The sequence below is a fragment of the Amphibalanus amphitrite genome, unplaced genomic scaffold (assembly GCF_019059575.1).
Source record: "Amphibalanus amphitrite isolate SeventyFive unplaced genomic scaffold, NRLGWU_Aamphi_draft 002148F_arrow, whole genome shotgun sequence".
Classification (NCBI taxonomy): domain Eukaryota; kingdom Metazoa; phylum Arthropoda; class Thecostraca; order Balanomorpha; family Balanidae; genus Amphibalanus; species Amphibalanus amphitrite.
The window spans coordinates 1-56,365 of NW_024883641.1; the positions used below are offsets into that span (position 1 = coordinate 1).

General features: G+C 47.9%; 2 protein-coding genes and 1 long non-coding RNA gene across 3 annotated transcripts; 2 read left to right on the forward strand and 1 right to left on the reverse strand.

Annotated features, from left to right (window-relative positions):
* Nucleotides 1-5,165: 5,165 nt before the first annotated feature.
* On the forward strand, nucleotides 5,166-9,375 carry LOC122376459 (acetylcholine receptor subunit alpha-like; the record flags this gene model as incomplete). The annotated part of the gene is made up of 4 exons (XM_043356332.1): nucleotides 5,166-5,307; nucleotides 6,515-6,634; nucleotides 7,094-7,298; nucleotides 7,621-9,375. Coding segments are annotated over 4 exons (647 nt in total), but the record flags the coding sequence as incomplete, so codon positions are not given.
* Nucleotides 9,376-18,741: 9,366 nt separating this feature from the next.
* On the reverse strand, nucleotides 18,742-55,213 carry LOC122376460 (acetylcholine receptor subunit alpha-like). The gene is made up of 10 exons (XM_043356333.1): nucleotides 55,174-55,213; nucleotides 53,805-53,914; nucleotides 53,425-53,605; nucleotides 51,567-51,682; nucleotides 51,064-51,232; nucleotides 49,956-50,092; nucleotides 48,744-48,893; nucleotides 46,673-46,831; nucleotides 22,621-22,810; nucleotides 18,742-20,893 (listed from the first exon to the last, which is right to left on the reverse strand). Exons 1-10 carry the CDS (start codon nucleotides 55,198-55,200, stop codon nucleotides 20,702-20,704), a joined length of 1,431 nt encoding a protein of 476 aa, XP_043212268.1. The 5' UTR covers nucleotides 55,201-55,213; the 3' UTR covers nucleotides 18,742-20,701.
* Nucleotides 35,481-43,407, forward strand: LOC122376461. The gene is made up of 2 exons (XR_006255644.1): nucleotides 35,481-35,675; nucleotides 42,064-43,407. It is a non-coding gene; the product is annotated as an uncharacterized LOC122376461 (long non-coding RNA).
* Nucleotides 55,214-56,365: the final 1,152 nt, after the last annotated feature.

The following is a 56,365-nucleotide window of genomic DNA, read 5'->3' on the forward strand; positions in this document are numbered from 1 at the left end:
ATGTGACATTATTGTGATATTACCAGTCGGTTAACAGGATCTTACTAGTCATCAACCAGCATGCTTCATATGCTGTGCTTTAGCCTATCCATGCCAAATTTGTTTTCATTACGACAGCCACTTACTGATGCACAACAGCATGCATGACAGTATCTACCTAGCAGTCGACAAAGCAGCTCTTCACTTTTCCAAAGCATTACCTAGTAACCTACATGAAATATTTCACACATAAAAAGCATTTGGCCACAAACAAAGTTACGTCTGCACATAACCAAACAACGCGCATGAACAACAATTATTACAGTTCACTTTATCATCACAATGCAATCGGTCTCTTTTCACACAATCGTTGAATGTCGCCCTTCCAGCGATTTATCACGCAACACCTTCTCCAAGGGCATTGGTAGCCATATACCGAAGGTTCGAACTTCGAAAGCCAGCTCTGGAAAAGAGCAGGCATTGATATAAGATAAACCAATGGAAAGATGATTGTGTGTGCTGCAGTGACACTCTATCTCCTACCCCTCCCACCTTGACTCGCAGTGTCCCGTGACCTAGCTCCCAGTTTGATGAAACAAGGATTTAAGATAAGTTGTTTTAAAAAAAATGGCAGCATCTAATAGAACAGGGGATTTGTAGGGTGAGGAATTTAGCAAATTTGGGACATTAGGCCAGAGGCTGGTTCAGGTAAAATGCCCTATAATGAATTAATTGCCATGAGGTGCAGTGTTGAGTGTTGGCAATAATTCAAAAATTCTACTCTTAACCAGCGCCCCACTGGGGTATGTTCTGTAACGCACTCCACTGGGGGAGGCGGGGGCTATTTATAGAACCCCCCCCCCCCGCTCCAACTCCGAAACTACTGGGCCGATTGTCAAAACTGAAACGGCGTCTGATAGCCCTGGAAAAACTGTCGAGCAAAACCTAATTTTATTGACCTCGAGATCACCGTTGACGTCACAGGTCAGATCAAAATAAAAATTAGCAACGTTTTGGCTTGTTAACCCTCCCCCGTATAGGGGGGGGGGGGGTCGAACGGACTCCCCCTCGGTTTTTTCGCGAATACCTCGCGTAAAAAGCGGCCGACCGCAACGAAGCTTTCAGTACCCTCGAGTTATAATCAATTTTACACCTACCCTAAAAAATGTAATGGCCCTGACTAATGACCTTTGACCTGTGACCTACTTTTCGAGACCATGTTTGGCCGGAATCGCGATTCGGCGTATGTCGGCTCGCATTTGCCGCGCGTTTGCAGTCCTTTCGTGGTTTCAAGCGTTCAAACATGGGATATGATGCTGCTCCCATGCATTAGGGTGGATGTCAAGGTCACCAGAAGGTCAGGTCAGTTCATTGACCTTTGATGACCTCGGTTTACTTTTTCGAGTTTTATCAGCATCTTTCTAGGCTAGTTTTTTTAGCTGATTTCGAATTTAACAACCATATATGAACATTTACGAAGTAGTTTTGGTGCCTTCGTAACATGTTACGAAGCTGTCAGAGGCGGTTGCCACCTAGTGCACCTACTACGAATACCCGGCAAAACCCTTACTGGTTGACCTGACCTGACCTGACCCGACCTGGCCTAAATGCATGAAGACATCATCTATGATCATAGCTAACATGATATTCGTGATCAGTTCCCTAAAAAACCCAATAGCAGCCACGTTTTACGACGTTCTAACAGGTCCCAGTTTTCCCCACTTTTGGGTCATTGACCTGACCTGGAAGGTCAACCGATGACCTAGGACCGACGACCTAGGATAAAATTGGGTACCATCGGCTTTCTCTCGTCACGGGCAGCACGCTCGTTTTTTCCGCGAAGCTCTAGCTCAATCAGGGGCGAAACGGCAAGGAGGGGGTTCAACGGACCCCCCCCCCCTTAAACGTTCGTGGCTGGAAAAACACCAATACGGGCGAGGGTTAACCCCCACCCTACTGTGGGGAGGGCTATTCATAGCCCCTCTCGTGTTTACGCAATATCTTTAAAACCGCTGGACGTATCAAAACAAAGCTTTTAGGACCTTCGGCTGCATCAATTTATTTGACACCTTGTGCACTAATAAAATTTTCGTAGCTACTATAGATCGGCCGGAAATGACGCCAGAGTGACATCATGTTCGGCCGATTTTGATGCAAAGCATTGAACAACGGTAATCGCTCTCAAGATCTGAGTTTTAACCCGGCAAGCGGTGGGCCTCCCGGCTACCTTCCGCGCGGTGGGAGGGGGGGGGGGATTTTTGACCCCCCCCCCCGAATCTCCGAAGCTACTATGACGGATCGGTAAAATTTAAATGGCGTTCGATAGCCTTGTTAAATTTGTCGAGGGAACTTCAATTTCATTGACCTCGGGGTCACCGATGACATCACAGGCCAAGTCAAAGATAAAATGTTTCACCGTTCACGGGTCTTTTAAGGAATGCGCTGCAACATCGAGTAAAGGGCATTTTGTCAAAAATCAGCGATAGGGCGTGAGTTGCCTATTATACGAGCATATGTTGCTATTGGAGGTCACTGATAATACCAGGTCCGATCACCAAGGGTCAGCACATGAACCTATCTTTACTAAGTAGGGTTGTGCGATGCATGTTTTATGGCCAATTTTTCATATTCGCCTCAATGGTGTTGGTTATAAGACCATCAGGGACGGTTTTTTGGTCACTTTCTGGTGGAGGTCAGGTCAATGTCAGGTCAAAAAGGTCAAATTTCAGGTCAAAGTTGATAGTTTCGCATAAAATTGGTATTGATTCGATGCCACTCGTCACGGCGAGTCTAATGGTGGTCTTTGTTTTGCGCTTTGTGGTCTAGAATTGCCAAAATCGAGTTTGAAAATTTGACGTCATTAATTTTGAACAGTTTTTTTTTTTGTTATAACTTGGCAAAAAGGAGTTATCGATCTAATACTTGGAATGTGAATAGAAGTCCATAGTGGCTATTACATATATTCCGTTTGTTTCGAAAATCGAAAAACTTTTGGGATTTTTTGGCTATTATATCTATTTCTTTTTATTTTTGGGGTCAACTTCAAAAACAAAATCGAGAGAACAGTATAGTAGCCCTGGTAATTCTACACATTTCATGTCTTGAACATTTTTATGCATAATCAAATTTATAGACCTGACAGCTCTTCCCGCGAAGCTTTTTTTTTGGTCGACAATGGCAGAAATGACGTCACTCCGACGTAGCGGCCAACTTATCATAGCCTTTGGAAAAAAAATTTGGTCACAATGTGCAAAAGGGTACTGAAAGTTTGGTGAAGATCGGCGCAGCGGTTCTGGAGATATATCGAAAAAAAAAACTAAAGATGGATGCAAAAAATGCCCCCCCCCCCCCCCCACCGCCTTGAGGGTTAAGCTAGATCCTTTTTTTTGCATGGGTGGACTCTACAGGGCTACCAAACTGATTTCGGACTTTCGAAATGTTGAATATTTTGAAAATTATAAATATAAAAACTCAGAAATTGTATTTTTTATTTTTTTACATATACGTTTCTGAATGAAAAAAAGCAGAATATGACCACGTTTCCATGGGCATCACTGATCCGGATCAGTAAAAATGGATTAGCTAATCCAGTATAGTTAGACAATATATGAAAATGAAAATAAGGGATTAACTGATTATATAAGCCTAATCCACTTGGAATTATATCATGTAACGAAGAGTTCGAGAAATATAATACGATTTAAGTTTGCTGATCCGGATCAGTGATGCCCATGGAAACGGGGTCTATATGTGTTTGAACACATATGCGTTGAATATATGTGAACTTCATCTGACAAACACCTTTTTTGTTGAAAAATGTCAACTTCAAAATTTGACCATTTTTGACCTAAAGTGACCTGACCTGACCTCAGCTATATTCAGCTAAAATGGCCTAAACTGACACATACAACACTGATTTCGATATATATGGCCTACATGAACCATAAAACATGTCTCACGTCACCGATGCACGATATAAAGCTTTCGTGACCTGGGATGAGATGGCCTTGACCTGAAAAATTCGAAGTACAAGTTCGGTACCCTCAGGTTATGTTACGCATATATTCACGAGTGTGCAAACAAAAAATGAGCCTGATCTGATTTGTTGGCCGGCGCCCAGAGTGCCAAGACGCTGATATTTTTACTTTGACCTGACCTGTGACGTCATCGATGACCTCGAGGTCAATGACATTAGGCTTCGCTCAACAATATTTCCAGGGCTACCAGGGGCCGTTTGAATTTTGACAATCGGCCCAGTAGTTTCGGAGTTAGGAGCCCCCCCCCCCCCACTGTAACGTGCTGTAACGTGCTGTGGGGCGCGTTAGAGCACATACCCCAGTGAGGCGTGGGTTAACAAATAAAAAAACACGTTGATTTCCGACGCTGGGAAATGCCCGCAATGATACCCACCCCACCACCCTCCCCCTACCCGGTCCAACAGGGTCTCAAGGAAATTCAACAACATGAACCGAAACAAAGGCTGCGATCTTTGCTGGAAATGGCACTCGTGAGATAAGTATTATTATGCTGAAGATACAACGACTTACTTGTTATTTCCGAGTATCCTCCACCGTCAGCTACGCTAACCACCCACACAATCACCGTTCAAATATTTAAAACCACGGAGCACCTTCACAACGCCGGCGCGCGGCCGGAACTGACATGGCGGCGCCGCTGCAGCAGAGTCAGACGCACGTGGATTGTTAGTAAGGGTGTAGTGTTGTCATGGTGTTGCCATGGTATACCTTACCATAGCAGCAGAAGCACACCCAGGGAACTGTTGCAAGAAATTTCTGGCCTTTCGTCCATAAAACTATTAATTGCTCAGGGTCTCAGCTAGTCCTTGGATGACGCTCCTTCCAACATATCAAAAATTGGCAAACACCTCTATGGAAAGGAGGAGACTTGATCGCCGAATTCACCTGCTGGATCCGCCCGTGGAAAGGTTGATTTTACTATGGTAGGGAATATTAGCTTACGAGGGTATCTACTAGCCTCAGGTGGTTACCACCTTGTAAACTGGGGTACAAAACCACCCCTGATAAACGTAACCATGGTAATATCAACATGTCAAGGCAGGATAGTATTCAGCACCATAGTAGGCTGGTAGTAATATGATGGTAGGCTGATGGTAAAATTTACCAAAGCTAGTAACTTAGTAAATTGATGGTAAAAACTTTTTTCAGTGATCGTGGTGACCGTGCTGGTGCTGAACGTGCACTGGCGGTCACCCCAGACCCACCGAATGGCGCCCTGGGTGCGGAGGCTCTTCATCCAGCTGCTGCCCCGCCTGCTGGTCATGCGGCGACCGCGGAAACCTCCCAAAAGGTCGGGTCACCCCCTCCCCGCTCCTCTCCGCTCCTCTCCTCTCCCTCAGCTCACGGAGTGGGCTTCGTGAGCTCAACAAGGCTTAATAAGCCATCTGATTGGTCGTTTGGCGGCCATCGGACCCCTGGAAATGTGCATTGAGCGCCATAATAATGCAATAGCAATGCCACGGTCTGCCGCTCGATGCTATCACCGGAAATGAAAGATGAAAGGAAATGGGGGCATCACGTAGTCGTGAAATACGACCTATACTTCAAAAAGAAATGTCTGCTCGGCTGAGAAGTGAGACAGTGAATTATATGGTGATGGGAATACGGCAACTTTGGGCATTGGATGATGATGTAAATAATAAACCAACTTATTACAAATGCATTCAAATATATTCAAAAAGACACACAAAGCTTTCGGTTCATGGAACCTTGATCACTGTGCAAATGAGTACTACTCATTTGCACAGTGATCAAGGTTCCATGAACCGAAAGCTTTGTGTGTCTTTTTGAATATATTTGAATGCATTTGTAATAATTTGGTTTATTATTTACATCATCATCCAACCTGTCATGGATACTCAACTTTGGGCATTGTTGCAAGGATAAGATAGACGCTTGATGTTGTTCCTTACTGAAATATCTTCACAAACGCACCTTACTCCGTAGTCATGAGCATCCTTTCTTTAGTCGTTTATACAGTTGTACCACTCTCATATCAGATGATTTTTGATGGCTTCAAATTATGGGCGTGCTGAATTGCTCCAGAATCACGATTTATTGCTTACCAGCTGTGCAGATCATTGTTTTTCCCTCAGGCGATATATGAGGCACAATTACACCATGATGGCAGAGGCCGGCTGCAAATCAGTTCCATTCTCGGCAACGAAATTGTATTGCAGGCACCCCATATGGTTCCGGAAATGCAATAGTGCTGTTTGTTTAGCAGCCTGCATGCTGACTTTTTTATTCTGTTCCTTATTCACCTGAAGGGTCTCTCCTGAAGGGCTATCGCTCCTCATTTGTAGCAGTCTCACCACTTCACTTTTTGCCTTGTTTCCATTTCTCTTAGTTCCAAGTATGTCGTGCGCAAGACGTTTTTTGGATTGCAAGTTACAACAAACGCATACAAACGACCAATGACGCTGCTCTTGGGGTCGTGTTATTGTCAGTGAATTTGCAGTTAGCGCTTCTGACCGTGGGACCTCGCCCGTTTCCAGCGGCTGGCGGCCGGGGGAGCCTCTGCCCGGCTGTACCTCGGTACGGAACTCGTCCACCGGTAACCTGACGGGCTCTCAGTCGCTCTCATCCGTCGAGGGGATTCAACTGTGCGCCGAGAGGTGAGGGCCCCAGCGATAGTAGGGGCGTTGTGTATGAGTATGGTGTATAATACAAATAATGTTTCAAATGTTGTAGAACATTGAAAAACGTTGAAAAATACTTTAAAGAAAGACATTGCTGACGGGTACTATTGCGAATCTTGTCTATGGGCTTGGTTTACATTCAGGGTTGTTTACTTTTGGAGAGTTTCAGCGAATAGGATGAACTCTTGCAGATAAAAAGCCGTTCACGAATCCCTTTCTTGAAGTTGTTATCTGCTCCTTTGTGATTTCGACTTGGACTTTTCTTGTGAATAGTTGCCTTCCTCGTTGATTTTTTTTTTCATGTGACTGCGGCCATACGTATGCCAAATAAAACACTTGTCATGGTGTGTTTAACTTCCCGCTTTGTATATTAAAACGCTTACTGTGCACATTGCATTCACCATATTGCCCACACGAGTGTTGTTTTCCCCACAGGCACTATTCAGAGTCGGTTATCAACCCGTCGTGCCAGGTGCACGGCGGAGAGGCGAGCGACTGGAGCCCCCTCTGTGACCGGGTGCCTGTTCTCGGTAACCGGTCGCGCCTCGGGCTGGCCGGCTGCTCACAGGAGATCCATCGGGTCAGCTGGTGTGTCAACTTTATCGCCGAGAACACCAAGAACAAGGAGGATCAGCTGGCGGTAAGCGATTGGTGTGATGGGCGTCAAAGGTTATCTGCTTGTGTAAGGAACGGGGAGTTAATTTCTATCGCGTTTCATTATTTCAGTTCTGGTTGGTGGTGACCGTCCAGACAAGACCGCAAAGGGTCCGATGGTCACGACAGTAAACGGAAGAAACGTGATATCAGGAGGATATACGAGTATAAGCGCTTATGTCAGCTTAAAAATAGGGACCACCAGTGTAAAGGTGGAAAGTTATAGCGAAGTGTGTGTCAGAGGAATATTTATGTGTGCTCACCCCTGACCGCTGGATACCTAACCTCCCCCATCTTTCCTTCCGCAGGTGCGCGAGGACTGGAAGTACGTGGCCATGGTGCTGGATCGGCTCTTCCTCTGGGTGTTTCTGCTAGCTGTGGTGGTCGGCACGGCTGGTATCATCCTCCAGGCTCCCTCTCTATACGACGATCGGGTCGCACTCGACCTCAAGTACTCAGAGATTGGACGGTTCCGGCGGAGAAAGTGAGACGACAGCGCCTCTGGCGAACAATATAGGAAGCTGTGCTTTGTGCTGGCGCTCGTCAGGGGGTATGGCGATGGTTGCTGAGGTGCAGCGTAGGACTGAAAATGTTTGTGAATTGTGTCAAGAGTAGGTTTATGAGTGAAGTTATGCATGCCAGTGCTCGTGATTGGAATGAATACTTTATTGATGAATAGCAATTTGATAAAGTCAGCAATGACACCTTTGTTATTCCTGCATGTAGCGAAAACAAAACTTTGTGTGGGCAAGGAGACACGGGAGTGTTATGGAGTATGGACGTAACTTGCCAGTGTATATTCACATGGTTATAATTTTCCTATTTATACTGTATAATTACTGGGATATACGGTACAACTAGAAGTCATATAATATCAAATTTACATCAAAGAAAGCATTTGCATGAAGTGCACCGACAATAATTAGGTGGTTATCCCTTCTCTGTCAGTTACCTACTTAGTTATTCATTTATACCGAGAAATTATTCATGTGTTTACTACAAATCTTTCACGGTTGATCTTTTTTGCAGGGTAGACATTCGTTGCAAGATAGGCACAGGAGTATTTAATCAATCGTTGCTATGCATACATATTGATTTTGTTATAAATTCCTCGCCGGTTTGATGTCTAAGATTCTAAACCTCATTGGGCATGAAGTCCAGCGTGTTTTGTTTACATGTCTCCTCAGCTGATGTCGCGAAATGCCTGTGGAGTTTTCCGTGAATTGCGGATATAATAATTTCTAGACTGTCAACCCGTCAAACATTCGTGATTCACAAATAATTCATTACAAGCATTCCGAAGAATGGTTCCCATGGACTTGTAGGTACAGCCCACCGCTAAAGTAATGTGTGTTTTACCAATCTCAACGGATGGCTTTGACCGACGATTTTTAAATGCGGACTGATTGAAAAGAAGACGTCAATAGATAACGTTGTAGCTGCAAGGATGAAGATACATGTAAGCTACATTTAACGTCTCGTTGCAGTCTGGCTGATCGTTCCTAGGCTTCAGAAGCAGAACATACCCATGACTGAAACCACACATTACTTCTGCTGTGGACTGTTATACCATGTCAGTCACTCCCCGTTCATTTCTACGCGTGTTGAAATGTGCTCAAATGTCAATGTTTCCATAGGAGTCAGAGATTCGAGTCCCTTCATCAATACAGTGCAGCGCTGAGGGCGCAACACCTGTCGAGAGGTTGACAGGCATGATATCTGAAACTCACGCTAGCTATAGTCCCTCCTGGTATGGCCGTCTTTCGAGCGTGACGTCCCACCACATTCGTATGCGTCGCTACTGTGACGCGTTGTGACGCTGTGCGCCGCTTCTGTGACAAGTTGTGACGCTGCGTATCACTGCTGTGACGCATTGTGACGCTGTGCGGCCATGGTGGCGCCGTCACTGCGTTACGTCTGTGTGACGCAAAGATTCACTGCGAAAATGTGACGTCTGCTCCCGTGATGCGTCTGGGTAGAGAGAATGTTATGCGTTCAATGAACGTTTGCGAGGATAGATGAGTAACGGATCTGACGCATGACAATAAACTGACGATACCTTGTAATGTTGTCAGCTTGATAGAATAGAAGGCTACTTTAGGCAGCTGCTGTTCTAAACGAACGTGTTATAGCTGAAGCACACTTGCCAAGCAGGAAGGAAAAGGCGGGAACGATAGGCCTTTTTTGCCTTTTTCTACGGCACATTTGTGTCTTGTTTGAAAACGGCCGATCTTCTGCATGCGACAAAGACTTCTTAGGATTTGGTTTATGTTATGTTTTGTGGCCTACCAGGGGCGGATCCAGGGGGGGGGGCATCTGGGGGCCGATGCCCCTAGCCTATCGAAAAATGCCGCCCCTCCGCCGCCGAAGGCGGCGGAGGGCGGCTTTTTTCCATGCGTGATGAAGTGCATTTTACGGAAATGACCCGCATTTCTTTGAAGCTCATTTCATAATAATCTCTGGTAGTAACTATCTGAATTTATATTTAACCCTCAGAGTATGTCGCTTCTCTCCCTGAAGTCAGAGTGCCGCCCCTTAATTCGAAGTACCGCTACTTAAAGTCATATTGCTACCCTTTGAAGTAGTAGTGCCGCTCTCGGAAGTCGAAATGCCGCCCTCGGAAGTCGTAGTGCCGCCCTCTCAAGTCATACTGCCGCCCTCCGCAGTCTTCGTGAAGCTCCTTGAAGTCATTGCGCCGCCCTCTGAAGTCAAAGCGCCGCTCTCTGAAGTCATAGTGCCACCCTCTGAAGTCATAGCGCCGCCCTCTGAAGTCATAGTGCCGCCCTCTGAAGTCATAGTGCCGCCCTCTGAAGCATAGTGCTGCCCTCTGAAGTCATAGTGCCGCCCTCTGAAGTCATAGTGCCGCCCTCCGTGCAGTCTTCGTAAAGCTCCTTGAAGTCATTGCGACGCCCTCTGAAGTCATAGCGCCGCCCTCTGAAGTCATAGTGCCGCCCTCTGAAGTCATAGCGCCGCCCTCCAGTCTTCGTGAAGGTCCTTGAAGTCATTGCGCCGCCCTCTGAAGTCATAGTGCCGCCCTCTGAAGTCAAAGTGCCGCCTCTGAAGTCATAGTGCCGCCCTCCGGTGGTCCCGAAGTGACGAGATATTTCCCACCCAGTCGGAGTAAATAAGGCGCTTCAAATATTATCCAGCATAAAATTAGTTGTTGAACCCGGTGCCTGACAAATTTGCTGTTTCACTTTCTCATTTTGGCGCCAGTGTTTACACGGCCAATAGCCATTCGTCTAATACCTATAGTAGGGCAGGTCATCAAGTGGCGTATTAATATGTTGGAAAGGGGAGGAGGCCAAACATGGGAATTAAGAAGGGGTCCTATCTTAACTTTAGGGGCCCCAGTGGTAACCTACTTTACCCGAGACCGGGTGCGGTTCCTAGCCAACTTTGCCAATTTTTTCCCTCGCATCCGGGCGCATAGCTCGTGAACCGTAAGTGTTACAGCGTCACGGAACAATGCATTTGATAGATCCTTGGCAGCTTCCACTGCGTTGTCCTTAGATTCGAGCTCAGTTCGACAATTTGGCCCACACTGAGAGCAAAAACTGCCAAAATAGACGGATCTTGCAGAAGCATTTGTTCCATTTCTTTACGTACTATACATATATCTACTCACTCCACGTATGGTAGGCACAGTTTTTACCGTAATTGTGTCTCTCGTATCGAGAGGCGTTAAATTATCTATAGTATGACCTATTGTCGGTTGCATGCTCTAACCGAAAAAGGTCATGCTGTACATAAACTGATCTGTGTTGTTGGGCTGAAGGCATTACATAATACACTCTTACTATGTCTTCTTTTAAAGTTATTGTTGAATTTTTTGGTGCCTTTGGTGACCTTTCTTGTGACTTCTACAGGCTCCTGCACAGACCGGTAGAGGCCACGCTGGTCACTGAGAGGTCACGCTGGTCATAGGTCGGTCTCTAAGAGCTCCATGTCGTCGACCTCTGAGGACCCTGCACAGGCTTTGGAGGCTCCACATCGGACCCTGTAGATCCTATCTCCGGTCTTAGATCCTTGAGGGCTCAAGATGGTCCCCGAGAGCCCCACGTCAGCCTCAAAGAGCAGATATCGATCTGCCTAGAGTCTTTCGCTGGTTGAGGGCTGATACCCTAAGCTTTAGGAGGGTCCAACTCGGGCTATGAATTCCTCTGATGGCTCCATGTCGCCCTCCAGGGCCTCAGTCCGACCTCTAAGGCCCAATCATGCATAAGTGCTGAATTCTGCCTGTCGAGGCCTTCAATGTGGCCTCTGATGGCCCAGCACCAGTCTATGAAGACCCCGCGCTGGCTTCTGAGGACTCAGCAGTCAGCACCAATCTCAGTTTTCAGAAGATAGAGGGCCCCACGCTGGCCTCAGAGTGTCCAACGCTGTCCACAGAGGGCCCCCACACCGACCAAAGAAGGCACCAGGCCCATGGCCTAAGAGGGCCCAAATTGTCATCATAGGGCCCTATATGACCTCAGAAGGCCCTACCCCGTTGGTCTTACAAGGCCTACGTGCGGGCTTTTTAACGCCACACGCCCCCCTCACATTTGGCCTTTTAGGGTCCCCAAAGCGGCCTCTGAGTGCCCCATGCTAGCCTCCGAGGGCTCGTCCTGGGCCTTCGAGCGCCTAACGCTGGCCTCTTACATAAGTCTTAACCCCTCGGTAGAAGTAGGTGTACGAATACTTATGTTTGGGCAGAAATTTTGTATCCTAGCCTGTGCATGTTACATGCGGTGTATACGGTATATGTATGTTACGTGGTGTCATTCTGGCTTCTGAGGTCTGGTTTGCCCCTTAGTCGAAATTCATTAGCCAAGACCCTGAGATACAGTGCCGCCCTCTGAAATGAAAGTAGCTCCCTCTGAACTCGTAGCGACGTCCCTGAAGCCAGTTTACCCCCTTCTTAAAGGTAGTGTGTCAGCTTTCCTGGACCGTATGGAGTTAATGGCCCAGATAAGGAGAACCAGATTTTTAGAACTTATCCATACCTTCAAAACTCATGGGAACGTCTTAAATTCTTCAAATTTTGAGTACCCCAGTGCGAAATTCGCCCCGACGGGTTGTCGGTCGTACCCCAACCACATTTCACACCACTATGAACAATAAATGCACACACTGAAATCGCTATTACCGATAGGCTCATCCAATCAAGTTTCGATAAACCCGTTCATCATCATCTCCTGCGGTTTCGAACACGCCTGTTAGGTGGTGCGGTAGACCGCGCCCAAAGCCAGGGCCCCGGTAACGTGAGGTAGCCGAGTCGGGGCAGCGTGCGCTGACCCAAGCCGGGGCCGCGCGTGCTCCCGGTGTCATGTGATAGCCCGGGGCTGCCCGGGGATGCGGTAGACCGCGCCCAAAGCCGCGGCCCCGGCTTGGGTCAGCGCACGCTGCCTCGACTCGGCTACCTCACGTTACCGGGGCCCTGGCTTTAGACGCGGTCTACCGCAGATGGCTTCTGCTCATACTTTGTGGTGCGGTGGTGGTGCGTCGGGCCGCGCGCTCTGACTTCGGCCAAGAAAAATGCGTCAGCTGATCATTGTCATTTCTGCCATTTTCATGTGGTGAGATGGGGTCATAACTTTAGAGACGGCTGTTTCATATCAATTATTTTACATAAAACAATATTTCAAACCATAAATCAATGTTCGACAGCCAAATTAAAGAAACAATACCAATACAGGCTTACAGTTTAAATTCTACATTGTGTTGTCTACGATTAGACAGCTGATAACTCATTCCCGTACGTCGTAACTCTATAATGACCTTTGCTTATTGTCACATGTGCGCCGCATTCGCGATTGTTGCCGACGCCTGTTTGCAGGTCAGCCCACTACAGTTGTTATACATATCGAAAAACCGATAAAGTTTTCGGCGAAAAAAGCACTATTCCAGGCCCATTTTTTTGCGATATTAGGTAAAAACAGAAGCTTCTTATCCTAGGAAAAATAAAATGGGAAATCTTTGAAAGGTGGCACACTACCTCTAACCCTCGCGGGCCGAGGGAGGAGGGGGGGGCACCCCTTACGATTTTTTTTCGTGACTGCTCCGGAGCCGTTTTCGATAGAGAGCTGAAACTTGGCCTACGTGAGCCCCCATCCAAACCAGACCTTATGACACCTGATTCCTTTCCAGGTTAGTTCAGGTCCATACGTGGATAATTGTGCCGAACGGTGGGTGCTCGGGCGCAGCAAATCCGCCGCCGCCCTAGCGGTGACCTTGACCTCCAGTCTGTTGCGGCTCCAAAGCCAAGCCGGCGTGGAATTGGGAGAGCTCGTGCACCCACAGTTCAGTACAATTCTCCAACTATGGTCAGGTCACTGACCGATGCATAAACCTCTAAAGGTTATAAGTAAACCTCTGCACTCTGCAGTCTGCACTGTAAAAAAATGTTGCAACTTCGCAACGCCGCCAACGCCAGGCAAAGTTTCGGCGAGGATGATGACACTTTCAGAAAGTAACAAGCTCCCGGGTAGGTACTCATACTTCGTATATCTTGGATTGTTCGTACAATTCATCTTGGGTCAGGTCAGTCACCTGACCTCCCCCATAATAAACCTATGGGGGAACTACTGAACTTGCTCTTTTTGGAACATATAGTTGTTATATAATCCGCCCGAAGACGCAAATAAATGTGTTTTCATACGCTCGTCAAAGGATTCCGTGCCTTATTTTGGCATTTTGTACCTACTTGTATGACGCCACAGAGAACGTCACAGAGGACGTTCTTTTGGGTCATAATCGTTTTTCGTTAATAACTTTCGACCAAATTAAGCTAGAGTCGGGAAAGGCACCATTGTGATTGCAATGAGCTTCCAAATCGATTGATATGCAACCTGACCTAGTCCGAACAGTGTCCTGAGGGGGCTTGACCTGACGACCTTTGTGTCAATCTTGATTGTGACCTTTACCGAACAAAAAGTACCCACAACATTCGACGCAGCTTGAGAGGTATACGATTATGCCTAAATTTTTGCTCTATGGCCATTTGTTTGCAAAATTATTTGCCAAAAACAAAAACCCGACTTAAGGGTAATTTACCTGACCAGAGGTCACCAGTTGACCTGAGACCCTAAATTTGAATATCAATCGCTGCGTCTCGTGACGGCCGTCAAGCTCGTTTTTTTTTCACTGGACTGGAACAGACCCTATAAATGCCGCCCCCTTAGGCGGAAAATGTGCCGCCCCTGTGCTTGACTGCCCCCACCCTATCGAAATCCTAGATCCGCCCCTGTGGCCTACGTAATGTTCCGGCACATTATACCGATAGACAAAAGACTAAAATGTTTGCTCAAGTCTAGTCCATACGCGACCAATAATATTAGGACACAAAACAGTTCATTAAAAACGTTTATTCTCACATAACAGTCAGGAAGTAATAGTCATAGGTCGCATTTAATCAGGCGCTACAAAATGCCGACAATCCAAGAGTGACGTTTGCCATACCTCCACGCTCAGGTTGAAGGTATACTTTCTGCGACAGTCACACACAGAAATCATCGGCCCTTGCTCAGTTTCTGCCGGGAGTATGCATGCCCCTATGAGTGTCAGCTCGAGCCCCGTGCCATTACGTTATTTCATTACAACTGTAGAGCGAATCGTTATAAAATAAAGTAGACACCAAAAGAATGGGTAGCGTATTGCTAAAGAGGACAAAAGAAATGTCCACCTACGTGAGCAATTTATGCACAATAGAACGCGCCACAGTTGTCAAACACCTCGGATATTGCACCACACTCTGACGCTCGGACATATTTCACATTAAAATTCACCTCTACCCCATGTGTCACTCACATCATTTCAACAACCGCAGAGCACTGCTGAGCGATAGCATTCAAGTCCATGTCAGGACAAAGCGAGATGAAGCGCTAGGGGACAGGATAGCCGAAGCCGTTCCTCCCTGATTTTCTCATTAAGCCCCGGTCCCACTAGGCGTTGCGACCACTTACGACCGCCTACGACCCAAATCATTGCCGACCACCGCCGACCATCACCGAATGCTGCAGATCCATCGCAATTACGGTCACATATATAAAGGGTCGGCAATCATCGTACGACTAATCGCACAAGCGGTGGCAGACCATCGTACGAAGTTTGCCGAACCAAGAAAAAATTGGGACATGAGTCGCACGAATGACGTGCGAAACTCGGTGACAGCCGTGAGTACGTCATGCGATAGGTAACGACTGGCCGCTGACGACTGAAGATCTGTTCAAGACCTATCGCCGATTGCCGCACGATTGGTAAAGAGCGGATGTTCCGCTAACCATATTAGTGGCAAGGGCGGGGCTTTTTACATCCATCCCTGAGGCTTTTCGGAAATATCTTCAAAACGACTGGAGCTAGGATGCCGAAATTTTCTGACTTTTCTTAAAACTAAGCTGGGCACTTTTCCTGAAAATTTTAAGTTGATATCTTTATCAGGGGAGGTTCCAGGGCATGGGGAATCGGGAGGTCCTATTCGTGAAGCGAGTCATTTAATTAACGATCACGATGCTGATGCATTATAACTGTAATTATTCATTATGTAGGTATATCAACATTATTTGTAGGTATAACAGCTTTAGAAGTGAACAAGAAACGGATCGTAGGTGGTTCCAGGGAAAAGGGGAGAGGGTCAATGTCACCTTGTAAACTGTGGGAAGACGGTCGTCCCAGTTTACGGTCATCCGATCGTGGTGATCGGGAAACGTGTTCCTTTCCGAGCACTCGTCAGCCACCAGGGCTCTTCATGTCGCCCTCGCTTCCTCGTCTTCCGTCTTCCTCCAAAGCCTTGGTTTGATGAGTAGAGAAGTGTGTATTTACAAAATTTCATATTTCACTATTGTACATAAAACACGGACGTTAGACAAAACGTTGAAATGCGCGCATGCGCCTAACGCTTCTGGCCAGACGGTCTGGCAAGCACCGTGCTACATGCGCAGTGTGTGTGCGCGGATATTTACACAAGCGGTGGCACACCGGCACCTGCGCAGCAGGTGTGCGCGAGTGTATGGAACTCCTACAACCTCCCACCTTCGGTGCCCTGATGCCGCCTATGAATATTCAATCTAATTTAGGCATTTTATCACACGTTTTTGTATCATAATGAGATTATTAATTTGCCAGCCCGTTTTGGTGACAGCACCAACAAAACATCCGATTGATTATGTATTTAATGTGCCTCCAAATTTCATAACCTGTAGGAATCCGGCTATTAGTTTTCGAAATGCTTATTTTTGTAATACATGTCAAATTCTGATTACCTAATCATGCATCGATCGGCAGTAGTTGCGTCAAAATTGGTTGAAAAACATGGCCATGGTGAGGAGTTGAAAAAGCATCTGAAATGTGTAGTTTCTATCCCCCTCCTACCTTTTTGCGTTTTTTGGACTTCCATTCTTCAAAATGTAGATCACGTTGAGGGAATCGAATGCCATTCGAATTTTGAAAATCGGCAGGTTACAGGTATTTTGACACCAGCCGCATTTTCGGGTCAGGTCAGGTCATTGACCTATGGCGTCAGAAGTGAACCTCTGCACGATCTTCAGAGGTCGCAACTTCGAAACGCTCTCAGTGCCAGAGGAGCTTTCACAAGGAGATTAAGCTTACAGGACGTAGTAGAGGTCTCACAACTTGTACATCTCAGATTTTTCCTAAAGGTCACATGACGAAAGGTCGGTTACGTGACCTCACCATTTCAAGTCAATGGGGGAAAATAAAAACTGCTATTTTGACGCTGGGAAAGATCTTAAGCTATCCCAACCCCAAGCATATCGAATCGTGATTTCATGCACTCTTTGCAAGTTTGATGCATCACTTTTGCATTGTTAATGACGTCACTAGGGCCATATTAGTTTTTCGTCAATAACTCCCGATCCAATTGAACTAGCGAGTCGGGAGAGCCACCAATGGACTTAAAAGACCTGCCAAATTAAAAGATATGCGACATGACCTCATTCGACAAACTTCGTGACCTGTAAGCCCTGGCCTGACCGTGACCTGAGTTCAACCCCAACAAAAAGTATATCATTCGACAAGTCTCAACAAGGCGAACACGATGATGTCAAAATCGCGGCTTTGCGGCCTCTTGATTGTTTTGTTTTGTTTTGTTTTGTTGGGTTAGGCCCTTTCGGTCCAATGAGACCATTTCAGAGCCGGGAGGATGATAGGATGTAGGGGGAGACATTGGTCTGGGCAGGCACCTTAGTGAGTCGCCGGGGCTGAGCCCGTCCAGAGGACAGGCCATCCAGCCCCAAGGCACTCACTGCACCCGGCTACGGGGTGTGCTCCCTCGGGAGCAGCGGTGCCGCTCCAAGGGAGCAGCCCGCAAAAGTTACCTGTCCAGCCCGGAGTGGGGTTGCGGCGTGGAGAAGGATTTCCGTATCCTGAGGATAGAAGCATGGAACGGTGGGCGGTCTCTTTTAGCCAAGTTATTCATCAAAAACTGAACCCATAACTTTGGCACTTGACCTGACGTAAGATGTCACCGGTTGACCTAAGACCTTATAATCGGGTGTCAATAACTGTATCTCGTAACGGCGCACACGCTTGTTTTTCCTGAGACGCGCTAGCTCCATCAGAGGCGAAACGGGGAGGGGGGTCGTACCCGCCCCCCCCCCCCTTCGCCGGCGCGGAAGAAAACCAATATGTCCGGCGACGGGCTATGGTTAAGATCTCGTTCTTTTCCAGAGTCAAGTGTTCAGCAATTTTCTTTTTCTTGGTCGCGTTCCGTGTCGTGTCCCTCATGTTCTGGAGCTGGGCCGCCTGGAATGGTCGGTATTTTTGGGTCGGATCCCACCTCCGACTCGTGAGAGGCACTATATAGTAGGCGGTACATCATTTCTTATTTCTTATTGCGCTGTTTTTATTTGAAAATCTACTGAAAATGGACGATTTTTTACGCATCCCCTTCATCGTCTACGGCTGATCACAAAGTGAGAGCACTACATATGTTCGCGGCCGTGTGATAAGGGTCGGTATGAGATCTGAGATGTCCGTACCACTGTCGTCGACTAATTTCCGACTAGTGCCGTGCAATCGGCCACCATCGTGCGATTGCTCGGCGATCGAACCTTGGTGGTCTCGCGACTGGTTGCTGATGTTGGGAAGAACGTCGTGCGATTATCGGCGACTTGCATACGACCGCCGACCGCTCCCGACTAGGCCCGCGACCACCGAAACCTGTCGTGCGATACTCGCCCTCCTACTAGCGAACAATGAAATACTTGTTGCGGTTTCTCGCGAACTCTTTGCGACCAAATCGGTCGCCAGGAGGTTTTTAGTGCATCATCAAAAACCTCTTGGCGACCAAAATGACCTCGCGACGTCTGAAGACAAGTCGTTCATATCAACATCCAATCGTAAGAGCTCTTGAAGAATTGCGACAACCTTTTGCCGACCACCGATCGTGGGCGGTCGTAAGTGGTCGCATCGCCTAGTGGGACCGGGGCTTTAACGAGGTAACGTACGTAAATCTTCAGTGCTTATTTTCTTCAATTGGCATGGTATGGTAGTCAAGTGAGATAGCCAGCGAGGGCTATGCCCAAAATTAGTTCAGGGGTAGGAATGAGATAGTTATAAGTTATAACAGATATCGTTAAAATGGTGTTCACGGAACAACGAAGCTGCTTATCAAGTACATCGGCATGTTTTCTTTAAAATTCAATCTTTAAAGAGCAAACCAATTTAAAACTGAAAATTTCAGATCACTTACTAAGAAAGTTCTGTATAAATCGGTTTTGCGAAGATTGGTAGGCAATGGTATGGTATAATTATCTACGTCAACGTACGCTAAACATGACCAAGACAACTCTTCCACAGAATAACGGCCGAAGCATCATACGCTGGATTGCTGTTATTATTACTTGTTAACTGATTTTCTCGGAGCTGAACAATCTCTATGGGTTCAAGGCAAACATCAAGCTACCTACACAGGTCAGAGGTCTAATCAAAATTTCCCAGAGCAAAATTACATGTCACGCTCTAGCTTCACTAATCACACGTTCTCATTGATCCACGCCCTATTCGAAATGGTGCCCATCCCATAAAAACCGGCACACCGTTTATTGAGCAGTGAGCAGTTGTGCGTCCCTCGGAGACGTCCGAGTTGTGCTGCCACGCTGGGACAGACGAGGACAGCGTGTGACCTATGTGGGTCAAAGGTCAGCGTAGTGACCTCCTTTGGGCCAGGTCAGCATCTAGCGACCACGACAGGTCAAAGGTCACCTCTCAAGAAACTGTAGTTGTGCACAGGAGCTGGTAACTAGGCGACATGCAACACAAGATGGCGATGTTCTCAACCAGACGTCCGACCAGGAAGGCCGTACATTTGAGAGGGCGCCACCTCCGATGCCATCTGTTCGATACGGATTATAAGGATTTTCACTGTCACCGGCTTCAATGGAGAAAAATGCAGCAAGGCTGCCTGCAACATCTTTCAGCCAATGATAGATTCATAATTCTGTATCGTTCATTTTACATCACGCATCCCACTTGATTATCCAACAAAACATCTAGCAGCAAGCACATCAAAAGTTGGTTACTTCTTGACGTGAACAATGACAAAATCTATATCCTTGACTAAATTGGCACCATCTTACTTACCTGCATACATATAAACAGTATCAAACACCATTGAGCAAACAAATGAATCTGCTAACATGCTATTTCTACCTTCAAATAAGAGTAAAGTCGCATACTGTATACATCAGTCAATATCAAATGTCAGCCATGAGATCCCCACAATTCGCAAGATCGGTCGCAACCTTCCAACTAACCCAAACTTGGGCAATGTATGTGCGCCTTTGCTCCTGACCTTTCTCACGAATGTGACTAGTTCGCAACAGTGCTCTGAAATGGCAATGTCCACATCGTCCGGGCCCAAACTAGACTTCCGTACTTTGAACACGTTGAAACTTTAACCAGAACGGACAATGCTCCATTGCCTTTTCACACTTCCAGCATGGGTGGTCTCCACTTCGTCTCGAAAAGAGCCAGGGTACATGAACTGGGCACCAGCAGTGCCATCGGTGGCTGTTTCATCCCACATCATCCCAAATGGTGACACGGAAAGCCACAGCTCGGCACGGGAGCTCCACGTTATACACGTATGTGTGCCATCCAATGTCTCGCCGACTCTTGTTAACCGTGAAAATGCAGATTCCAAGCCCACGCATCACTACCAAATATCTCGCCAGCTTACATCCAGCTCTGTACACCGTCACAAAAAGTCCGGTTCATCCGCAAGTAGGACTGAGCACAACAACAGACGGTCATCACCAACAGAGCACCAGGGAGCCGTCACCAACAGAGTACCCACAGAGCACCAGGGGCCGTCACCAACATAGCACCAAAGGACCGCCCGTCACCAATGCTCGCAGGAAGCACCAGTCGACTGACCACGGTTGCAGCCTAGTGGTGCCCTCTCTGCCGGTCGCGGGGACTTTTAATGTCACTGAGCTCTTCGTCAATAGGCCTGCGATCGTCATAAAGGGTCGGTGCCTGTAGGATGATGCCTGCCGTCCCCACCAGCACTGCCAGGGTGAAGATCCAGAGGAAGAGCCGGTCCAGCACCATGGCTACGTACTTCCAGTCCTCGCGCACCTGTGGAGTAGGACGGTTGTGTCAGATGAGAGATAACCTCAGGGTCAAGGCCCTATATACCTCAGGGTATCTATAGAGGTTATAAAGCCACGGACGAAACCTTGAGGCCAGCGTGGAGACACAGCTTACTGATAAATGGTATAGATGTGAGTGACTGTTTTGTCTTCCGAGAACATTTGTAAACGCAAACGACTTATGTAACAGGTGTGACTTGCATGGTAACCTTGTTGCACAAATAGTAAAACGTTCAAGGCATATATGGTTGAATATTTCGTCAGTTCGGAGTAATAACTGGACTTCTTACAATGCTGCTTGAAATGTGTGCAGATGTTTTGCAACAACTTAAAAGGAACGCTTTGAATAATCCAATTTGGCGTGCTCGCAAATGTTCAAAGGTCATCAAATAAAAATTCAGAGGATGGCGGACAGCTTAATGCGTTTATAATCGGATCACTTAGCTGACGACGAGACTGCCACAACAAATAGCGGCTTTTGGAGCTCGCGGCTTTTTCAACTGTTGTAGGGGATCAGGTGAAACATGGAAGCAGAAGGAGGTCCTACCGTTGCTGTAAGCGAAAGAGAGTATCATTTCCCGTGATGCACAAAAAACTAGCAGAACACAAATAATTTGGTCGCTTACTTTGTAATAAGTCCTCGCAGCGAATAATTAGCAACAACTCTAATTTACTCGCCCTGTAATTTACAAAGATATATAGGAATGTCGGAAAGACTGGATAGCTAATCTGCCCAGCAACGGCTAGAATTCCAACTGCCTGGGTTGAGAGAGTCCAACCACCTGACCCACTTCAAACGGTCACGAGCGACGCGCGTCTTCATTAGTGCCATGGGGCGAAACGAGACTGCAGCTTCAGCCCGCGCTCGTTCGGACCCAAGGCGTGAGGGCAGAGACGCTACGTGCCACCGCGTCTCACGTCTGTTCAGGAGACAGGAGCGCCGCTGCCTGCTGAAGTGCAGTCTGGTGGTTTGGACTATTGTAATACCTCTCAGGCTTGAGAGGTACCAGTCTGCTAGTAGGACAAAGCGCGCCTGAACCCATCCCAAAAACGGCGCATCACAGACGAAGCCGGTACAGAACCGGCGGCAAAAGCGGCGCATCGGTGGCGACCAGATGAGACCTAGACGAACGGACTGGGTGGGATGGTAATAGCGTCTCCGCCGGAACAAATTCATAGGTCTGCCGGACGGAGCAGCGAAACGGCACCACTTTAAACGCTGCGCTCAGCCGTCCAGAACGGCGCAGATAATGGCCAAACTTTGTCCTCGTGACATCTATTAGGCAATATATGGTGAATTATTGCCGCCGCATGCTTTTCCAACCAAGAGTTATGCGCAAAAGTGCCGGGCATATGTGGGTGACATCAGAATACAATGTGGGTGACGTTCAGAAGGAGCGCTTATCATATGCAGATGAATTGCTGGTACTCCACGCATGATTGATAATAAGAAATAAGATTGATAATAAGCATCGACGAATATAACAAATCTCAATTTTCATATCTTTGAATGCCTATACCATCATGATGATAAGGTGCGAACTATCGAAATAAATCTCGTCTGAAAAAGTGAAAATAACCGACGCAAAGCCTAGTCCTTATCGTCACCACTAAATAGGTACTTGCAGCTAACAATAAAAACACTGCAAAAAACATTCTTGTTAAAGTTAATTCCAGGTCTGTCTGTTCTATACATACCGACACGGCGCTTACTCTGGTGGTATCCTGTTCACGCCTTGTGCTCTCCGCGATGAATTTGACGCCCTCGAAGGCGCGGAACACTTCTGGACAGTAGCCCAGCTCACAGGAGCGGTGCCGGTGACCTCCGAGACCCTCTCCGGCCGAGCCGGGGTTGCCATGGATACGGCAGGGCGTGTTCAGACCCAGCGCGTCCAGGTCACTCCTGAAGAGGGAGGGAAAGAGAGGTAGGGGCATCAGGGAAGACAGTGAAGTAGCTTTTAGTGGAGAAGCAAGATATACACAAGCTCAGCTCAATGTGCTGACTGAGCAGCTGGGCTTGCAATAGAAGCACGATGCTAAGTATAAACTTGTTTACGACGCATACGGCTTTCAGTAAATTATGTCAGACTATGTAAATATAACTTAGCAAAGCAACTGAAGTACCGTAAACAACAGCCCAGTGGGTATGGAGCTATGCAGAGTGATACATTACTGCTCAAATTTAGCGGCAATATCTGACACCGAAAATAGCAAAGCTGATGAAGCGATGTAGAACAAAATGAGGCGAGTCTGGAAAAATATATAATATTTTAACTAGGTCACCCTCCCGCGCCTACCGGCGCTAATTGTAATCGTCGTATCGTCGTTTGAACATCTATATAGAAATCCCTGCCCGTCCCGTCCATAATCCCGTCCATAATGCCCGCTTTCTCTCTCTCTCTCTCTCTCTCTCTCTCTCTCTCTCTCTCTCTCTCTCTCTCTCTCTCTCTCTCTCTCTCTCTCTCTCTCTCTCTCTCTCTCTCTCTCTCTCTCTCTCTCTCTCTCTCTCTCTCTCTCTCTCTCTCTCTCTCTCTCTCTCTCTCTCTCTCTCTCTCTCTCTCTCTCTCTCTCTCTCTCTCTCTCTCTCTCTCTCTCTCTCTCTCTCTCTCTCTCTCTCTCTCTCTCTCTCTCTCTCTCTCTCTCTCTCTCTCTCTCTCTCTCTCTCTCTCTCTCTCTCTCTCTCTCTCTCTCTCTCTCTCTCTCTCTCTCTCTCTCTCTCTCTCTCTCTCTCTCTCTCTCTCTCTCTCTCTCTCTCTCCTCTCTCTCTCTCTCTCTCTCTCTCTCTCTCTCTCTCTCTCTCTCTCTCTCTCTCTCTCTCTCTCTCTCTCTCTCTCTCTCTCTCTCTCTCTCTCTCTCCTCTCTCTCTCTCTCTCTCTCTCTCTCTCTCTCTCTCTCTCTCTCTCTCTCTCTCTCTCTCTCTCTCTCTCTCTCTCTCTCTCTCTCTCTCTCTCTCTCTCTCTCTCTCTCTCTCTCTCTCTCTCTCTCTCTCTCTCTCTCTCTCTCTCTCTCTCTCTCTCTCTCTCTCTCTCTCTCTCCTCTCTCTCTCTCTCTCTCTCTCTCTCTCTCTCTCTCTCTCTCTCTCTCTCTCTCTCTCTCTCTCTCTCTCTCTCTCTCTCTCTCTCTCTCTCTCTCTCTCTCTCTCTCTCTCTCTCTCTCTCTCTCTCTCTCTCTCTCTCTCTCGGTCCCAGTTCAAGACGCTATACGTATATTGGTACGCTCGTAATACTAAACATGATTCGCTATTTTTTTCAGTATCTTGTGGAATTCTGTAACTAACCTATCCCAAATCTGAGTGACTCGCCCCGACCCTCCCCCGCCTTCCTCCCTCTGCACCCCTCCCCCCTGGGACCCACCACTCACGATCGGTAATGTTTTCCGTGCTAAAGATATAATTATGCCTACTCTGTTTCCGTCTCCTTTTTCCCTCTCTGCCTTTGTCTCTGTATCTGTCTCGTCTCGGATTCCATCCCCATCTCCGTCCCAGTTCCCGTCCCAGCTCCCATTCCCGCTCCCGCTCCCGCTCTCTTTCTCCGTCCCCGTGTTCATCCCCCTCCCGCTGACCGCTTCATCTCCGTCTCTCTCTGCCTCTGTCTCCGTCTCGTCTCTGTCTCTGTCTCTGTCTCTGTATATGTCTGGTCTCCGATTCCGTCGCCGTCTCCGTCCCCGTTCCCGCGCTCCCGCTCCCGCTCTCTTTGTCTCCGTCTCCGTCCCCGCTCCTGCTGGCCGCTACATCTCCGTCTCCGTCTTCGTCTCCGTCCTGTCCCCGTGCCTTTCCCTGTGCCCTTCCCCGTCCCCACTAAACATAATTGATAATCTTGTCAGTATTTTGTGGAATTCTGTAACAGATACAGATGTATTCAAACAGGATCCCCTCTGAGGAGGGGCTTTTCACATGTTCACGTCAATGAAAAACCGAAAATACAAACAATGAAGCGCATACATAACTCTTTCACGCACATGCATTCGTTCAACATACGTTCATGTCGGTGGCGTGGCCAGCAGCACATTTTTTACTTTATAGCGGTACGACAGAATACCTGGCTCGACTCCCAGCTCGTTCAAACGAGCTATGCCACGGTAGCAGAGCCTACGGCGGCCTGCTTCCGTGCGAATGGATGGGAGTGTAAAATAGTAGGCGCGCCTGGTGTCGTGTCTATGACGCTGGCTAGCCCGCTGGCCAAGTGTACCTCGGAGATATTCGGGCTGTCCAGACGTGATGATGCGCTCTACAGCGCTCACAGTGTGATACGTTACTAACTGTTTGGCAGTCAACCACTTCAGCTCCTTAACCCTCGCCCTGGCAGGGGGGGGGGGGTCGATGCGACCCCCCCCCCTAAGGTTTTTCGAAGATAGCGTAAAAACGGCGGCGCGCAGCGCCGCCAAATTTGGCACAGCCTATGGGGCAACCTTTTTACATATGACCTGAAAATTTCAGGTCCAAGTGACCTTGGGTCAGGTCACCAGGTCAGAAAAACCGGTACAAGGTCATGGTCAAATTTCAATTTTCTTTTTGCACCTGTCCAACTCACAGTTTTCAACTGATTTCTTTCAAACTTTCAGGATGTGCTAAGTTCACCGAGTTGTATAACATATATTCCGGCTTTTTTGAGGTCACTGACCTGAGGTCAGTTAGAGGTCATTACGTCGTAATGTTAAGCCTATGGGAAAATACTAAATTCGGAAAATACTGGAGATATCCGCTTCGTTCTATCACTTTTGTGCTTTGAAACCACGGTACTTAACAGCAGGTCACTTGGTGCTTCGTTGTTTGGTGTACTTATCCATGGGTCAGGTCAAATGAGGTCAACTGAGGTCAAATGACGTTTTTGCCAATAACTTGGCACATAATGACGCTAGAGCTTAAAAAATGGTACCATTGTGTTCCTGGTGATCAGCCGAATCGAATGATATGCGATATGATGCAGTTTGGTTAACTTGAACTTAATTTATTAATTTAAGTTTACTTAAAATTTAAGAAAAACTTTAAGTACACTTAAGCAAGCTAAAAAGTATATCATTCGACGCGCCTTGACGTGCTGAGTTCACTGGTGCTTTTCTTTTTTCTCTATCTTTATTAGATCAAAAGTTATAAGCGAAAAACTTTTGGCCTGTTTTTAGCGAAATTTTTACATTTATACCCCCCCAAAACCCCCTAAATATTGACCTAGAGCAACCAAATTTGCACAGGGGCGAGAACTCCAGGGGGACCACCTACCTACCAAATTTGGTGTTTCTAGGTGCCATAGGAGCCAATCGCGAGGGGGGGGATCGCATCGACCCCCCCCCCTGCCAGGCCGTGTTATGAAAAATGCCCTGCCAGGGCGAGGGTTAATGACTGCCACAACATTATCGCGACGCCGCCGACCGGATACGACACGCGCACAAAAATGTACCACTTTCTGCAGTCGACAAAGCTGCGTCTCCCCACACGATCCATACACCGATAAACCATACCGCAACACTGACATGACCAGCGCTCCGACAATCTGCCTCAGGGCTGATCGTGGTATCACGTGCCGTGCGTGTATCAGCGCCGTGAGCATGCCTGTGCATTTCCGTGTTACGGCATCTACATGCGGCACAAAGTTGAGGTGGCGGTCAAGAATGATTCCTAGGTTTTTCACAGTCTCAGACTCGGTAATGGTAGTCGCGCAGAAGTTCAGGGTAACTGGTGGCAAGGTTCGAAGCATCGCCGGAGTTCCTATAACAAGCATCTGCGTCTTTGCAGCGTTGAGCTTCATTCCGTTGTGGCAGAACCACAGATAAACACGAGCCAGTGCGTCCTCCATGCGTGCAGTCATCGATTGTAAGTCACATTTCCTGCCAGTTACCATAAGCTGAGTATCGTCAGCGTACTGAACTATGGTGACGTCTTCGGGTACGCTCAGACACAGATCGTTGGAGAAAAGCATGTACTATTGAGCGCAGAATCCGCGCTCATACCGGGACCGAGGCTGGGCCACGGCGGGGCAGGCCTGGTGTGTCAGAGAGTGTACCGATTAGTGTGATGCGGCACAGTATCCTTTGAGGGTCACGGAATGACATGACCTGGCTGTTTCTGTTCCGAGTGGGGCGGAAAGCCGGGGAAGGAGAGCCGCAGTATGCGGCCGCAGCCCGCGTGGAGTGGGTGCGGCTAGACGTCAACGTGAGCGTGATGGCACACCTCAGTGATCTTGACAAGGGCAGGCTCCTCATCTTGCTTTTCGATCAAGGTCACTCTGTCAAGCAGGCGGCAGAGATTCTCAGTGTAGCTCTAACTACTGCCAGACGGTGGAAACACCGTTATGAGCAGGAAGGGGAAAGGGGTTTGAAAGCGCGCTATGATAAGTGTGGAACAAAACGGAAGACGACGGAGGAGGAAGACAGGCGCATGGTGGAGGTTCGTACTTTTCTTTTATTATTTGTTGCTGTTGTCTCTGCATTTCTAGGTCAAGACGAGCGTGTAGTATCAGATGACTAATCGGGCCAGCATAATGATAATATCGGGCCATAATGACTAATCGGGCCAGATGATAATATGTCGATTAAACAGCATGGCTAGTTGATTAAACGTGTCAAACTATTTAATGAGGTTAGTGCTTGTACGAGGAACATATGTTTATAAATAGTAGAAAATGTAAAAACATGACCTTTTTTCCTCGATAATTACCAAAACTAATGCTGTGCAAATATATACTTTACTTGACAGAATGTAATATTTATTTCGACCACAGGTCTTTTTCAAACATTTTCAAATTAGAAAAGTGTCAAACTATTTACTTCAAGATAGGATTGATAATAATAGCGAGTATTTTTTTCGAATCTCGCTTAATGTCGCAAGAGCCACAGCTCAAACATTTTATGTTCATGTTGAATGCCTGTAAAGTTTGTGAGACAAAATCAGAGCACATAAAAAAAATCGAACCAACTGAACAATGGTTGGCGGTTTCCTGCCCTCTGGGTGTCTAAGAGACAAAACCTAAGGTAAACGTTTTATGGTCTTTGTGTAACAGGTCAAATGCCAGTAAACGTTCGATTGCACAAGTCATATCCAGGTAGATATCGTTTTTGCCCAGCACGCCGTCTTCCCCGCACTCTTGCAAACGGTTCCATGTCAATTCCACCAATGACATTTCAAGCAGGTCAAACCAGTGACAACTACTCAACCAGTGACATTTCAATCAGTGACAACCAGGGCTGCGGAGTCGGAGTCGAAGTCGGAGTCGGAGTCGGTCGGAGTCGACAGTTGTGACCGGAGTCGGAGTCGGAGTCGGAGTCGATTTTAGAAACCCGAGCCGGAGTCGGAGTCGGAGTCACCGAAAATCTGTCGACTCCGCAGCCCTGCTAGGTCTGCGGAGTCGGAGTCGGGAGTTGGAGTCGGTCGGAGTCGACAATTCTGCCCGGAGTCGGAGTCGGAGTCGGAGCTGGTTTTTGAAAGCCGGAGTCGGAGTCGGAGTCGGAGTCGCCGAAAATCCATCGACTCCGCAGCCCTGGTGACAACTGAACCAGTGACATCTGAACCAGTGACAACTGAACCAGTAACAACTCAACCAGTGACAACTCAACCAGCGACATTTCAACCAGTGACAACCAGTGACAACCAGTGACAACTCAACCAGTGTGCTAAATGCATTGGCTCTATTGTCACAAACCACGTTGGTTAAGTTGTCACTGGTTGAGTTGACTGTATACCCTTGTGAACATGTGCATTTTTCATTGTTGTTAATATGTCTTCACTACTCCGGCAGGTGTTTTTGCCTTCCGTGGAGGAAATGCGCCCCGACGAGGAGCGACCCTGGACTATAATGCAAGACAACGCCCCTATCCACACAGCGAGGGCAGTCAAGCAGTGGTTTGAAGACCACGCAAATTCAGTAAGTGGCATCATAAACCTATCATGGGCCATGGCTGCTAACTCTGAAGGCTGCCCCACACTGGACCTCGCATGCGGGTTGCGAGTTTTTGGGTTTTCGGGTTTTTTCAAAATCAAATAATACAACCTAGCTGAGCGACCCATGCTACTATCTAACAAGCGAGTCTGCATGTTTTCAGCTTCCGAGCTACCTTGCATCGCATTCCAAAAGTTGATTTTGAGTCAACTTTCGATTTTCCTCGCTGCGAGGTCTGCAAGCTCTACGAGGTTTGCGGGTTTTTCGTTGGAGTCGAATTTTGGTTCGTTCATGCTGGTATTGCGACTATATATAGTTTTCTGAAGGTGCACCGGCTTCACAGCATTCATGAAGTGACCATGAGGGTACGGTTTAATTACTCTATGAGTTAGTATTATGCCCGCAAACTCAAAACCCGCATGCGAGGTCCAGTGTGGGGCGGCCTGTTGTGGTATGGTTTAGCTAGGTGACCGGTGACCTGATGGCATTATTTAAAAAAAAAATCTTGAGATGCTGTTTATTTATTTGTTTATTCATTTTCACCCCAACAGCAATGCCTCCCAATTAGAGAAGGCGAGGCCTACGGCTATGTGCGGGAGGCCGCTTTGCCCCTGGTCGCCTCGTCCCCGCCTGTTATAAACTTATTGAGATAACTTAAACAATTATTTAAAAAGTTAAGATACCTTACAAAATTGCTCAGTAATGATCAAACACTTTCCAACATGTGTTATTCGTTGCACCATACAGCTTCATAGTCATGACCGATGTGTCAACCTATATCACGTTACAGTGAGTAACAAACATGGTTTTGTTCGCAGGTTCTTGCCATCCCCTGGCCCTCAATGAGCCCAGACCTGAACCCTATCGAAAATGTGTGGTCTCTAATGGTTCATGAGCTGGAGGAGGAGCTGCGCCAGCCGGCCCGGCAGCTCAACCAGGACGAGCTCTGGGCCGCCGTCTTGGTGAAATGGGAGGAGCTCCGCCGCCGCCCCGGCTATCTTCCGGAGCCTGGTGGCCTCGATGAGGCAGCGGCTGGAGCACTGAGCAGTGCTCCGAGGCAGCGGGCGGCCACACCTCCTACTAAACCGTTCTGTTTGTTTGTCATCTTATGTTAAAGAACAGTGTTTTGTTTATAAATTTTACTTATGTTACCGACATGTGATTAGTGTGCAAGATGTATATTAGTACAAATGTGACTCAGTGACAAGAGGCTGATGCCTGATTTTTTTTCGTGATGTGATATTCAGGGGGCTTGAAACGTCTCAACTATTAGTGCGAGCTAGGAGTGCTATGATCAGCAGCACTTGTATATAGCATCGCTGGATTATGTGCAATGAGTAGAGATGTCAATCGGATACCAACTTTTTGGTATACCGATACCAAACCGATACCAACTTGGTATTTGGTATTTCAATCGTAATGTGTTTGGTATTTTGTTGGTATCATAAGCCCTCATTTATGTATAAGAGGCTAAGAAATCGGTAAAAAGTTGGTATTTCCCTCAGTTTCCCAAGTTGGTTTGGTTTCGGTATTTTCCCGAGGTTTTGGTTGGTATTTGGTTTGGTATCGGTATTCCGATTTTCCGTAATTGACATCACTAGCAATGAGAATAGACTTGATTACTCAACCTTTTATCCGACAAACCCCAGGACTTCACTTGAAGAAATATATAGCTGATAGCATGGCATGTCTTGTTTTATTATTTGAAAAACTGTTAACCTTCGTTTTTAGACGTAGCTGCTACTAGCATGCAGTCATTCCTCTATTGCAGTCATTTCCTCTAACAATGAATTAGTCAACTCTAATTCATTGACAGCGAGAGTTTTATTAGCACCCAGGGCTTCGACAAATTTTGAATGACTCCGACTACTAATAAAACTGTTCACTCCGACCGACTACGGTTCCGGCTTCGACATCTTTTGCATTGAGGATTCCTAAAACGGTTGTGCAAAAGATGAAAAGGAAGATTGGTGCACTATGTGATATTTATTTTAATTGTCGCCCGTGGAAAGGGCCGCACCCTCCTGAGGTTTTTTCACGAATAGCGACAAAAGGCGGCACGTAGTGCCGCCAGCTTTCCGGCTACCTTATGGACCATCCTTTGCGCAGTTTTTGGCGGAAAAATGACCGGGTCAGGACAGGTAACAGAGCTATGACGTCACAAAGGTAACAAGGTCAGGCCGATTTTGCACGAAATCGTAGTTTTTCGTGCTTTTAACGATGATATCGGTTACACTTTGGCATTGTTTGGGTCAAAAGTGACTGACATGGCACTGACACACCCTCTATTGACCTATGTAGGGTCAAGGTCAGGTCAGGTCTAGTTCAGGTCAGTGACCTCTGTTGACCTCTTGAAGTTTGACTTTCCGGCGGTAATTTTTGGCCCTGAATTCGAATCTGACGGCCAAATAAAGCTCGGGCACTTGGTTTATTGAGCATCTCAGGGTCAAGGAGAAGTCGCCGACAGGTTAGATCACATTTCCGACCCCAACTGTCAGACGGCATTTTCGACCACCCGGGGCGCGAACGCGACCCCGCCGGCTTCCGGGCGCTCTGCCCCGGAAGTTATCGCGTAAAGTGTGACAAACTATACACCAAAATGCACCACATTCATCCAGAAATACGATGGTGAAAATTCCATGACGATAACTGCCATAGCGGTGACGCTACAGGCGCGCAAAGTTAAAAATGCCGATTTTCCCGAACTTTGATCTTTAACCTGCCAAACCTAGGTCATATATTGACCTATGGTCAAAAGCAGACTGGTGTTTGATTCATCTGTGATTGAATCGGTTGGATTGAATCAAACAAAATTTTTTGAATCAAAAAGGTTTGATTCACCGTCAGCAGGGTTCTTTGATTCACAAGCCATGATCGAATCAAACGCATTGGGAATCAGGGTTGATTGAATCAAAAAAATTAATGATTCATGAACTTAAAAAATTGAAGTGAACGAACATAGTTCATTATCAACAAATATTAACACTACTGCCATTACATGACAACAAAAAGAACACAACAAATACAATACTATCCCTGATATTTTGTATATTTCATTTTTTTAATTGAATCGAAAAAGAATCATTCAAAAAAAAATTTGGCTGAATCAAGCGTGAATCATTCGTTTTATTGTTTTTTGATTCTCTGAATCAAAAGGAATCGATTCACCAAATTTTTTGAAGGAATCAAACCGTGATTGAATCAAACAAAAATCAAATGAATCAATGATTGAATCGATCCAAAAAAGGTGAATTAAAAACCAGTCTGGTCAAAAGTAATATGCGCAATCGCGAGCTCTCGTCGAGAGCAATGCGCTGTTTTTCCGCTAAGCTCTACGACGACGCGTTTCGAAACGGCAGAAGGGGTCGTACCCCTCCCCCCCACCCTCCACTGGAAAGGATGGTGAAATGCCGTCCACGGGCGAGGGTTAAATTTTTAAATTGCAAAGTTCTTAAGCGCCGATTCGGGCAACTTTCATAACGGTAATACCGAGGGGCACGCATTCGTGACGCATGCCCAATAAATGTGAATTGTTATGTCACATTGACGTTATTGACGTTCACATTGACGTCACATTGAAGTCTAGTTCAGACAGAATGCCGGTGGCCATAGGGAAGTTGTGGCATTTTCGCTTATAACTAGTCCGGCTCAGACTTACGGTGAGATTTGTGCTTCCGGTACTTATTTGATAGGGACGGATTTTTTATTATGGTGAGATGAGCATTTTTGAGAAATGTCTGTGGCCTGCCTGTGTAGGGAAACAGCTATCTGCTACACCGCCCGGGCCCGCTCCCCGCAAACAGCCACCGTGATCAGTGGACTTCAAGCAAACCCAAAACTTTGCTGGAGAAATAATCCCAATATACACAGTACACACTGCCGCACTAACTCCGCGCGGGCTGCGACTGCATGAATCACTCCCCTTCCCCGGCCTCCCTCCCCCACTCGGGGGGAGGGAGGCCGGGGCGGCTGCCTTCCGTCCGGCGGCTGACCCAAGTTCACCAGACAGCAGCCGCCTGGATGGGATACTGTTCCGCAGCGCACTATCGGTACACTCTCTGATACACCAGACCTGTCCCGCTTCGGTCCCGGTATGAGCGCGGATTCTGCGCTCAATAGTACAATACACAGCTCAAGGCGCCGCCCTGGTACACGCCGATGGTGTTCTCCTTGCTGTCAGACAGCAGGATGGAGCCGTCCGCACACCTCATCTGAACCTGCTGCGAGTGGTTAGCCAAATAGTTTCTGAACCATGAAATTTCGATGCCGTACAACGACAACTTTTCGAGAAGTTTTGTGTGCGGAACCACATCAAAACATTTAGAAAGATACAAAAGTACCAATATGCAAATATGTCCGTTGTCCATTGCTTGAAGAGCCTGGTCTGTTATGGCGTGAAGCGCCGTTTCCGTGGAGCGTTGTTTTCTGTAGCCGTGCTGTGCATCCGAAAGCAAATAATTTTCTTCAAGGTAAGCAAATAACTGTTTCTGCACAACACGTTCAACTAATTTCATGATCGCCGGCAGAATGGAGATGGGGCGCGTGTCGGACGGCTCGAGGGACCTGTTCCCCTTCGGAATGGGGGTCACTAAGGCGTGCTTCCATTCCTGAGGTACATCACCGGTGGCGAGACTGGAGTTAACAACGTCCAACAGCGCGTGGCCTATCCCGGGAAAATAACGCTGCAGCAAACGCACGCTTACACACGCTAACCAACCTATCCCAAATCTGGGTACCTCCCCCCTCCCCCCCCCGCCCGCCACTCAGGATCGGTAATGTAGTTATTCGTAGCGGCCAAGTGCTGCAACTAAGCTGTAAGTGCATTTTAAAAACATCTTTCGGCTCCATCCTCTATACTTGTTCTCTCACCGACTCAATCATTTGCTCACTTACCCTTCCTTCCCTCCCTCCATCATTATTCATTTCTTCATCCATCCATCCATCCACTATTTACCTATCCCCCCTTCCCATGTCTGTATCATGCCGCATTCCCGCTGTCCAGCAGCGGCCGCTCTGACGGCACCGCAGTTACCGCACCAACCCCTCCAGTGGCGCGGGAACCGGGGGGGGGGGGGCTAGGGGGGGCTGAGCCCCTCCAACATTTCGGCTGGGTGGGGGGGGGGGGCTCGTAATGTATTTGAGCCCCCCAGCTGGAGGAATCGAAATCGGAAATCTACCAACACAATTTCATAGATTCATACATAGGCGCGGGAACCGGGGGAGAGGGCAGCGGGGGAAGCTTGCCCTCACAACTCTGGGGCCGTGGGGGCGGTGCCTCACAACTTTGCATGAGGCCAGGAACCGTTGGGACAGCTTGTCCTCCCCAAATTAGGGGTTGTGAGTCACAAAGGAAGAAAGCATGTGAGTGAAAAATCTACCTATTTTACTGACTCGGCAACTCATTTGGCAGCTTAAAACCTTTATTCCAGGTTGCCAAAACGGTAGTTTCTTCACTCAGCTGAGACGGAATACCTCACTTTTTTGCAAATATTTTCTTCTTTTTTTGGTTGAAAAGGCCAAGGTCTGAAAAATAAGTGGCCTAAAACCGATGAGAAAGCTAGATTTGGGGGTACCCTAGGTTGATCTCTATGATGGTTCAGCCCCCCCCCCCCCCCAGTCTGGAAGAAGTTCCCGCGCCACTGAACCCACGGTACATAGAATACTAGGTAACACCGGTTTGTCCGCTCAACACAGGGCCAATGGTCACCACTTTCTTCAGCTGACGTCTGTGACCTTGAGCTGACCTAGGATGATAAACAGCTGACAATTTAGGCCATTTGGAGCTCACTTGACAGCTGAAGAGCGTGATTTAAAATATAAATATTTGTCAGGCACTGATAAAAGATTTTATTCACCAGTCATTTTTTAAGCACATTCTGTCATAAATTAGTTGACTCCCTCTGGTCTTCCACACGGCAGAAAATGCAAGTGCAAATTCTGCCGTCTTGAAGTGAGCCAAACGCTTATGATACACATGATCGTTTCTCTCAAATCACAACGGAAACTGCGAGAAAACAAGAGAGAGTCGGACTCTACAAATGAATGAATTTGGAAGAAAAATAGCTGTAAATTTTCCTGTGGAAATGTTGACTTTGAAAACATTGGCCATCAACTTTAAAATTGCCCCCAAATATGAAAATGTGTGAATTGACAAAACAGGCAATCTTGCTGTTTTTGCCCAAGTTTGTTCATGATTGAGAGAGATTCGATGCGAAAATGCACTGATATATACTTTTGAAAGCGAGGTCTCGATCAGTGCATTAATTTTGATTTTTAACTTAACGCTAGTCCCACTTTTCCCTCCAAGAAAATATATTTGTCAATTTTTCAATAATCATATTATGCGTTATTGCTTTAAAAATAAAGAGAGTCGGACCGTAATTCTTTCAAAATGACTGATCGTGCTCAATATCTATCGGAATATATCAACAGATTGGCCAGACTCATTGGCTAAATATGTTTAAATTGCATTTTTCTTACTTTCTGCAGAATTTCCTGCAAAATTTTACTGTAGTTTAAGGTGCGTTTCCTGCAGATTGTGTTCACAGACCAATGGGAGACAAGTATTTCTTCATCAACAGATTTATTCGCCATCAATTGGTCTAGCTGGTGTTTTTCGTATGCGCAGCTTATGTCACAGCTGCGTAAGAACACGTTCGCTTTAAATCATTATGGGTATTTCTTTTCGGAATATCAAAGGTCAATGTTGATGTGTTTCGTGTGTTTCATAAGATTTGTGGTGGCGGGATTATCGTCATTAACTAATTACTTGATATCAGATTTTAATGGGGAGTGGTGTAATTCCCGCACGACTGTTGACTTTCATTGTAATTGCCTGAGCTGGTTCCTGGTCCGCCTCAGATAGCAGGATGGTGTGTCAAGTATTAACTTGACAGGAAGGTGGGTACCCAGACACTGAAATTTCTGTGTAATTTGCGCCAAAAATTAGGTACCTATTTGTGCAAAATTTAAACCCTTTTTATATAAAGCACATGTGCACATCTACCGATCAAAGCTATATCAAGGCTATGGCGTCTGCCGCCATGCGCCGAATTCGGCGCATGCGAAGTTACCTACGCCAGACATGCGCTGAAATTTTCGGCGCAATCCCGCCACTATGCCGGACATGTTAGGCATAACGTGTATTATTTCCAGTCTAGTACAAAACAAAAATCAAACCTTACCTAACCCCATGTTGCATGTTCATATGAACTGTAGATCAGATATTTTTTTGAAAAAATACCCATCTTTCATCCTTTCAGCATACCTACAACCTACTAAACAGCCTTGGTATCAACCTAGCATTCATACTTTATCTGCACAAACATATTGATATATGTGGTATGTTTTGTTCAGTAGGTTATATGTAGTAGGTCAGCCGTCAGGTGCCTACATGCTATCATTTGTCATGCTTTGATTTCAGATGGTGTCTTGTGAGGGCTTTGTGGCCCTCGTGCAAGGGTTAAGTGTTGATGCACATAATGCAATGTGTTTTTTCCATGGGCGCAGGAACCTCACGTAAAGTTTGGGGGGGCAGAGAACTTCAATGTCACTTTGTGGGAACCGTAATACCCCTATGAACAAATTCTTTGCAGTTTCGTGCTCATCTCACCTTGCCGAACCATTTCTTGCTCTTGGTTTTGAATTTAAATGGAAAATAAATATTTTACTTTAAAAATTAGCATAGCTGAAAAGTGGGGGCATGCCCCCCCCCCTCCGCTCCTACGCCTATGGTTTTTCTTAATGGTGCAAATCATCCACATTCATATGTGAAGGGTAGGTAGCTACCTACAGAACCAAATCAATGCCTCAATTGCTCATTGTTTTCTTACAATAAGTCCCTCCTCTGCCAATCGCACTAAAGTATCTACTGTCACCTAACCTCGTTCCCGCCGATTCCGCGTTGCGCTTTCGGCGGGAACGGACGTGTCTCATCGAGCTCTCTTAGAATTTGAACGAGTTTAGCTGGCTATTGGTTCCTGGCCTAGGATTGCTTGAAATAATTTGAAGTTCGCTTATCCATCTTCTCTTGGTTCCTGAAGATTGTACGATGCCGTTACAACACTCACCGGTTTCAACTCGACGTAAAGTGGCCGCTCCAATTTCATCAGCTGTTGCAGCAACGGAAATGGAAAAGATTCAAACTGTGAGCCCCACGCCGGAATCGTCCCAAGCGCAAACAAGTGAAAAAGGTGATTTATGCAAGCAGAATGCAGGTGATTCTGTGTCATCCCAGGCTGTTGGCAAGGTTAAAATAGGAGAAAGCAAGGAAGGTGAAAGTGATTCTCAACCAGGGACTGAGCGCCTCGTCAACAAAGGTATGGACAAGGCTGTGGGTAAGCTGGATGAAAGTATTTTCAAAAGGTGGGAAAATGAGTCTGTGTCCATCTCCCGTTCTTCCAGCGACACGAGTTCAGGAAGCGAGGCTAACATCTGTAAGGGTGGGCCTGGAAAGCCATGCGGAGAGGCTGTTCAAGCTGGGGATGCGGGTGTCCTTTGCGACAGATGTCACAACTGGTACCACACTGCATGCCAGGGCATCCCGAAGCTGGCTATGAAAGCGCTGGAAAAATACAAGGTTCTTGCTTGGCTCTGCACTAGTTGCAAGGCAGATCTGAAAAGGGGTAAACCACATCGCCCCTCGCTCTCGTCTCTGTCAAGTAAGGTTGACCTGCTCGATGAAACCCTCCGTGGCCACATGGCTGAAGTTCAGCAATCTCTGAAAGAGTATGAGTCAGTCATCAAAGTCCAGTTTGCAGAACTGAAGTCTGACCGGGAGAAGACCATCCAGCTTGTAGACAAATCTCTGAAGGGGAATGAGCTGCATAAGACATATGCTGATATGGTAAAGGGCACCTGCGACGAGGTAGTGAAGAAGGTCAGTGATCAGATCTCTGCCTTCCCTAAAGTGGGTACTCAAGCTGGATCCAAGGGTGTACAGGACCTGTCTGTTGCCCTGGATGACTATATGGACAAAGAAAAGAGGAAATCCAACATTGTAGTCCACAACTTGCCTGAACAGGATAGCGAGACCCAGACAGATAGATCTGGACACGATTCCTCCCTCTTCATAACCATGATCAAGGAAGAAATGAAGTTGAAGGTCAACGTTCAAAAAACTTTTCGAGTCGGAAAGAAAATTGAGGGCAAGGATAGGCTTCTGATAGTCGCCCTGGAAAATGTCTCAACAAAATATGACATCCTGAAACTCGCCCCCCAGCTGCGTCACTCTAAAAAGTTTCCGAGGGTATATGTCACTCCTGATCTGACCAGAAAGGAGAGGGAAATTAACAAGAGGCTGAGAGACGAACTAAATAGTCGGAAGAGGGCTGGTGAAACCAACTTAACTATCAGAGGCAATAGGATTGTCAGCCTACCACCATCATCTGGGCCAAATCACAGGGGCACAGCAACAAACCGGCATGGTGCTACAGCCCCTGCCACCGTTGAAGCTGAGGCAGCTGTTGGGCAGGACCGAGCGCTGCCTGTCACTCATTCCAGAACTGAGCTGGCTGAGGTTGGAGGGCTGGCTGTCGCTCCCAGAGCTGGCAGTGACCACCCTACTCAACCACAGCCTCCCCAACAGTCTGAAGGTAACCGGAACAACAACCAACAGGCCGAGACAACTGCCCAGCCAGACAATGCAAGTCATAGAGGCAACTGTCCTGTTCCTGAGGCCAATGCACCTGTTGCTGGAGCTGGAGGGCTGGCTGCCGCTCACTCAGGAGCTGGCAGTGACCACCCTACCCAGGCAGCCAATGCTGGCCAAGGCTCAGCAAACGGGAACAGTGGGACAGCCTCTGGTAGTGTTTGACTAGCGGTGAATTCTGAGGGCAGGAAAAGGACAAACTTGCAAGTACTCTACACGAATGCTGACCAATTTCCTAACAAAAGAGACGAGCTCTGCATGAGAATTGCTGGGAATGAGCCAGACGTCATCATGATTACTGAAGTCATTCCAAAAGCCCAAACTGTTCCCATTGCTACAGCTCTGCTAGCTGTCCCTGGGTATTCCATGCACACAAATTTTGACCCTTCTGTATCCAACCTGGGCTCAAGTGGCTGTCGTGGAGTAAGCATTTACATCAAAGACAATCTGAAAGCATCTGTGGTCAACTTTGGCATGACAACTCATATTGAGCAGCTCTGGTTGCAACTCCCACTGATGGGAAATGACAAGCTTCTGATTGGATGCCTATACCGCAGTCCAACCCTGAGCACACAAGAGAGTTCCACTGAGCTATGTCAACTTTTGCGTACAGCCTGTACTTCAGCCTGTTCCCATATTCTCATATGCGGGGACTTCAACATGCCCCACATTGACTGGGAGAATGTCTTCTCTCCTGCTCCCCCCCTGGATGTTTCACACCAGTTTCTGGAAGTGATAAATGATTGCTTCCTCACTCAGCAAGTCACTCGACCCACTCGCTTCCGTTCAGGTGAGACGCCCCACATCCTGGACCTGATCCTCACCAATGAAGATGGGATGGTAAAGCACCTTTACCATGAATCAGGCCTTGGAAGGAGTGACCATGTCATCCTGCGGTTCGATCTGGCATGCTACACATACCAACATGAGTTCCCCTCTGCTCGTCCCAACTACTTCAAAGGAAACCCAGACAAGTACATCAGGCTGGTCCAGGAGTTGGACTGGGAGTCAGCAGATGCACTCGGTATCGACCAAAAGTATGACTTCATTACCAGTAACCTCACCAGGATTGCTCTGGAATGTTTCCCGAAAAGTAAGAGAAAAGGAAGCCGTAAGAACATCTACATAAATGGGCAGGCTCTGCGCCTAAAAAAGAAGAAAGAGAAGCTATGGAAGATATACTCTCACTCCCAGGATGTGTTGGACTACTGCAGGTACACTCAGTGCAGAAATCAACTGCGTGCGCTGACTAGAAGACTGAGACGTGACTTTGAGGAAAAGCTAGCAACGAACATCAAAGCCAATCCAAAGGCTTTCTGGCGGTATTCCAACACAAGGCTGCGGACCAAGACCAAGATCGATGACCTTTCTGATGACTCAGGGCGGACTGTGAGCGATGACACGGGAAAGGCGCAACTCCTGAATGCTTTTTTCAGTAGTATATTCACTGATGAAGATACGACCGAGATCCCGGAACCGACAACCAACTTCTCAGGTCCTCCAATCGAGTCAATCCGCATAACAGCTGAGGCAGTCCGGAACAAGCTTTCCTCTCTCAAAACGGACAGCACTCCCGGTCCCGATGGTTTGCACCCCAAGCTTCTGCAGTTGGCGTCTCAGCCCCTGGCTGGTCCATTGGCTTCCCTGTTTGAAGCTTCCCTCGACCAAGGAGTCCTTCCAGCCTCATGGAAAACAGCGTCAGTCTTTCCCATACACAAGAAGGGTAACAAGCAGACCCCGGGGAATTACCGGCCCATCAGTCTCACATCAATCCCTTGTAAGGTCATGGAGTCCCTGATCCGCGATGAGCTCATGGACTTTCTGTCCCTCACAAACCAGTTTTCCAGACACCAACACGGATTCCGGCCCAGAAGATCATGCAGTTCACAACTTCTGGAGGTATTGGAGGACTGGTGTAAGATGATCGAGGAAGGTGACTCAGTTGATGTGGTGTACCTGGACTTCCGCAAGGCATTCGACGCTGTTCCACACAACCGACTTCTGAGGAAGCTGCGCAGCTACGGTATCTCTGGCAAACTCCTCCGATGGATCGAAGCATTCCTGTCGGGAAGAAACCAGAAAGTCGTTGTCAATGGAAGCCACTCTGATCTGGTTCCTGTCAAGAGTGGAGTTCCTCAGGGTTCGGTTCTTGGTCCCCTCTTGTTCCTGCTGTACGTCAATGACATCCCATCTGCCGTTAACTGTACATCCAAGATGTTCGCCGACGGCACAAAGGTCTACAGCGGCGTATCCAGGCAGAACGGCAAAGATGGCCAGGATGTTGCAACTGAGGCCGTGGGGTTGGCTGTCGCTCGTCCCCGAGCTGTCAGTGACCACCCTACTCGACCAGTGCAACCTGTTGGCGGTGGGCAGAACCAGAGCGGCAGACATGCCCAACTCGTGGCAGCTGGGGTTGGGCTTGGAGGGCTGGCTGTCGCTCAACCCAGAGCTGTCAGTGGCCACCCTACTCGACCAACGCAGCCTGCCGATGGAGGACTGAACCAGAGTGACAGAGATGACCATCTCGAGGCAGCTGAGGTTGGAGGGCTGGCTGTCGCTCAACCCAGAGCTGTCAGTGACCACCCTACTCAACCAATGCAGCCTGTTGATGGAAGACAGACCGCTACTCGACCTCAAACCTCCCTACTGGCTGATGGAGCAGCGACTACATCGGGAGCGCTAGCCCTCCAAGCTGATATTGATGCACTTGTGGCATGGTCTGACAAATGGCAGCTCCCGTTCAATGAAGAGAAGTGTAAGGTTCTGCATCTGGGTACAAATAATCCCAAACTCCGATACACGATGCGAGGAGTGTGTCTGAAAGAGACTGAATCTGAACGGGACCTTGGCATTCTGGTAGATTCCTCCCTAAAATTCCGGAGGCAAGCATCCGCAGCCGTGGCAAAGGCCAACCAGATCTTAGCAGTGATCAGGCGGTCGTTCGAATTGATTGATGAGTGTACTCTTCCCCTGCTATACAAGACTCTCGTTCGCCCTCACCTGGAGTACGGCAATGTGGCTTGGGGCCCATTCAATCGAGCTGATCAACTTCTAATCGAACGAGTCCAAAGAAGGGCAACCCGCCTGGTAGCCTCTCTCAGACACCGCCGGTACGAGGAACGACTGGAGGCACTGAAACTGCCATCGCTGTTTTATCGGCGACGCCGAGGAGACATGATCCAGGTGTACCAAATCTTTCATGGAGGGGTTGATCTGGCTCCAGAAGAGTTCTTTACTGCCGCTGCATCCGACCGCACCCGAGGCCATCCATGGAAAATCGCAAAACCCAGAGCTGAGTCAAGACCAAGGAGACAGGCTTTCAGTGCCCGGGTGGTCAATGACTGGAACGGCCTGCCCATGTCAGTTGTTGGCGCCGGCTCTGTTGAGCAGTTCAAATCCGAACTCGACGCCCACTGGGCAAACTTCAGGTACCTGGTACCTGACTGGAGATAGTCAAGTCTCAAAGGATTCGAGCTCGATGAGAACGGTTCCCTACAGGCCAAGTGGCCTTTAAAATTCCGATCAAATTAAGGTAAGGTAAGGTAAGGTAAGGTCACAATGCAGTGTGCGTCATGATTTCTCAACTCTATGCTTACAATATATTTCCATTTGTCAATCACATATTGTTTTTTGTTACAGGCTTTCCGTTTATGACTGAGGCCGGCATCTCACCTGTCCTGGCTACGCCAAATCACTGCGGATGCCGGATGCCGAGGACCGGAGAGCCAACCGCTTTGAGGCGTGAGCTCTGTGGCGTGGCTCGAGTGACGGCTACGGCGCCGTCGACCTGGTTGAATAGCTGGGGCCTGGACGAGGGTGCCCTTAGTACGGTGGCCAATCGGTTACGTCCGAGGGGCGCTCGAACACGCTGCCGTCGCGTGGCTGCCGGCGGCCGCCCCCTCGCACGTGAATCTTCTGGAGCGAGGACTGCGAGAGGCGGCCGCATCATCACCTGTGTCCGCGCTCAACACCGTGCCACGCACTAATGGCGGAAGCCCGACTTTCTCCGATGGAGGAGAGAAGCTGGACGCTGGCTGCCAGGCTGCTGGGGAGGGCGCTGGCTCTGCCATCAGGGGACCCCCTGCGCGCGACCGCCAAGGCCTCGGCACCGGCGCGCCTGTCTTCGGTCCGAGGCTGGAGATTGCGAGGCCGCCAGGCCTGGGCGAGAGCGAGAATCCCACCGTGTCAACAGACGGCTGGCGTCACCTTCCGGTTGGACGTGTGCCCGATCCGGGCTGGGGCCACGGCGGCGGAAAGGGAAAGCGTGGCTACGCTGCACCTCGCGTTCCTGCCCCTGTGTGCTGTTCGGCTTTGGACGGACGGATCTGCGGAGGGCGGAGTCTTCAGGTGCTGGGCGGGAGCCGTGCTGGTCTGGCTGTATTTGTATTTGTATTTACATTTAAGAGCGATCCACATACAAAGTGCGTGGCGATTACTGCTCAGAATCCGTATCCGCGGCTGCTGATCTAATCATTCAAAACATTTGCACATTCACTCACGTCAAAACAAGGACAAGGCTGGACGAAGAGGCCGAGGAACTGCGGGCCCCGGCCGGAGAGCTGTGCTTTAGCTACCGCGCGGAGATGGTGGCGCTGGTGACCGGTCCGGAGACCCTACTCGGAAGAGACAGAGACCAGGACCTGCGTTCCGTACCTATCTGCTAACTGTGCGGTGGTGCTGGTGTAGTGCAGCATTTTTGGATGGATAGCTACATTTCACGATTAAATAGCTGTTACGTTTCAGTGCAGGTGGCGTGACGAACAATGTGGTAGTTATCTGTTGGCCACTTCTGCGGCCGCTGCTATTTCCTACTCGAAGGCGGGCGCGCTGTTTGGCTGGGCCGCCAGGATGTTCCCATTATGTGTCGACGACAAAGCGAGTGTATTCGTGTTCTTTTAATGCACAGAGGTCTGTTGTATATTTGAAGTTTTATTTTAAGTTGACGATTGCGAAGGGCAGATTCATCTTCTCTCTTTCATTTGTGTTGCCACTTTATCGTTCATGTTTGTTATAAGTGTCCATGCGGCTTGGTTGTCATCTTTATTCCTGATGTATTTTATTTTACGAATATGCTGGTGATCAATGCAATACACTTTTGGTTAATAATGCTGCTTTAGCTCTGATCCTTTGTGGTATGTCTTGACTGTACTACTGCGATAGCGATTTTTCCTCACCAAAATATGCAGGCAACCAATGTAAATGCTGCCAAAAGTTTGTCATTACCTGATGTATCTAAAAAACATCGAGTTCCTGAACGTGGTCGTGTACTACGTAACCGGAAACTCAATAGGACGCAGAATTCTGTGAAGCAAAACTACAGAAGTGAGGCTGGCCACGCCAAAATCAAGTGAGATATTTCTAGCCTTTCTTCAGCCGCCAAGGGTTCGATAGACTATCCCCGGGTTCGGTGTCTCTCGAACTACGAAGATTTAACGTCGTCCGGCCAATCCTGGTTAAGGTCAACGGGGACTTAGCTGTGGTTATGGAACAGGATTGGCCGTCCGAGAGACTCCGAACCTGGGGTATGTTACAGCACAGCTATGTCGACCGAGTGTCGTCGCAAGCTGCACCACTAGACGAGAACAAATAAAACCGTCCCGTCCTAGGCTGACTAGGCTTAGCTAGGTGGCAGCACAGTCGCGCCGGCAGGGGGCAGTGCCACAACCAGCCGACTGATATTTTCGTGTGACGTCAGAACCGGTGCCTCCCTGACTGAACCCGTCCGCCCGCTCGCCCCACACTGCGCCGCCGCCGGCCCGTGACTGCGGCCGGTCGGTCACGTGGGGACCGCAGCGACCTCTACGGGGTCGCGACCCTAGCGGCCGGGTACTGCAACTAAAGATGTAAGTACGTTTTAAAAACTTCCCGAGCTGGAATCGAACCAGCGACCTTCACCACAGAAGTCCACCACTCTACCAACTGATCCATCAAGGACGCAAACATCAATGCTTTGAATAAGCCGTGGTACTCTGCACGGCTTGATGACATGGTTTGGTGCGTATTGCGACGTTTTACGGCGAAGTGGTTGGGAGCAAATTTGGTTTTAAATGAAGGTTATACGCCATGTTTCTTGGCGAAATTTTCAGAACAACAGGGCAAAAGCAATACAGTACGCTGGAATTGGTTGTCCAGCGGCGACATGCACGTTTTATGATTGGCGATCGCCGGTCGTGTGAGCTGACGTCACGCAGACAGTCAGCGCCATCTCTGGAGCGTCTGGCGACATAGTCGAGGGGCCGAGTTTTGCCATTTGGGGGGTGCCAGTGCGATTGAAAATGTGCCTATACGCTAGCCACGGCCGGGAGCTGTCGATTGGTGTTGGAATCGTGTCTGTAGGTAGTGTGTGTCGACCGTGAGAGGGATCTGACTGAAACGCTTCACGTATTATTTATTGTCGATTGGAAAATAAGCCATACAACAGCCAACTATCTTGGTTTTTACGCAAAATCATCGTTGGGTTTCTCCTGAGCACTTTGAAGTAGCATGCTGTGTTTCATTTAGATTACCTGACGCAGCTACATTCTGGCCAAAACAGGCCACCAGAAACTTTATCCGACTAGGGATGCCAAAAACACCGCTCAAAGTTGAAGAGGAACAGATCGCCAACTTGCAGGATTGGACAGAGTTTGTCGGTTCTCTTTATTGGTCACGATATGAGTCTGAAGGCAAAAACAAAACAAGAAGCGAGCGAAATGACAACACTGTGGCAAGCCGACACCAGGCCTTAGCGAACTGATTCACTGACATTTCACTGCACCCACTATGAAGTAAAATTAGAAATGTTTGGAAAGGATTCTAATTGAAGAAGTCGCCCCGAAATTGATGAAAGAGCTATTGCCATAGCATTGTCCATCGGCCTGCCGTTTAGAACGCCCCCGAAACTTGCCGGCAACGACAGATGAACAATGCTTCAGCCGCCCATCGCTCGGTCATCAGACGGACCATTACCAGTCATTCAGGCGTCATTCGGGGGCCATATCGCGGCCAGCCACTCGTACACCGCCCGCAACTGGATTGGCGCAGCGCTCAGTTGAAGCCGGTAAATCGACAGGGGCGCTGTCCATGCAGGATCACCGGCAGCGATACCGTCCAGTCCGGAATGCGTGAGCGGAAAACGACGCACGGCGAGGCTCTCTGATGGCGAGCGGTCGCCCGAGCGCCGGCTGATGGCCGTCGTTAGCCGAAATTGGTGGAGCCGTGTCGGCCCGGCCGAGCCGGAGCGGCGGCGAGTTTTGGATGAGGCCCGACCGACGCTCCACCATGGCCGCCAGGAACGATGAGGTCCGACGTAGATAATGGAAACTTCATCGTCGGGCGCCGCCGGGCCCGCGTCGGCCCGCGACTGGAGCGCCATGATGCGGCGTCGGTCTCAGAGAAATGAGCGAAACGAGACAGGCAGCGCAGTATTTTCTGAGCCAGACGAGGCGCTAGGTAAACTCTATAGCCTTGGGTAAACTGTGGAATGACGTGACAGACAGTTTTATTGGCCTGTGCCTGGTCGAGAGTTTAACGGGCAGAAGTGGCGATGACTACACCAAGGCGCTTGGAGATCTTTAGGTAGCGTGACTTGGTCTTCAACATACGTTTAACATCCCCCTAGAGAGGTAGCTCAGGCTGGGATTTTCAATAGAAAATCACAATTCTAAGGAATAGTGATTCCCTAATTGAAAAGTCCCAGCATTCGGATATCTGTGGGTTGATATAGCTTCGGAGACACGTATGATGTTACGAGTTTTCTTGGCGGAGCTTGCGCTGGCATGGACCACTCTGACCTGAGCTTTCATATCTGGTCTGGAATGTTCTGTCCTAAACTAACCCCGCGTTCGATGTCTCCCGGACGACGAAGATTTTATGCCGTCCGGGCCCAAAATGCCGTTCGATGTCGCACGGAAGGCAAAGATTCTACGTGACGTCACGTAGAATCTTTGCCGTCCACGCAGAATCTTTTGAGCGTACTACGGTGGGCAGAGAGGCAATGATGGCGCGTATTTCAAAAGCGGCGCAGCAGCTGTTTGCAGAAGTTGTTGACATTTGTGCGCGGTCTCTATGGAAACGTAAACTTGTGCCTTCTTCGAAACTGACGCACATTGTGTAAGTGGCGCATAAAATGGCCGGTCTCGTCGTCCGACTGTGTGCTTCACCGAACGCAAAATAGAATATTCTGCGTAGAATGTTCTTCGTCCGAGGAGACATCGAACGCGGCCTAAGTTATTCTGACTTGATTTAACCTGCCCTGAAATCGACCTACCTGGGTGCCAGGTCACTAATGGTGGCCGTGGGTGGAAAGCAGAGACCGTGGTCCTTGAGTGACTCGCTGGTGAAGCCGGACGCTCTGCTGTGAGCGTCCTTGTAGAGCTGGGTGGCTGCCTCGCGCACCTCCAGACCGCTACAGGTGCGAATCAACACCCTGGTGGAGGGAGGCGGGGGTCAGACGCACAGACCGTAGTGATGCTTATGTTACTTATGATTTAAGTGCAGTCTGCAACGTGATACGCAATTAGTTATATGTCATATGCATAGACAACCGTATAACTAGACAAAAGCAAATTACAAAAAAGGAAAACACTTACAGAAACACTAAAAAGATAACTAACTATATGAGAAATAACTTATGATTAATTAGGGTTCTCTTCCGATGATGTATGGGTCAATGGGTACGTCGGTATGACTGCGGATTCATGTATCGGAAACAACATATTGGAAATGTCCGCCGCCAGAGCAGACATAATTCGGTCAGAGAAAGCAGCAATAATTCAAAGTAGCGGACTTCGCCGTCGATCCAAATCGGATGTGAATGTCCTGTTGCCGAGTACCGAATCAAACTATATATTATAAAGCATTTACTATTGCCTATTACATGCAGTGTTCGATTGTTATTTTAGACAAACGGGTCTAACGAACCGTTTGAGGTATAGCCTTCTCCAATAGGAATCATTGCGAGGTTCTGAGTCGTGTAACTGTGATATACAGTAGTGGACCTCACAAAAAAATCAGGACTGAATGACTGATGAATTCGGGTCCATACGGAAAGCATGCGACCAGCTTCCGCGTACAGCGCGGCGGCGTGAGGTGTCTAGTGCTACAAATGCTGTGCCGCAGAGCTGTGAAGTTATGCGGCGCAGCCTATCTAGCAGTGGTGTCCGTCCGTACTGGCTACACGAACAAAGGAGCTACAACACTTCGGAGCTATCAGCAAAGCGCGCTTTTTATGCTACTAAAATTAATTTAATTCTTGAATAAACACATTCCTTTCTTAAACTGGTCAGTCAATCTGTTTATAAGTCAGAATGCTGCAGGCACACCTGAACCGCCGTAGCCCGCCAACAAGCACAGACTTTGAGCCGCTAGTTTTGTTAAATATTTTTGTTTGCCACTGGACTTATAGGTCAATCTGAGGAGAAAATTGGAGCGATTTGTGAGATAGACTCTCATACAAAGAAAAGTGGACAGGGACACGGCTTTTGGTGTTCACCAACGCAATTCACAATAGGAAGTAGGCAGCAAAAGCCGTTTTCAAAGGCCAACGGTATTCGCCAATGATATACCTATTAAGAACTGTCATAATAGCATTGCTGATCCATGCTTGGGCTATGATAATCGACTGTTTCCTAATGACGTCATCACTTAGAGATGCTCAACATCGGGAGCTTGAATAACGCCAACTGATTTCAATTAAGATAACTGCGAACAAGTTCTGAAAAGTTTATCTAGCAGTATGAGGATGCATTGTTGAATGAATTTTTATCAGTGAAGTGAAGCAAGCTAATACAGAAGTTTACATAGATATAACATGATCGCTTCCTTGCAATATTTTGCAATTCCAATCATTATGTAACTCGTTAACTTCGTCGCAAATGCAACAATGTCTGCAGTGTTTCGAACGTTGGAAAATTGTTAATTACAAAAATAGCATACGAAACAAAATCACTGCACAAATGAACGAAAAGAAACTCTCCCTGAGCAAGTGCGAAATTTCGTTTTGTAACTGGATTTTCAAATAAGTTAATCGGTAACGCACCTTTTACAAGCTGTGTTCGATTCTCTCTTTTTTAATAGACGACCTGGTAGGGTCTTATTTAGCCTGGACGCTAAGCAGAGCTTGTTGACTCAGAATATCTATTCATTGTAACTGTATACATGATGTCAGTAATCGTATGCAGTTATGTAGGTGACTGCTGGAGTCAAACCTACAATCTATTTAGCTAGCTGCGGCCTGAACTCGTGTTTGCACACACACATTCCTGTGCCGATCATAGGCGCTGTATGTAGTAGAGGCTATATATACAGTACGCACCGTGTATGCCTTCACTCTCACCTACCTGTGCCTGTCATAGGTGCTGTACTGGGGCCGCCGCATCACCAGTAGCCGAGGCAGGATGTGGATAAACACCCGCCGCACCCAGGGCGCCATCGAGTGCGTTTGGGGCGACCGGAAGTGAATGTTGAGCACCACCACTGTAACACATATACTGAAACACGGAACAACCGCATCAGTTCCATGCATGACATTGACTAGCTACATACATAGATACACCTACTGAAACATCAATCAAAAACATAACATGTTTTTTGGTGGGGATAAAGGCCTGAAATAATAATAAAAACAACAGCCGCGCAGTATGTGCTTGTATATATCAATCTACAAAGGACGCCTGAGTGAGACGTTACCCCAAGAGGTGTTGCGCTATCCCCCGTTTTAGGCGCAGGAGAGCTTGTCGTTAAACTGAGACTCTCAAGCTGCTTTAGGACGGTGTGCGCGGCGAGGCGCTCACCGCTCAGTCCTGCCCAATCCAGATTACACGGCGGCATCCATAATTAAATAGGCCGCCACCCGACCACGAAGGGGCCGGCCATTACCTGAACACGATTATGCAGTGAGAGATCTTCCGGAGAAGACGGTCTAGTGTTCGCGAGAAAATCACCGGAACGGTGTGCTCTAACTATTTCAGGCCGCAAATTGCAGAAATGTAAAAATGGTGAGGAGATATGATTATAGATTCACACTGAGCAGTGAGCAAATAAACAAATGAAATTTGGCAATTGTGAACAAGAACTTGTGTTTTATTCACTCGCCGCAGAACATCAAAAGACTTCATATCTCGTACAAATTGAAGCAGCCTCGATGATCAAACGAGCTCGCCGTAATGTCACCGCCTCCACAAATATTATAGTCCCTGACACTGTGCCACTTCGCCTCAGATCTGACCCCACAACCTGAATATTTATCCGACAACTTCCAACCAGCATTGCACCATGATATGTTGCAACATCAATGTGACCTTCATCACACGGAGTCCATATAAACGTCCCGCTGTGTGACATCCGACGCAAGATGACTTCCTTGATCCCACGCCCTCCGGCAGCGGCTATCTAAACCCTGATCCGGGTGCCGACGCGGGCAGGCACCGGTTGGCTACATTTCCATCAGCACCGTAATCAGGCTTTCCTCTAGCACGGAGCTGCTCTGCTCCCGGGCTTACGACCGGCTACAGGCAGCGGCGGAGCGTGCGGTGGTGGCGCAGGGCGCTTACCTTAGCGTGTCCAATATCATTGTGAACAGGACGAACTTGCCGAGCAGAGGCACCACCAGCGATGTCGGCGGAATAATCTCGGCCAGCAGCAGGAAGAACACAGTGAGCGACAGCAGAATGCTGATGGAGAGACTGACCTGCCGGATCGAAAGGACACAGGTTGGCATGGCAACGCGCGGCGGCGGACACGTTGGCTTAGAGAGGCGCTATAATGGCGACATGCTTCCATGGAAACATAACCATCCATTGTGTGTGTCAAAAATCAAAATGAGTAAGTTTGACATTGCTGAGCCAAAAATATTTACATGCTTTTTCACATGTTTTTTGTCAAATGTTCAACTAACATTTCTAAAAAAAAATTGGCAGCTGGAAAATCAAAGGTACGGCCGCTATGTCCAATAACAAATTAAACGTGAACTACTGCAAACAAGTCCCGCAGTTATTGGCTCTTCGAGTCTGGGGCATACGACTTTCAACAAGAAAGAAATTAGAAAAACAAGAATAATAAAATTCTTCAAACATCCTTTGCGACGATTCTGCCGCAGGATGCGTTCCTTGCAGCCGTTTTCTCGCATATTGTCGCACAATATATCACACACACTCCCCTATTACACCATTCTTGAAACCCATAAACTGCATCGAGCGCGCAACACGTTTTCAACTTGGGACATATTGCATTCCTGAAACACTGCAGCTACGTCAACCAATGTGTACCATTTACCAATGAATGTTATAAAATAGGAAAGTAAAAAAGGGCAATAGATAAGAAACTGTTTAGGGGCTCAGAACAAGGAGTCGCTTATGAAAGGCAATGCCATTATTTAGCTTGATAATAATAATGGAAAGCTAGCACTGACGAAGACGAAGTTCGAAACGCGTTTGCGAAGGCTTTCTATAATACAGTACCTTTATATATAAAAAGTTTCACTTATATAGTCATACATGTCACAATTAACGTTCAACATTTAGTTAGCTTCATGCTAAATGAAGCTCCTCCGTTTATTAAAAAAAAAACTAAATAGCATGACTTGTGTAGGTATATAAAAGGTTGCTTACGTCGTGAGTTGCATTTCAGACCAAAACAACTGGCCAAGTCCTTACCACATACCTTCTCTCCGCTATCGGAGGGCAGGTAAAACACCAGCACGGTGAGAAATGAGATGCCCATGCAGGGGATGATGAGGTTGACCGTGTAGAACAGCGTCTTCCTCCTCATGGTAATGTTGAACGTTATGTCCAGGTACGGCTCGTTGCAACACGTGTAAAACTTTTTGTTCCTGTAATGAAATGACAATTATTCAGCCGTATTAGCGTGATCTTTGGTAATTTGGTACGCTACAAAGTGCAGAAATTAATATGTACCCAGATACACAAAAACAAACAATCACGCATTACGCACATTGGTTTGAAAAGTAGGTTGACATTTGGGCAAAAAGAAATAATGAACGTAGGTTCTGCTAAAACTGAGAATGAAAAAGGGGATATTCTTCAGACACAAGTTATAAAGCTTAGCCTATACCAATCAACTATTGTTTTTTTAGGGGGGAGGGGGCGTGACACACACTGCAAGGTTAGTTACCGGCTCACTGTATAGTGCACTTATAGACTCACCGTATCGCCGGAACATCGAGAATATCCCATTCGACCGAGAGGTAAAAGTCTGACAAATCGACGCCAATTTTCACTTTGGAGTCGGTCGGGTCTTCCTCGACGTGCCGTAAATCGACCTGAAATGGATCAGAACCGGTGGCCTATCAGACCAAATGGGACGAAATGCCCCGGGCTAACTGCGCCCCGCTGGCTGATCTGGATCGAATCGCACTGGGAACTGGGCCTCATCTGACATTGGCCATGAGGAAATGTGCTCCATCTTACCTACGTTGAAGAAAGTGGTCCTACGTATTACAGTTTTTGACTATGGGACCATTTTTGGCCAAGTTATTAAAAAAAAAAACGAATCTCTACTGTGGGGCAGTTCATCTTAACTCAGGTCCCCAGTTGACCTCAAAGCTTAAAATCTGGTACTGCAGTCGCTACGCCTCGTAAGTACGCAAGCCATTGTTTTTTTTTTCGCAGGGCTCTAGCTCAATTAAAGTTGTCTGTTTCAGGTAACAGCATTATTGAAAAGATCTCATCACTCATCAGGTATCGATGACGATTGTTTTGCAAGATGCTGTGACACACCATTTGATGAGATCCGTTATCGAATTCGAATTTCGTTAGGTTCACCCGGCATATATTGCAGCATAGTGCGAGTTGAACAGGTATTTGCACACATGCTATTTAATCAAGTGAATTAGCACTATCTGAATGGCAGGCCGAGCCCATTTGCTGTACCCTAGCGTCCGACTCCGGTCTACCTCCTACCGTCCCTCCCCACTCTCTCTCCTCCCGTCGCCGGCTCATCAGCACTCTGTCCAGCCTGGCTGAACTCCTCTGCATGGCCGGCGGCGCGCCGTGTACCGCGGCCAGATTCAGAAATTCATTTTACACGGGCGCGGCGATCCATCAGGCCGGGTGCCGGCAGACAGGCCGCTGTCCGACACCCCGCCCCTCTCTCCCTCTCCTCCGCCCCTCTCTCCGTCGCTGACGACGCGCCACCAGACGCCAGAGGCGCGCGCCGCTCATCAGAGGCAGAGTATAAGGAGCGGGGTCAGGGTGTTTGCAACACTGCAGACCGCCAGAGGATGCGTCGAGAATGGAGCGGGGTCGGAAACAGGAAAGGAATATGCCACTGAGTGGATGGGAAATGAGTTTACGACCACTGAGCCGAAAATGAAACGGTCCCTCATTGTAAACAGTCACCAGTTGGAGTGTCGATTTTGCCTGAAGGATAAAATTGATTACACACACTTTTACCCAAGAGTTGAATGCAAGACTCCCAAACCCTCATGCGAACACAAATGCCCAGTCAGTGCTGACAGCTCCTTCCACCACAGCCGCAAGACGGCGAGCGTGCACTGGCATGGCCGCAGTCCCACCTTCCACCCCCTGAATAATGGATTTCCTGGACGGTATACATTAGCTCGCGCCGAACGGCTGTCCAAGCCTGGCCGTGCCCGCAGGCTATGGGGGCTGCGTCAGGACGCGCCCCTGGGTCACGGCGGTTCTCTCGCCGCATAGCGAGTGGTCGAGACGTCCCCGGGAGGGTCGGATGTATGACATGAGACTGACGGCGCGGTGCGTGCGAGTGGTGGTGGAGGAGATCGAAAGTGTGTGTTTAGACAATCTTCAAGGATGACGCGGGCAGTATGCAAAAAAATGGGGCATGCTCGGGGAAATGAACATTGGTAATATCTACGTTATGCCACAAATATGTCTTCCTGTTGCTATTTTCATTATCTTTTTTGCAGGAGCTAGTTTTCCCGTTACCCTACCAAAACATCTGAAATTAAGCATGTTACCGTTCAAAATTGTATCCACCTATCATACATGGCATGCACTGCAGAAACTAAAGAAACTAGCTCACCTGTTTTCCGTCGTAGGTCCAGCTGCCGAACTTCATAACGCACGTCTGCTCGTCGAACGGGAAGTACTCGACGTCAATCTCGCACGAGGACTTGTAGATGGCCGGCGGCTTCCATTCCACCTTTCCGTCGGCGTACAGAGTGGCTTTGGTGGCCAGAGTTACTTCAAAGTTACCATCGGCACTGGCGACGAAAAATGCAAACAAAGGTAGGCATAAAGAAACGTCTAGCAATGGAAACGTTTGTAACATATGCATGGTAACATTTTTAAGAGCTGGTGTAGCTTTTAATAAACTCTGTTCGTTTTAACAGCCTGTTGAATTGAAGGTAGGAAGACAGTGACATATATAAAAAGAGAGAGAGAAAAAAAAACATGGCTTACTTGTTGTAGAGAACGATATCTGGCCGCCAAATGTGATCTGAAGGGACGTGAAGCATAGTAACACCGCCATATTCCAGAGGATCCCACTTGAGCTTGTAGTCTTCCCAGTGCTGAGGGAAAAATGATGTGGCAAATAAAGACTACGGCCTATTTCACGAATAAGAACATGCTAATTGCTGTAAAGGGACAATGTTATCAACATTTCTACGTCCAAAAACGACTAAGAAGTTATCAGCATTGCAGCAGATCGTGTTCGTTGGGGTAAGACAAATGACGATATCTGAACTATGATTCATATGTGACGAGTTCACGAGGGCTGTGGACAGGGTTACTTTTACAGGAAAAGTCGAGAGGGGGAATACAGTTCGGGGCAAGGGCGGATCCAGGGGCATCTGAAAGGGGGCCCAGTGTCATTAGGTTTTTGTTAGGATGGCGCCTGCAGAGCCTTTACTACTCCCAAATCCTATACTCTCTCCCCGGATTCTGGCCACTTTATATTGTTAGGTTGCCAAAAAAAAATATACGTAGGTACCTACCTTGGCGGTAAGGGGCGGGGGAGGTCCCAACTTGACTGCGCCCTTGCAAATGTCAATCAGTAGTATTAACCTATTACCCTGGCCAAACATCAAGTAGCGCCTTGCTAAATAGAAAGAGGTTAACACGTGACTATTTTTGCGAAGAGACGGAAGAGACAAGACAAGAGACGGTCCCACCGACCATCGGCATCCGATCGGTATCGGGTGAAATCTGGAGTTCCCGCAAGGGGGAAATTCCCCCTTCCCTCCCTAGCCGTTCACGCACAATTTGAAAGGGGGAGCAGAATTTTCGAAGGGGGGAAATTCCCTTTTTCCCCCTTTAAAAGTTACCCTGGCTGTGGACAAACATTGATTAATTGTCAAAGATACACACATAAAAATATTAACACCGTTAGCGGTGTAATTGTACAGTACATATCTGAGCACTTGAGGAAAGTTAATTTAGTCCCTTCCCCGCTTAAATTACTCGCGCTTCCAAATGAACACCAGGAAGAAGGTAATAGAACACTGTTAGGAGGGTTGGGTGTTTTGCTACATGTAGTAAAACACCCAACCCTCCTAACAGTGTTCTATTACTTTCTTCCTGGTGTTCATTTGGAAGCGCGAGTAATTTAAGCGGGGAAGGGACTAAATTAACTTTCCTCAAGTGCTCAGATATGTACTGTGCAATTACACCGCTAACGGTGTCAATATTTTTCTGTGTGTACGCTTTAGCGCTCTTAATGCAGGATTTTTGTAAATGGAGCAAAGCTGGGAAATGGCACAGGATTTAGCATAGGGACGCCTCTGTTACGATCATCAATGAATGGGCGTCTCTGTTTGACCATGCTCACCTGTTCCACCCATAAATTTGTCGTCATGATCTGATTCTTGAGATTCTGAAACAAAAAGAAACATTGGCATGAGTGACATTTGACCAAACTTACCCTGCAAGTACAACAATTGTTGTACTTTGTTGTAATTGTTGTAAGCCTGTAAAGCCGGACTGAATGTTAACATTCAGTCCGGCTACAGGCTTGAAACAGTATAAATGTAAAACAAACGAGAACTGTATTGGGGTTATAAAAATAATGCAGGATCACGTCCAAGACTACCGTCCTCGGACAACGTTAATAAGACGTGCAGTGGATTCAGATAAGCAGCCCAGCTCCGCTTTGACTCCGTCCTAGATCCATCATTGTGAGTGGCATCCTATTCTTCACTCAGCATCCACGCGGAGCGGACAGAAAAGTTTTTCTTTGAGCTGGATGGGATTGTGTCGTCGCTTTCAGTGCCACCGGCCAATGAGCGGAGTTTCGCGCTTAGCTGCTCCTCCCTCCCTCTGCCCGCTCTACCCGCTCTCTGGCGCTCCACTCGAAGTGTGTGGACGGACCTCTTCATGTTTTGTCTGGCTGGGTTGGCGGAGGTCGGGGCGGATGGTTCTCAGCGCCGCCACGAGGTCGGCTGGCCGGCCGGCCGTGAACCGCAGCTCTCAGCTCTCATGTTTGGCAGGATCAATAGTGGTGTTATTGAGACGAATGGCGCGCACCATCGGCAGGCTGCGGCGGCGGCGGCTGGGACCTGATGATGAGGACAGCTGGTATTGGACAGACGGGATAGCTGGTATTGGACAGCCACAGTCACAGAACAACTGGTATTGGTCAGGTAGGACAGCTGGTATTGGTCAGCTTTAGGCCAGCTAGTATGTATTTGACAGGCAGGCAGCTGGTATAAGACTATCACAGGACAGCTGGCATTGGATAGAACGGCAGCCACAGGACAGATCAGGTATTGGACAGTCAGTACAGCTGGTATTGGACAGACATCTGATATTGGACAGTCACATGACAACTAGTATTGGATACTCAGGTAGGACAGCTCTGGTATTGGACAGACAGGACAGCTGGTATCAAGCATAGAGGCACCCACAACAGCAAGAGGGTTGGGGACAAAACAGTCCTATATAGCGATGGATAGAAGGTAGAGGACAGAAACTCAAGAAAATACGTGAGAATTGATCAGGGACAGATAATGATTAAAGAAAAA

What these genes read in the sequence shown, in the direction of transcription:
- LOC122376460 (XM_043356333.1), bottom strand. Translation starts at nt 55,200, where the DNA reads ATGACGACAAATTTATGGGTGGAACAG. An exon ending in ATGATATTGGACACGCTAAG is followed by an intron (nt 48,894 to 49,955) that starts GTAAGCGCCCTG and finishes TCCGTGTTTCAG; the next exon opens with TATATGTGTTACAGTGGTGG. An exon ending in AGCACCTATGACAGGCACAG is followed by an intron (nt 46,832 to 48,743) that starts GTAGGTGAGAGT and finishes TCCCTCCACCAG; the next exon opens with GGTGTTGATTCGCACCTGTA.